This window comes from Trachypithecus francoisi, unplaced genomic scaffold (genome assembly GCF_009764315.1).
Source record: "Trachypithecus francoisi isolate TF-2019V2 unplaced genomic scaffold, Tfra_2.0 Lachesis_group1, whole genome shotgun sequence".
NCBI lineage: Eukaryota > Metazoa > Chordata > Mammalia > Primates > Cercopithecidae > Trachypithecus > Trachypithecus francoisi.
In genome coordinates, this window is record NW_022681454.1 from 174,960,589 (window position 1) to 175,032,677 (window position 72,089).

General features: G+C 37.9%; 1 long non-coding RNA gene across 1 annotated transcript; it reads right to left on the reverse strand.

Annotated features, from left to right (window-relative positions):
* Positions 1-13,584: 13,584 nt before the first annotated feature.
* On the reverse strand, positions 13,585-34,864 carry LOC117084865. The gene is made up of 4 exons (XR_004437718.1): positions 34,854-34,864; positions 28,591-28,598; positions 26,825-26,829; positions 13,585-13,678 (listed from the first exon to the last, which is right to left on the reverse strand). It is a non-coding gene; the product is annotated as an uncharacterized LOC117084865 (long non-coding RNA).
* Positions 34,865-72,089: the final 37,225 nt, after the last annotated feature.

The following is a 72,089-nucleotide window of genomic DNA, read 5'->3' on the forward strand; positions in this document are numbered from 1 at the left end:
TCATCCTTCATACTTCTTTTTCTCTCATCCTACATGCAGTTAGTCAGCAAAATATTTTGGTTCTACCTTCCAAAATACATTCAGAATCCGAAAACTTCTCATCATTTCACAGCTACCACCCTACTCCAAACCACCATCATCAGTTCCCTGGCGTAACAGCATAACTTCTTGGTTGGTCTTCCTGGACTGTGTTTTCTTGACCCCAATGCCATTCCCAACACACCACCCAGAGTAATCCTGCCAAAGTAGGAGTTACAGCATGTCACTTTTCTGCTTGAATCTCTCCAAAGACATCTGGTTTTAAGTAAAAGCCAACATTTGTACTAGAACCTGCATGCTTCTCTATGATAAGCACCAATATTTTCTGCCCTCATCTTCAAATAGTCTCTCCCTTGTTCACTCACGGCCATTTTAGTTTGTGTTTTATTTTCTTTTGTTTTTTAGCACTCCAGAGAAGCCCCCATCTCAAGGCTTCTGTGTGTGCTCTGAGCCTCATCTATTCATGTGGCTCACTCTGTCACTTCGTGTAGGTCTTCTGTCAAATAGTGCCTTCTCAGGGGGAACTTTCCTAGCCATCCGTCTAAAATTCAAAATTTCTTCCTATTTTTATTACCCTTGCCTGCATTATATTTTTTTCTTGGCAAGTATTGCTAGCAAACATTACATATGTGTGTGTGTGTGTGTGTGTGTGTGTGTGTGTGTATACATATATATATGTGTGTGTATATATATATATCCCTCCAAATGAAAACTATATATGGCTTGGTATTTTTTTTAACTTCAGTATTTCCAGCATCTAGAGAAGTGCCAGATACAATTTACATTTGTGCTGAATGAATGAGTGAATGAACTACCCTAAATCACAGTGATTCCTACTTCCTCTGAACTTCTGTAGTGCCGTATCATTCATTTGGAATTTACTTGTAGTCTGCCTTTTTTTTTAACTTTTCATGAGAAAATATCCCGGATTCACGATTTGATCATCAACTCATTATATGGAGAAAGTATGGATATGACTTTTTTCAGACCCTCATGCCTAATTCAGAGGTGAATGAAAAGGAAGGAATGAATTATAGGAAGCTCACCAGATGGGTATACAGTACGATTGGTGAATGATGGACTGTGGAGGCCCAGGCATAATGGAGGCTGAACTCTAAGAAGGATAACTTAAAATTGCAGATTCAGGCAAAGGTGTTAGAGGCACCCAATAAGGGGAGGCAAGCTGAGAAGTGCCATATGCCGTTGGAATGAAATGTAGCTGGCCCTGACAAAATCAGTACTGAATCCATATGCCAACTTCTCTCAATCGAGTCTTCCTGTTTGTCAGAACTATATTTGGCAGATGCCATTCTGTTAATTTAAACAAATGGAAACAATCTACGCACTTGAGACAAATAGCAGACCCCAGATAGATCGTGCTCTTTTCTCTATGACACAAAGGTTCCCACTGAATCAATTCTTACATGTCGAAGGGTTAGGCGATGTGATTCTGAAACAAAATATAAACTTAGATTGGCTAATTTCCAAGTGCCCCACACTAGAAAAATAAAAGTGAAAGTGCAATCCTGGAATATTTTACACTCAAGAAATTATATTATTGGATGTTGTGTGTATGTAGATATGTACATATATATGCAAATACATATACATATTGGATGTTGTGTGTACATATATACACATGCATATATATATTACTGGGTGTTATGTGTATATAGTATACATGTGTTTATAGTATACATATGTACTATATATGTATTATATATACATATGTATTGTATACATATATACAAGACTGCAAAAAATATATTGCAGTATTGACTGAGATTGATTTATTTGTGTTGAGTCCCATACCCAGGCTAGCGCATCTTTTTCCTCCTATATGGTTTAGCAAACCATCCAGGGGAGAAGAGATGTATGCATATATAGGTGTGAGTTGGAAGGGGTGGGTTAGAGGGTCTGTGTCAGTGAGTACATGGAAGAATGGACAAAATCAAGAAACAGTGTTTATCCTGTTAGCATATGCCAAAGCATCGATTACACTGAGAAGAGACGGTTTGTTCTGATGAAGCTGCACAGCACACTGGTGTAGACAGGCTGGTGGAAACGTCACCAGAAGGCATGGAAAGAGGAAGCCAGGAAAGGGAGAGGGGTGGAGAGGTGGTGTGATGAGAAATCAGAAGTACGCTTTGTGAGAATAGGAAGCTCAGGGACGCATTACGGGAGGGCTGATGATGTGCTCTAGCATGCTGAGCTGCGAGTGCTGCCGCTGTTCACACCCACCATGTCTCCCATAGGGTGAACATCCTCAGTGTGTACAGCACTGCTCCAGTTATCTGCCTCCTATGCTGGGCTGCTATTGAAGATCACTGCTAGGTTTGACTGTGAAAGCAAAGAATTCTAACATCAAAAGAGAGTCCAAAAGGGAGACTTCCTAACTTCCTACTTGATGTGTGTTAAAACATATGCTGTCACTAAATCAGCACCGCTTTTAGGTTCTCTAATTTATCTTCTCCCCATTCTCAGGGACTTCTTCATGGACGGCTTTGCAAAGTGTCAAACTACATCAAGCTGCCTTGCACCCAGATAGGCTATCACATCATCATCACATTCTAACGTTGCTGCTGACCCTGGGTTGCTTTCAGTGTTCTCCTGAAATTCCATCACTTTCATGTACCCCTCAGACTTCCCAATTCACCTCTTGCCTTCATTTTCATACTTAACATGCCTTCTGAAGCTATGTCATGTAGACTGTTGTCATTAGGGGTAAGGAGTAGCTCTATTTCTGAGGAAATTATGGTGTGCGTCACTCTCAGAGTTATTGGCTCCACCTTCAGATCAGCATTTCCAAGAATCAGGCTCATTATTGAATGCACTATTCAACATCATGATTATGCTCCTATTCTTTCCAAATCAATTTCTCTTCAGCTTCTGTTAACTGTAGAGGGTTCTTATGTCTCTCTACTCAGATGACTCTCCTCCTCCTCACAGTTCTCATCTGAAAACATGAATTTTCTATCTTTTCTTTGCCTCTTACTGCCTCTCCCTTCTGTTATTTAACTTTACAATTGTATTACTTAACTCTGTCAAGTATCTTGACATACAGCTTGCACAAAAGCTGCTACCCATTTAAAAGCTCGTCTTATTGTTGGAAGACTCCTCCTAGATGAAAGATCTGTGGTTCTGCTTTGTGTATCAGTAGGTTCATAATAATTTCCATGGATAAAGGAGACAATAAATTTAACAAAACCCAGTGTTAGATGTTTTGTTAAGGCATGTAGGTCAACTCAAGGATGTTTACATATTATATGTGTATAAGCACCGACACCTTTAAATGCGTGACAGACAACACTCGGATAGAAGAGTGTCTGCTATGAAAATACAGATCCTTCCATAAAATGTATGTCATCTATTATAAAATTGTTGTATACTGAGTCATTATGATATAGATAAGAAAAGATAATGAGAGAGAAACACACCTGAATTCACTTATGTTCCATTTGGCCCTTAGCCTAGATGAGTGTCCAATCAAGACCACCATGCTGTTTTCACACCATTTGTAGGATTGTAAGTCAGTGCAGGTGACACTGGTTCACTGCCACTCCAACCCTGCCTTAATCATAGCTCTTTTTACCCATGCTTTGAGGCATTCAGACTCAGCTCTGACTCACTGAAGCAAAATTGGAGCATCTGGGTAGAGTGTCAAAACAGCAGAGCTTACATCAGTGAGACACCTCAGTGGCTTAGTGAAGCCCAGACTACAAATGCTACATCAGTGGCTGTTGAGAAGCTTCAGATTCTCTCGTATTAGGACCTAGACACAAGAACTCGTGAAAACTAGTTGGAAACCCACAATGACTTAGTATATCATTTTCCCTGTGATCTTAACTGAGTTTCTAAATATACGTTGATGCTAGTTATGAATACAATTCCACTCCTTAAAAATTCTCAATTATTGTATTAATCTTCTAGTTGTTTTCCTCAGCATGCATGCAATCATACTGACAGCTTGAACTGCTTAGTAGTATGTGGAATAGTACTTTTCAAAAAAAACAAAGAAAAATGGTAGATTTATGACATGCTCCAGTTTCATCTTTGGAAATAAGAATTAATGTTATTATTCTTATTTATCATTCATCAATGCTGAAAATGTATATTATTCAATCATAAATTATATAATCATGTTTTTTCTGTTTGTTCAATTAAGTGGCCTAAGTGAAATCATATAACCTTAGGTTTTGTTGTTGTTATTCATTTGCAGACTGGTGATGGAATTTCATTCTTTTGACTTCTAGATTGCCTGTAAGTAAATATTTGACCTTTTCTTAAAATTGAGAATTGATAAAATGCTCCATGTTTATTTTCACTTTTTTACATACAGCACAAAAATGATTCTAAGAGAAATATTTTTCCTTAAATATTCTGTATTTTTGCTGAAACTTTCTTGTTCATTTTATAAATTTGCTTTATAGAAATATTCCTGAACATCAGTGTCAAGAAAGTAACCCTCTAAATGCTTTGTGGCAAACTCCTGAAAATCTTATAATAAGTAATATAATTTATTATGAATACTATTACTATAAATTAAATACGAAATGAATTCAGGTCTGAAAATCTAAAATAATAGGTAACATGTTTTCTTCTTTTATCTGCATGCCAATTCACTTACTATTCACTGAAATTCTACTAATCAAGAATTTCTCTCAGATTTATGTGGACAATATATGACCTCTAAGGATCATTATTTTATTTTATTTTATTTTTATTTTTATTTCCTTATATTAAGATGGCATCTCTCTCTGTCGCCCAGGCTGGAGTGCAGTGGTGTGATCTCATCTCACAGCAACCTCCGCCTCCCGGGTTCAAGCAATTCTCCTGCCTTAACCTCCAGAGTAGCTGGGATTACAGGCGCATGCCACCATGCCCAGCTAATTTTTAGGAGAGGCAGGATTTCACCATGTTGGCCAGGATGATCTTGAACTCCTGACCTCAAGTGATCCACCTGCCTTGGCTTCCCAAAATGCTGGAATTACAGGCATGAGGCACCACGCCAGGATCACTATTTTAAAATGATAATCATTAATGGACATACTAAATTAGCTATTTGGAATCCAACTAGATCAATACAGTTTTAAAGACAAAAACTACGTGATGTTCAAGTGAATCATTGAGGTTCCTGTTCATTCAATGCCCCCGCCCCCAATTCCTGAAATGCTGTACAAATTGCTTTAAGGTTGAACGTTGATGGCGTGTGTTATGTGATGTGGGTATAATCAATTGGGTATGTAAGTTGTACTAATTGCTCATGTGTCTGCTGCTTGGTGCTGTCCTTTAACTAGTGACCTCACTTAGGAAATCTTTCCAGAGATGGGAAGAGAAGTAAATCATGACAGCCTTTACGGTTTTTCCCCTTTCCTTTGGCCATGTTTTGCCTCCCATTGGTGATCCTGGAAGATGGTAAAAATGAGGTCTTACGTTCTAGAAACATTAGGATTCTATTAAAGGACTCTTGGTATTTTTTCTCAACTTTATGGAGAAAACTAAATGGAATTGACTAACTGTATTTATATTAGGCTTTTGTTGTTTTTAGCATTGAGGATCCTCTCCCCTGCTCTGCTCTAGATTGGCCTTGTTTCATTATTTGTGTGCCGGAGCAACTTGAACCTATATCTCATGGAGTATATTTGTTACTTCAAATTCAATTGAATGAGTGCTGGGGAGATCGAGCTCTTCTGAAAGGTGTGGGTGGCTGTGGAGGAAGATCAGAGGGCCTTCGCAGTAGAGATAGATTGTCTGTGGTCATAACATTTCATTATTTCACTGCTGAATGTGCGTTCTAATTTTCTACAATGAATGTCCATGGGAATAACAACTTTATTTAGTATATTAATAAAGTATGATTTTTTTCCCGGCATCACAGCTCACATTGGAGCATAAATGTGTAGGTTTTCATACACATTTTCTAGAAAAGCCTTGAGCTTGGGTAAATTAACACATGACAATTGAACCAGACTCTGTATCAGGTTCCTAAAACATGCTGGTGCATCCCTATCATGGAAGAGTCTACAATAACATCTACAAGCTTATTTTGGCAATAAAGGAGAGGACAAAATAAGTTGGAAATAAGTCAGCATGCACCCAAGTGGACACAATTACTGCAACTGAGGGTGGGCAGAAATTCAACACTCTTTAAAACAAGTAGGTTCTTTTTAGAAGGAGGTGAAACAGGTCAAGAAACATACAATTTGACATGTTGTTATTGTGAATTAATTTCCTAGTCATTGTAGGTGTACCGTAACAGTTCTGGTGGTGATGAGTTTGGTTGGAATCTATGTGGTTCAAACATTTATTTTTAGAAGTGTTTGTCACTTTAAACTAATTAAGCAATTTCCTGATTTTAATGAATTTTCTGCTTGGAATCACTGACTGTAAATTTGCGAGACCAACTGGATGAGACTGGCCCATGGAAGGTGATGTTAACTATCCCCGTGAGCATTTCGTGTTATGAGTCTGTGTTTTTGATGCCTGCCTGCCTTCAGTCAGTGGGGTATTATTTTGAATGCTTTGCTTAAATATCAAGGCTTGTTCTATCTTCGGTGAAATTGTCTCTGGTCAACCTGTGCTTTAAGGAACAACCCAAAAATGTCACCACTGTTTTTCTGCTAGCCAGTCTACTTTTCTCCCCCACATTTGGGGAGAGTCATTTCAGGTTATGTTCAGTGAATTTTCTGCCGATGGTTGCTCCAAAGTGAATCATATGCAAAGATGCTCCAGGTGTGCTAACTACTATTTCATACCTGGACCAGGGTTGAAGTTCCTGATATAAACACCTCCCTGTCACTTTCACTCTCATTTGGGTCTATTCCCAGCAAGTCTGATCTCCTACCTTATCAGACCACTAGTGAGCTTTGAGCTTGATAAACAGTGCTATACTAATATACCCTTAATAAGCTGCTTCCTCTTTCTGGAACATTGTTTCTCTGCCTTTTCAGCTGTTCAAATCACAGTCGTCTTTCAAGTCTTCAGCAAATACTAGGCTTCTCCCATGAAGCTTGACCTGATGCCTCTCATCAGTATTAACGTAGGCCTCCATTCTCTCTCCAAGTATAAAAGGTTCTGAGGCCATTTAGTATATAACTGACAGTTCACCTTTTCCTGGGATTTGTTTATTCCTTTTTTGTTCATTGAATTATATTTTCAGTACTGTGAAAAAAATCTAACAGGTTGCCCTTCAAACAGTAGATGCGTAATAAATATTTACATTAGTATTTCAGTTGTTGCCCTAACAGTAGTTTTAAAACCTCTCATGCTTTAAATACTGAAAGATTTAGAGAGGTCTTATCTGTTTATTCTAAATACTCACAGGCGATTTCTACATTCTCATTTGATAGTTGTTTGTTTAGGCTGATGTTCCTTGATACTTTTCTACTCCCGGTGCATCAGAAAAATGTAATACTTAATTTGGACCATGATCAAATGGCCTACATGAAAGGTTTCACTCACTGATTCATTCATTCATTATGGGAACACTGAGATGCATTTGATCTAGAACTTACATTCTTTTCAAGGAGTCCTTGGATGTGGTGTATTCTAAGATAAAAATGTGAAATCATGAACTTTAAGTCCCCAGATAAAGGAGCAGTTACTCTTTTAGAGGGAAGTGCAGTATCTTGATGCAGATGTTGCATATTTTATTTCTTATTAAAAGAGATGTGACAGTTTTTCAGACAAAGAATGAGTTTAATATTTTCTTGATCACTTACTAAAATGCCAGACATGGTTGTAAGCATTTTACCTATATTAACTAATTTGATAGCTATTGTTACCATTTCATAGTTGTTATTCATGTTTTATTCTATCAAAGGGGACAGACACGGAATAGCTACATATTTACCCTAGACTATGGATCAATAGCAAGACAGTCATAGTGTCGGGATTCAAATTTAGGCAATCTGGTTCAGAAGCCCAAGCTCCTGATTGCTTTTAAGAATGACGACTCTAATGACTCTGTAGAGGATGGGTTACGGAGGGGAGTAGGGCTGGCAAGGAGAGCAGGGAAAGGAAACTCTTGCAATTTTCTAGTAGGATGGTTAGGGAGTACATTGAGGACATAATATAGGGACGCAGAAGAGGAGGACAGTTTGACAGAGCTTTGTGGGAATGGGGAAGCAGGTGCTGGTAGGGTCTGGTGATTAACTGGCTGTGTGTGGAGGAGAAAAAGACATCGAGAATGTATGTTTCTAATCTTCCAGCTTAGGTGAAAAAGGATGTTATATCATTCGCCAGATCCAGAATAAAGGAATAGGCACTCAGGAACAAAATACCTACTGGATTTAATTGTAGACATAAAGTTTGGTCACAGCGGAAATATCCAGGGAGCAGTTGAAAGGATGAGCCTGAAGCCTGATGCTTTGGAGAGACAATGAGCTGGAGAAACACACAGAACACACAGACAATGAGCTGGAGAAACACACAGAACACACAGACAATGAGCTGGAGAAGCACAGGGGTAGGGGTTATTAGGGGAGTGTGGCCCAGGAGCTCTGGGGGGAATTGGAGAGCACAGGGAGAGATGCCTCATGTAACACGAGAGGAGGACCTCAGAGGCCTCGATGATAGCAAGGCAAGCAGAAGAGGAGGAAGTTGCTGAGGACTGAGAGAAGGCAGAGGAATAGCAAAAAACCTTGAGTTTTGGGAATGTATGGGAGAAAAATAATTTAATAACTAAGTGCGGCTGGGTACGGTGGCTCATGCCTGTAATCCCAGCACTTTGGGAGGCTAAGGCAGGAAGATTGCTTGAGATCAAGAGTTCAAGACCAGCCTGGGCAACACAGCAAGGCCCCATCTCAACAAAACAATTTTTAAAAATTATCTGTGTGAGGTGGTGTCCACCTGTAGTCCCAGCTACTTGGGAGGCTGAGGTGGGAGGATTGCTTGAGCCCAGGAGTTCAAGGCTGCAATGAGCTCCACTGGGCTACAGAGCTATGATGGTGCCACCGGGCTACAGAGCAAGACCCTGTCTTAAAAAAAAATAAAAAAAAAAAAAGAAAGTGAATAATGGAGTCAAATACAGGCTTTACTAGGACTGAAAGTGGCTACTGGACTGTGCAGTTGACAGCTCTTTGAATACAATTGTGAGGCAGAAACCAACAATGAGTAAAATGGAGGCAAATGAAGCAAATGAAGACTGAATATAGACCATCTCTCAAAACATTTGCAGAGTGGTATCTTGTGTCAAATGAAGAATTTGTTGTTGTTTGCATTATTTTGTTGTTTTAGGGTGAAAAAGCGTTGAATGTTTAGAGGACGTAGAAGAAAGATACTGTAGAAAGGAAAGATGAAAGATATTAGGAAAGAGAGGGCTTGGACAAGAGAGAACGATATATGAATCAATGTAGAAAGTAAGTCCTCAATTTTATTTGGAAGGGATAATTCTTGTTGTGTAATTAGAGATCAGGCATTTAGACTAGAGGTACCCGCAGGTAGGTTTGAAGGTAGACAACATCCCTGCAATGGATTCCATTCTCTTTAGAGATCAAGTTCCTCTGTAAAGAATCGTAAGGACAGGGTTGAAGCTTGAAGTGAGAAGCTATGCTAAGAGAATGTAAAAGGTTGATTAACAAGAACAACAACAACAAAAATTCCGGGTTATCACAAAAGCTCTACTGAGGTTGGAAACCATATATTGGTAATGGAATCACTTTACCTGTTTATATGATTTTCTTTGGTAATTATTAATTAGGCTTTTTTAGGAAAGAGAGACATGCTTGGCTTACCTTGAGTAACCGGGATTTATTGTAAATAAACGAATGTGAGGTTTTAATCCCTAGATGATGAGCCTTCCTGAAGTCCAGAATGTAACTGCAAGTCATTCAGAATTATCCAGTATAACACAAATATCTAGTAATGTTTTGTCACCACCTAGCACCAAGCACCAATCATTGGTATTCAAATCTGTTTTAATTATTCTTTTCTCTTCAGCTGCAGATGTGTAAATGAATAGTCTTTCCATATACGTATAACTTCTTGTAATAGCTCTGTGTCAGGGTCCTCAAGACCACCTCTGAATTCAGTGTTTTACTAGGAAAACTCATACGACTCAGCCCATAGTCCTGCAGCTACTATTTATTTATTTATTTATTTATTTATTTATTTATTTAACAGACCTGGTCTCACTCTGTTGCCCAGCCTGGACCTCAGTGGTACAACCACAGCTCACTGCAGCCTTGAACTCCTGGGCTTAAGCAATACTCCCACCTCAGCCTCCCAAATAGCTAAGATCACAGGTGCATGTCACCGTGCCCAGATAATTAAAACAAACAAACAAACAAAAACACTTTTTTAGAGATGGGGTCTGGCTATCTTGCTATGTTGCCCAGGCTCATCTCGAACTCCTGGCCCCAAGCAATCCTCCCCACTTGGCCTCCCAAAGCACTGAGATTACAGGTATGAGTCAATGTGCTTGGCATACAACTACAATTTATTAAAAGGATTCAAAGCAAAATTAACAAAAGAAAAGATGTATGGGGTAAACTCTGGAGGAAGCCAGGTATAAGCTCCCAAGGGTTCTCTCCTAGAGAAGTCACACAGGATGCCCTTCATTCCCCCTGCAATGAGTTGCAACAACAGGTGTGAAATGTTGTCTGCCAGGGAAGTTTGTGGGAGACTCAGTACCCAGGATGTTGACTGGAGAATGCTCACATGGCAGCCTCTGCCTGAGACACACCAAATTCCAGAGTCCCAGAAGGAAAGCAGATGTTCAGCATCCCTGTGTTGTTTGCACAGTCTTGGCACAGCGACCCACTATTAGGAGTCTGGGTGGAGGGAACCTTCTCAAAATCCAAGCTGCCAGATGTCAGCAAAGGGCCAAACTTCTGTGTAAGACTTTCACAGAATTGCTTGCGGTCAGGCCTAGCACATCAAGTCTTCTCTGCAAAGTCTGCTCGTGCTGTTTCTCCTACTGCCCCCTTTTCCTCCTGTATACGTCATGATTTCTGTTTATTTAAATCTTCTGCCATTTTCTGCATTCTACTGACTTCTGTGCCCTCTGCCACCCTTTATCTGTAAGTCTCCTCTGGAAACCACTTGAAGAGAGTTTCTAAATGGTCCCTCGGTGCCCCTGGCCCTGTGAGACAGAGCTCCAGCTAGTAACACCTTAGAGGCCTCTGACAAGCCTGGGAGCTGTCCATGCTTGGTCCAACCAGCTGCAATTAGGAATATAGAATCAAGTGTTGAATTTTGCTCAAAATATTTGTTGAGCATATCAAGCTCTCGGGTAATAATAGGCTCCTTTCCAAATAACAACATGCTTTATGCAGGGACCAAGAATAGAGAGAGGTGACAGTGAAATTTACCCAGAATTGGGAGATGATTGGCATGTGACAAAATGTCACTGAATTATTGAAAGTTAACAATCCCAGAGCACGGGCTTGAGAAGAACAGAAGGGTCATAATCACCAGGCCAATTTGTTTTTTTTAAAACTTTTCTTAGAACATATGCTTTATTAGTTTTTAGTTACCTACTAAATATCATCCACATTTGTTGCTCTTTCTTGATCCATCTCTGTATTGTCATGCCCCTAATTTCTGGTCTTTTCTTTTCTAACACAACTTTATCCAAAAGTCAAATAGAATTATTCATTATTTCCCGGAGAACATTTGGAGCTCTTGAGTCTGGGGAATTCTATCCGAGCAGAATGCCATTTGCTGGATTACTACTCACCTCTCATCATCTAGTTCCAATGGCACCTCTTCCAAGAAGCCTTCTGCAATCATCCCCAAACTGAGGTTACTTTTCCCTCCTTTGTGGACAAATGCGTGATATGAAACAGGACATCAAGCATGTGCTCCTCCAAATGCTTCTAGCTCCTTCAACTCAAACAAAAGCTCTTTTTGAGTGTGAATAAAGCTTTATTCCTTGTTTTATTTTTCTTAGATAAAACATATTAAAATATTTTAACATACTATTTTGCATAGTCAGTCAATTTGTTTAAATGAATAAATGATTCTGTCAGTATGCCATGAACCAGCATTATTTGGCTGTTAAACCTTTCTTTCAAATGTAATAACTGCATTGGATCAATTATATCGTGTTTTTTTAAAAATTTACTTGTTGAAACTGGATGTCAGATAACTTTTGCAAGTTAAACACTAGTAAGAGGGGAACATTTGCAGTGAAAATGTTAACTCCTCCTTCTGTCCTCACGGCACCTACTACATATTCAAGTTTCATGGCCAGCCTGGGTATTTTGACAGCAGCTCCCATTACTTTTACAAGTACCATCAAAACGTGTTATTCTTGATGCAGTTCTGTCATGTGAAGGTCACGTTATCAGATGGATGAGAAATGCCTAACACAGAACTGCTGGAGACCCTGGCAAACATTTGTGCTTCTGCTTGACTTGCAAACCGGGAAAATGTCTTTCTGCCCCATAGGTTTTGTTTTAGTAGATGATCATATTTCAGAGATAGAATATGAAACAAAAATCAAGGCATTTGGCTGTAAAAAGCCCAATTTGATTGTGCTTTACTCTCAGAGTGGCATGTACAAATTATAAAGCCCTATAGGATGGAACTTATTGCTCATACTACTAAAATATTTGTGTGCCACCATATTTAGAAAACCTTTCAACATTATCCCCATAGAGGTGGTGTGGTCTTGTCTGAGTTAATTACTTGAATGATTGGTGTGTATATATGTGTGTACAGGAGAAACGGGGGATGGAAAGTATCTGGATATCAATGCAGTGAAAATAATAAAATATGACATGTGCTTTGATAGATCAGAATGCTTTGATCTCATGCTTCTTCTTGTAATATTGAACTGAATGAGTATAATAGGACAAATTTTAAGTTTTTAACAGACGTGCAGTACTTCCTTCTATAAAGAAAATGAAACCTATTGTCTATGAATGAAGTGTATGTCTAAAAATTGTCATTAGGGCAGCAACTACTTTTTCAATTTTTAGGACGAATCTTATTAGTCCCTGGTGCAGCGCATGCTCCTTAGTGTTCTCCTGATTAGACCTCTGTCTCTCATCTCACCGAGGTTATAGGCAAGGATGATTACAAATAAGATTTTCTGTTGAAAATTGACACTTGAAAACTGTACATAATACGAGACTTCTCTCTCCACCCCAATACCCTGTGCCTGGTCAGGAGTTTAGCATCCCTGGATTTCACCCATTGGGTGATTATAGTACAGCTAAACATTGCACCCCAAAATTGCATTTTAACACATTTTCAAAAGGCCCCAGGGGCATCACTGGACCCCAGGGGCATTACTACTTCTGTTGAGAATCTCTGTCAAATTCAATACCTTTTTTTTTATGGATGAAGAAGCCGGCGCTGGAACCAGCTGAACAGTCTACCCTCCCTTAGCAGGAAATTTTTCCCACCCAGGAACCTCTGTACACTTAACTACCTTTTCGCTTCACCTAGCAGGCATTTCCTCTGTTTTAGGGGCTATCAACTTTATTACCACTATTATCAATATAAAACACCCTGCCATATCCCAATACTAAACTCCCCTATTTGTCTGATCCGTCCTAATTACAGCAGTCCAACTCCTTCTCTCTCTGCCAGTCCTAGCCGCTAGCATCACCATACTATTAACAGACCACAACCTCAACACCACTTTCTTTGACCCAGCTGGAGGGGGCGATCCCATCTTATATCAATTCTCCTGAAGCCTGGAGAATTTAAGTAACTTACCTAAAGTCACACAACCAGTACAAAATGTGGCTGAACTAAGTTCTAAAACTGAGGTTCTAAAACTCAGGTTTTGGACTGAACCAAATCTGATCTCATGCCAACACAGAAGCTCTGATAGAGGTAGCATCAAGTGGAAAAGCGCCCCTGGGAACAATGGCTGCAACCTAGCCAAGACGACCGTGTGCATGTGTTAAAGTATCTCCAAGGATCAATTTTTTTCTTGAATGTATATAAACCAATTCCACACTCTCTGTTCCCACTAATCCCATCCGCCATCTTGTTGTCTGCTTATTCAATCTTCCTTCCCACTCTTGAAAATCAATGTCTTCCAAGCTTTTCCAAGTGCTTGAAATAAATCCCCCCTTCTATCTGACAGATGCTTCATTTCCTCCCTGGCTTCTAAGCCTCTTCTTCATTACTTGTTCTATTAATGTCTTTCATTTCTCCTCGTGCTCACAGACTTTCATGTCCACCCCGCCTCATCATAGCCCTCCGTATGTACTAGCTTTGCCTATGTGTCTGTAAGGATTTTGCTTTCACTGGTTTTTATCTATCTTGTTAGTTGATAAATCCTGAAGGAGTAACTATTAATTTCAAACATCTAATGCCACGTAAAATGCCCTGTGGCCACTCCACAAATAGTTGACTGATTTATATCAAACTAAGAATTAGAATAGCCATAATTTGACTACTAGCTTAACATATGCTTGAAAGGATGATTAGACTATATAAAATGTAAACATTTCTAGATTCTTCAAGCACTAGTGATAACTAACCAGCTCTTCTTTGGGTTGTATTTCATGACACTTGAATATTGACATTCCTGAATGTGTGACTATTCTGTCCTTGTTGCTATGGGCCATCTCCAGGGAGATAATTCCTGTAGTACTCTTCACAGTGTAAACTAATAAGTAGAGGGAGTCATCCAATTAGTTGTGATGACTCCAGGCAGAACTAGACCTAAACTGTCATCAGTTCCTAACAATCTTCAGAGAAAGAGATCCTACGGCACCCAGCAATACCCAGACGAGCGTCTAACAGTCCCTTAGGTCCAGAATTCATCCTACCTCTCTCCTACTCAAAATTAGATTTTTAATTTAAAATTATCTGTTTTTCTTTCAACGTGATTGGAGAATAGCAAACTTGAATCAAGATTATTCATATAAAACAACTAATGAGTTCGAAGATGTTTACACACCCCTAGTTGTTCAATTTCATTGCATTAAAGAGATGAGGAGTAACTTTTCCCCCTCTAGTCTCACTCCCACTTCTACAAATTAAGCCAATGTGCATTGAGTTATTGTGGCTTTTTAATCTGTGCAACTGCCTTCTGTTCTACCTATTACTGTTTATTGAACAGACACTTACTGAGCATTCCCCATGAAATAAACCCAGTGCTAAGTTCTGGGAAGTTAGTGTTACTAAAAATACACTCAACTTTCAAGGGCCAGGTCTAGAGGCAAATGATAAATATGCTTAAAAATGTGCTATCAAATTAAACCAAAAAGTACTCCGTCACATTTATCCAAAGTACTCAGTAATATTAATGTACACATTAAATAGAACTCAGCATCTATGATAGCAGTCAACAACACTCCATCCCTCCCAATTCATCCATTCATTCATTCATCTAACAGATACTTATTTCTGTATTTTGTTTCAGGCCTGGGTCCTGGAATCCCAATAGTGAACAAGATATTTACAATTTCTCTCACAGAGTTTACATTTTAACAAATTAGAAAAATATTAATAAAAGTGTCAATACACATATTGCTACATACTAAACAGTGTCATAAAATAATCCAGGATATCTGACCTAGTTTGGAAAGTGAAGTAGGGGTGTGAGGAAGGTTTTAAATGGTAATATTATACCTAAACTTAGTAGGAGTTAATTAGGGGAATGTAGGAGAAGGGAAATGATCCAGATGAGGAAATCATATATGCAAAGTTCAGGAAACTACAAAGAGAATGAACAATTGGAGAATGGAAAGGTAAATTTTCTGGCATAAGGAAAGCAAGAAGGAAAGGATTCTATCTGAGGTTGAAATGGGAGTCAGTGGCCAGCCTGAGCAACATGGAGAAACCCATCTCTACTAAACATACAAAATTAGCCAGGTATAGTGGTGCATGCCTCTAATCCCAGCTACTCCAGAGGCTGAGGGAGGAGAATCACTTGAACCTGGGAGGTGGAGGCTGTGGGGAGCCAAGATCCTGCCATTGCATTGCACTCCAGCCTGTGCAATGACAATAACAAAAAGGTGAAGACACAGGGATGAAGCAGATAATAAAAAATGGATTCCTGAGAAGGTGAGGTGGGATGGAATCAGAATGCAGTTGACTTCAACCTGCAAGATGGATACCTCCTCTATTGCTGTATGAAACAAACAAACAAAAAAGAGTGAAAACTGATTGCAAATGCAAGTATATTTTTGATACTGAAACGTTTTTGCATGTTCCCATCTGATGGCTTCTATTTTCTCTAAGAATTTAGTGGCCAGTATATCTGCTGAGACTGATGAGAAAAGAAGCCAAACTAATAAGAGCTTTAAGAGAGTCAAAAAGATCTGAAGTATGAGTTGAACAGGGAAACATAATAGGATTTTTGTTTTTTTTTCGAGATAGGGTATAATTCTGTCGCTCAGGCTGAAGTGCAGTGGTGCAATCATGGCTCACTGCAGCCTCAACCTCCTGGGCTTAAGCAGCCCTCCCACCTCAGCCTCCTAGGTAGCTGGGACTACAAGCACACACCACCATGCCTGGCTAATTTTTGTATTTTTTTTCATTGTAGCTATGGGGTTTTGCCATGTTTTCCAGGCTGGTCTCAGATTCCTTGGCTCAAGCAATCTGCCTGCTTTGGCCTCCCAAAGTGCCAGGATTACAGGCAGGAGCCACTGCACCCAGCCTATAATAGGATTTTTTTTTTTTTTTTTTTTTTGAGATGGAGTTTCACCCTGTCGCCCAGGCTGGATTGCAGTGGCACAATCTTGATTCACTGCAAGCTCCGCCTCCGGGTTCACGCCATTCTCCTACCTCAGCCTCCCGAAAAGCTGGGACTACAGGCACCCGCCACCACGCCCTTCATTTTTTGTATTTTTAATAGAGACAGGGTTTCACCATGTTAGCCAGGATGGTCTTGAACTCCTGACCTCATGATCCGCCCACCTCAGCCTCCCAAAGTGCTGGGCTTACAGGCGTGAGCCGCCGCACCCGGCCTATAATAGGATTTTTTAAAGTAATAATGAGTGTCTAGCTGAGGTTAGTTATACTGACTTCATTTGAGTATCAGTCCAGGTGAGCTTAGCTTAGTTATTCTGAATAAGTTTTCATTAATAATGCATTTTGTTTTATTTCCTCCAATTGAACTCAGCTGCCTAGAGGCAGGCAGGGAGGAAGAGGGTATTTGGGTTCAGGTGAGTCTGAGCAATGACTAAAGGTAAGAGAAGCAAGGAAGTTGAGATCTTTGGCAAAGGATTTATTGAATGGATCATGGAACGTAACCTGAACAGAAACGATGGAAATAAAGAGGGCGACCAATACATGGAGAGAAGATAGAAATATTTGTGGACTGGGGTCTTTAGAAAGTTGAAGAATGGTCATGGTGGGAGTAGCTGAATAATCAAACTGTAAAGCCAAGAAAATTGTGATCAGAAAATGGAACGCTTGAGTCAGTGATTTTATTAATAGAGCAATTTCAGTAAAGACAAAATTCTGGCTGTATCCATGCAAGAATATAATGGAGGAGAGAAAGTCATTGAATATGTACTTTAACTGACTGCTGAATTATAAAATAATTGAGAATTATTTTGAATTGTAAAATAATTGAGAATAAGAATAATACAATGCTCTTCGACACATGGAATAGATTGAATAATATGTACACATTGAATCGATTTGTATTAACTTTAACAAATCGACTGATTTTATAAAAATTATCAATTGTTATGGCATTAGCATTTTGGTATATAGGTTCTTTCTGATTATCACAATGCTCTAACACTGTTCAAAATGTAGACATTTACCATTTTCTACATTGTAAAAAAATAGAGAAAAATCTCTTATGACTTTTAACTCTTTAACCTGAGGAAATTATTTCATGTGCTTAGTTTGTATATAGAATAACAAAAATGATGACAGAAATGGCCATGAAACAACCAAACTTATTTTCCTAATTATTCATTTATAATAGCTAAAAATAAAGAACTTTTTTATAGAAGAGAAGTAGGTTCTATGTGTGACTGAGAGTAACTGCAATTAGGCAGTAGTGGCATTATTGAGAAATCGTTATACCTATTGCTATAATACAGTATGGGAAAGAATGACTTGTATTATGGACTGTCTGTCAGAATTACTACTATTATTCCCTTATTGGCAGAGAAAAAAAGTCCTAGGTCCCATCAAAAATTCTTTGTGTTCTATAACTTCCAGTTTCACACACACACACACACACACACACACACAATGTATGAACCGGACTATGAATTGATTTTCTGCAGGTAAAACAGTCACTGCCTAGAACATTTTTGCTAGAAAAATAGACTCTTTCTTTGATTTTCCAGTCAAGAAATGTTTAGTATGTAATAATTTTTAAGAGTGAAAAATTATAAATATGTGCTCATTTAATTTTCATAGTAATTGTTCACTTAGAGGCTAGCTTATTTAAGACATTCATATTTGACCAATATTTTTTAAAGTTTTAGTTGAAAATTACGTCAAGATAAGAAATGTATAACAAACTTAGTGGACACATATCAGAGGAGTCAAAATAAAAATCTCTCCTATGACTGCCTGTAGTTGTGTCATTTTGGTGGCCAAAAACTTGTCCATGTTTCTCATAAATTGAATTTCAGATGCATCAGGGATACTAGCAGTTGTTGTTGATGGTTAAAATTAGGTTAATTGCTTGGTTTGAGCTGTGATTATCAACATGGGTTTTCTCAATTTCCTTCCAAAACATTAATAATTTTTCATGATTTGTATTCATAGCATTATTGATCACATTTATCCACGATCCCCCTAGTTCCACCCATATGCCTCCTACAAAATAAAAACTCAAAAATCCTGGAAAGAATTGCTTACCAGCTATAGAACATGTATGCCAACTCTCCAACTCAGAATTTGAAAATTATTATGAAGACTCGCTTGCCTTTGACAGAGTTGGAAATATTTGAGATAGCTTAATGAAACAGTTTTAATGTATGCCATTGAATTATATGAATATGAGACTAATATTTTGTGCAGGAAGCTGAAATACTTTTCTTTGCACTGTCAACTAACATGGTGTTTAATCACAAAATAATAAATCCAAATAGATCTGTTTCGGGTAAATAAAAATAATCTGTTTTCATAGCATTTCTCGTTAAGCCTTTCAAAGTTTATGTGAAAATTTTAATAATCTTTCTATGTTACAAATATGAAAAATAGAAGCACAGGTTGAATAAACCATACAACAGCTTATAGTTTCAATCAGGATGGTGTAGTTACCCGTCAAAATGTGTGTATACACACACACACACACACACACACACACACACATGTAAATAGGATTACTTTCTCTTAATTTTTTTAGTCCAGATATTTAATTCTATTCCTCATATTATACAACACAGTAATGGAAGAAGGTCATCAACTATGTGGAAAGAAATGTTGAGGAAAAAAAATTCCTCTGTCCGCACGAAAGAACCATTCCACTAACACTGTTTAAGTTATCTTTAAATATGCTGTGGGGCCCAATAATGTCCATTTAAGCCTGCAAAATATGTAGGCAAAGTCGGATTCGGTTCAGCAAGCAGAATGTGGATGGACGTCCCTCTCAGCCACTGCAGGGGATTGCAAATCATCGCCATAGGGACTTCGGCTATTGTTACTGCTTTTTTAAAGCAAAACAAAACTGGTGATTAAATATACAAAAGATCCTTCCTAAAGAGCTTCCTTTCAAAAAGATACCTGGCAGGGCATGTATCAGCCCTAAGCCATTGTTGAAAACCTCCTGGAAATGGTATTTATGGCAAAATAAACAGTATCTGCCTTACCCCAGTCATACTAGTGAGGAAAGCTCTAGCAAAAAGCATGTGACAGACGAGGTTTTAAGTAAAGACATTTTAATTTTTGTGATATGATGACAGCCTAACCCTTCTGACATCCTAATATTCTGATCATGTTTCCTGTCTAGAATATCATTATCACTGGGCAGGCAAGGGGTTATGAACTGCACAAATTAGAAAGTTATTTCATTCACTCGGCACAGAAATATGGTCTCCATCTTACTGCGTGAAGTGTGCATTTTTAAACACTCAATAAAAAGCCACCTGTCCATCAGGTTTAAATTAAGAACGCTGTAGATAATGTGTAGCATTTTTAATTTTTTAAGTAATCAGGTAAATCTTTTAAAATGTGTTTCTGCCTCCACTCAATTAGCCAAAGTTGTCCATTCCGAGTTGGAGGGAATTAAGAGGCACAATAAGTGTGTGCTGATCAACTGATAAGTATCATTGAGGCCGAAAAACAGGCACCTCAATAGAACCGGAGAAAGACAAGCACGGTTGGGACATTGCCTCTTTCTCTGAGCTTGATGCAGATCCCTGAGAAGTTTTTTAAACTTTATAATCATTTTTAAAAGTACTTAGATTGTCTTTATAAATATTTAAAATTTTCAAGAGAGTTTGGATCTTTTCAGCTCTCCTATTTTTACATTACTGCTAACACTGCTGAAATCACTATCCCAATAGCTACTTTTTCATATACTAGTACATATCACAATTGATATTTTTAAGATATATATGAGAAAGCCACAGACATGCGTCGCTAGTAATGTTCCAGAATTTATGTGTTTTTAAATATATGCTGCCCCAGGAATGTATAATTGTTTTGAAACCTTTGATAAATTCATTCCCTTTCAGTTCCTTGGAAAACAACTGAAAACAACTTAGAATATTGCTCTCTTTAAATGATTTTGTACTCAAATGTTCTTTCAAATTATAAATAACTTCATAACAATGGATGACTCCACAGATTCTAAAATATAGGGCTATTAAAATACCATAGCCTTTTTTTTTTTGATTCATAGATTTATCAAATAATAACTGGAGGGCTGGTGCCACTAATGTGCCTTTACTAAAAACAATAATATCAAAGATTATGGACAAAAAAAGCCATTAATGCAATTATGCTTCTATCTCCAATTTTTGTGATTAAGTGCATGAACCAAAAAATAACTATCTGCCTTATCATAAATATCCCTGCCTAATGAAGTGCATTTAAAGTATTATTTTATTTTTAGTCCTCTAGCTTATTTAATTTAGGGACTAAAACATACCATATGCATACATAAAAGCATTTCTAGTTACAGTACTTCATCACTGACATCCTGGGTACCGATTCTGTATCCTATTTAGCATTTGATATTAACCTGGTTGCTCTTTAATACAAGAGCTGGGCAGCCCACGTACAACTGCCAGTGTGTCAACCTCACTATTTTGGAAAGTAAGAGAGAGAGAATGAAAGAAAACCAAGAAGACTAGTGTCTATTTTAGACTAGTAATCTTTTAGCATGGTCTACATGAGGCAGAGGGCATAATATGTGTCCTGACCCTCCTGAACAAAGTACACGTTAGTCTTCTTTCTAAAATTCTTCTTTCATTTTGCTATGTGGCACCCCCCAAATGATCTTTCTCAAAAATCTTTTCACGTGATGATGTTAATATAACATAAAACTCATATGTTACTTTGTCACTGGGATGCTTCTGTGTGCCCCAGTCCCTACAGAATTTAGTCTAAACACCTTTGTAAGATGTGCATGAATTGGCCCTATTTATGTCTCCAGCCCCGGTCCTAACACTGGCCACTGTCCCAAACCGCACTTGAATGGCAGCGAGGCACATAGCATTCTTTCATAGCCTCTCTGAGCCTGTGTACTTGCTGTTTAGTCTATTGGCAAGACCATTACATACCTAGTCTGCAAGGTTTGGCTCAAGCATAAGCCCCCAGGACCCAGCTGTAGCTCTCCAGTGGGTTCAGCATCAACCTATGCAGACTCCATCATGTCAGTTTCCATTTACCAAAATGGCCTGTGAAAGTATTTGCCTCCTCCAGTAGAATGTAAGGTGCTCAGTGTCAAGACTGTCTTATTCATCTTTCGATTCTAGAGGCCTTGGTTAGCATAGAGGTTAGATCAGAGCCTGGTTGCCAGTATGTACTCAATTAATGTTTGCTGGATTCAACCACTACCCACTCTCAAGGAGAGATACATTTATATTTCACTTAGGCTAGCTATAACTACCCTATTTCTCCAGTTCTTTAATGCTTTGAATTGTTCCTTTAGCATCATATGTATTATCTTACGTGATTTGTTCAGTGCTTCTGTGTATTAACCGGGCCGCCGTTACTACAGATCGGGGAAGGAGAAAAAGAAAAAAGATAGTTTGCTACTGGAAATGACAAGTCAGCACAAAGCTATATTGAGCTCTTAAGCCTGTCTCTCTCTTTTGCTTCTCTTCTTTCCCCTGTCTTCTCCTTTCCTTCTTGTTGTTTTCCTTCCCTTCCTCCCTTCTTTTCTCACTCCCCACACCATAAAGGGATAATGCTGATGCCCAGATCTGTCTAGAACCCTGATAACTATTTCTTGAAGGATGGCAGAGGCTCCAGCCCAGATGTTTACCCAGCCTCTTCCCCACCCGAGTGGACTCACACTGCTCCTAACATGCCAAGTATTACATTCGGTGGCAGTTGCAGTTTGGAAACTACGCCTACCTAGAAACATTTTGAAATGCCAAGTTGTTTTAAACTTGTATGATTAATTCAAATAATAACCTTTCACTAATACCATCAGCTCTTGATTGTTCACAAGCCATTATGGAAGGTGTGAGCGCCCTGCTCGTCATCCCTTCCCCCAGCCTCCTCTAGGCACTGTGGCTGCTCTGCCAGAGGGAGGGCCTAGGAAAACAAAGAACTGCGACTTAAAATCAATCCATTGTTCCACATGTTATCAGTCCTGAAAAAGGCTTTGCAGAGAAAAATGTTGCAACTCTAGTTTAAAATATGGTTTGGGAATTAGAGTGGAATTTATCTATACGCTCCCAATTGCTGATTCCTGCACGCAATCAGGAGGTAAACACAAAGGTGGTGATAGAAAAAGAAAAAGAAAAAAGGCTCTGTCAATAGCCAGTCACAGATCTTTAATTATCCTAACATTTGATCTATTTTTAGTTCTAAGCAATCTGTAGAAATCTCTTTTAAAATTATTTTGAAATTTGACGTTCTTAAAAGGACATAAATGTGGCTTTGAATCCTCTGATTTAAAAACAAAAATAAAAGCAAAACAACAACAACAAAAACATGTTCACTGAATTTGGTTGAGGGTTTCTGGAATTATTGAGTCCTGACCTAGGAAAATAATCGAGTATTAAAACAAAAGAAGACCTCAGATCTTATCTGGACTTTTCCTCTCTCTTTAAAATAAAGAAACAGTCCAGAGAGGTGATGAGACCTGCCCCTGGTCAGAGGGTCAGACACTCTCTCCTTGCTGTTAAGTCCTGCTCTGGTCAGGGTCAGCTCCTGGAAGAGCTGGAATGGGAGCTACGGTGTCCACTTACTTCTGAACTGTTTGGATATTGCAAAATCAGCTGTATTTTAGTATTCTTACCAATACATTAAATTTAAGCAACATCATGTTATCCATAATTGTCTCTTTCTTATCAACATCTTTGAAAAACATTATATTTCCTTGGGAAAATGTTGCATATTTATTCAGGTCTGTTACACAGCATAGATTGTGCAGGTGCAGCTTGGCCAATTATTGTAACTGTTTTCTTCAGAGTCTTTTCTGCTTTACTCATCACGCTCACTAGGAAACAGTCGTTCCTTTTTCACTGTTTCTTTTATACCCAGGCTTCCATATATTATCTTGGAATCCTAAATATGTTCGAAGACTCCCCGCATGTCCAGCTGATCAGGTGTTAGAGCAAATGTTAATGTTAGTATCCTTGTTCTTTTGGAGAAATGATGATGTGCCAAAATGCTAGCAAGTTGAAAGTGCTTAGATATGCAGAACGAAATATTTTTTTGCAAGGATAGCTCTCTCTTTAAATCTTACCCATAGCACTTTTATTTCCTATATCCATCCGGCGGTAATTTTCCAGAAGAAATATAGATCCTGCAATGAATTAATTTGTTAGATTGGTTGTTCTGAAACAAAAATCAGTACCTAATAGAAACAGAAATGATATGAAAAGTTCTGTTTCACTTTATGAAGGAATCTTAGCCCAAATCATTATTAGCATGGAACTATTATTAGCATGGAATTCTCCAGTGATGGGTAGTAGCAGTAATTATCCTTTTTTTTTTTTTTTTTTACTTTTATATGATTTCTTCATACAATTCAGTGTGTAAAATATAAATTTAGCTTTCATTTTTTTCTCTTAGAGACTTTGAAAGATAGTAAAATGGTTCTTAAATTTATGTATTTTATCACTGGAATTATTCGCAATTTCAGTGACAAAACTCTTCCAAACTAAGCTAATTGTAACTATCATAGGGACTTTTTCCTCTAACATGGACCAAATTCCTTTCCACCAAGGTCAACAAAGGTAAGGTGCTATTCCTCCTGCTATCAATATTATGTTTAATCCTGGGTCTACCACTATGCCAAGTACAGTATAAATGAGGACTTTGGGATATTTTGCCAGCAGGATTTTCCCAAGTGATTGAATATTGCTAGAGAAATATCAAGAAATGCAGTTTTTTGGTTCTCAGCTGTAAAGAAATCATGGCAAGTTTGAGTGTCCAAACCTTTTTACTGATTCAATATTTATGGCAATGCGTCTAGAAGGAAGTTCCTCTGCAAAAGATTGATTTGGGAAAGAGTGGAAATGCTGACACCAGGAGAGTTGATTGCCACAATTTTTAAGTTTTTTACTTTTAAGTGATTACATTGATAGTTTATGAACAAAACCTAAAGTTCTATTTTTTTTTTTTTTTTTTTTTTTTGAGATAGCGTTTCACTTTGTTGCCCAGGCTGGAGTGCAGTGGCTGGATCTCGGCTCACTGCAACCACTGCCCCCCTGGGTTCAAGCAGTTCGCCTACCTCAGCCTCTTGAGTAGCTGAGATTACAGGCATGTGCCACCACACCAGCTAATTTTTTTTTTTTTTAATAGAGATGGGGTCTCACCATGTTGACCAAGCTGGTTTCAAACTCCTGACCTCAAAAGATACCCCCGCCTCAGCCTCTCAAAATTCTGGGATTACAGACATGAGCCACCGTGCCTGGCCAAGTTCTATTTTCAAAACATGTAATCTTTGAGGGTAGTAATTTTTTATCTGCTAAAACTTATATTTATATATCACATACTTGTTGCAACAATTTCAGTGTCTACATAAATGGTGGCTAAAAAATGAATTGTCCTTTCTGAGGTCTTGCTATCTTGCCCAGGATGGCCTCAGCTTCCTGAGTACCTGGGAGTATAGAAGCACGTCACCATGCCCAGCTCAAGAGAAATAATTGTACGCTTTGTGTTTGAATAGTACAGGAATATTCAAGACAAGCATTTCAAGCAACAATGTCTTGCTGGCCCCTGTTGGTTTCTTTTTCTAAATGGGGCAAGAGGACTCTTGAAGACTGGGCAAGAGTACTAGTAGCCCACGGAGAGCCAATCAGAAGGCTTTGACTGGAGAACTCCAGTCAGCATCCCAAGCTGCATGGTAGGCTAGCGGATGTCGTAAAATCACTTTTACTTCCCAATCTCATCTTTCAGCAAGATGATAAAAAGCAGAAGTAGAGAAAAAAATCTAACTGTGATCCTACTTGATGGAACTTCAGGAAAATAGCTTCCCCCATCCATTTCTGAGGATGAATACAGCAGAACCATTAGTGTGATGGGCTTAGCAAAAACCACAGTACTCACTTCTAAATACAGTCTATAGCTAAGACTTATTTATACGAATTTTCAAAGAATGAACAAAATGCATTCTTTTTAATGTTTCCCTACTGCTCCTGAAAATAGATGACTCTGCCAAGATTTGCAATGGTGCTATCCATACCCCACTGATAGGTGCTTTGTTGAACTGCCTCACTCGTTGGCATAATTTCCAGAAGTTAGGCTTCTAAGCATCAAATATTCTATGTTTGTCCTGAATATTTTGCAGTGTGAGACAAGTTGGGTACAATTTATGCTGCAGTGTGTCCTACAGCAACTGAGATGTCATGTTGCACAATGCTGAAGGTAAATCTGCAGTATTTTATTGTATACCTTTACTGTAGGTTACTTTTACCTTTACTGTTGTTAAACTGTTCGAATTATTTGCATATAGTTAACAGAATGCAGATCTGGTCACACTTGTTTCTAATGTCTAATTAGATGTGAAGGAACCTTGACTTTAATATTATGCTTTAAATTTAACTCCAGTGAACTATGACTGAAAATGATATTACAGTCTATTAGGTATGATCTGGAAAAATAAGCATGTAATTTGTAGTATTATTATTACAACCCCTTTTACTGCATATGTTTCAAACACTATTATAAGATGAATGTCACTACCATTACAATTTTGACATTTTAAATGAAACTGGATGAGGAGTCATAAAATTTAAATAAAAGAATATTCCATACTATTAAAGTTAAGACCTATTCATTTCCCCGTAAACTTGAAAGTCGGTATTTAATCTGTTTAGCTAGTTAACTAATCGGTTTTTGTTAATGCTGTGGCAGATAATTTTGCATGGTATATGAAGCGCTTCTTATTTCGTGAAGATTAACCATTAAACGTTAATTGGCATTCACAATGTAACAGTAATCTCCCGCACAACAGACTCGCATTTGCAACTTTTAAGTGTTAAAATATGAAAATATCATATTTTAAAGAACCCCAAAACATTTTTTAGGTAACAATTATACCAGAAATAATGATACTATTTTCACCTTCATTTTTATCTTTCAAAGTAAAGTTCTCAAATGAGTTTCTAGAGTATTTCTACAAACTCATTTGAGACCTTTACTATGAAAGATAAAAAGGGGCCAGATGCTGTGGCTCACACCTGTAATTCCAGCACTTTGGGAGGCCAAGGCAGGTAGATCATTTGAGGTTGGGAGTTTGAGATCAGCCTGGCCAAAAAGGTGAAACCCTGTCTCTACTAAAAATACAAAAAGTTACCCGAGCATGGGGGCACACACCTGTAATCCCAACTACTCGGGAGGCTGAAACAGGAGAATCACTCGAACCTGGGAGGCAGAGGTTGCAGTGAGCCGAGATCATGCCATTGTACTCCAGCCTGGGTGACAGAGCTTGACTTTGTCTCAAAGAAAAAAAAAAAAAAAGAAAAGAAAAGAAAGATAAAAAGATTGGTGGCAATCAAAATTTTGTACAGGAAATGCAGAAAGGATAGCCTAAAAGGGACTTCAAGTGGCCAGCGAGATACCACCAATGACTCAGGCGTTTGCAGAAACAGCATTCATCCTCATTCCTGAGTTTCCATGATAACTGATACTGTTGGATTTAGAAAAGAAGAAGATGGGGTAAAGGAGGCCAGAAGATTTCAGGGTACATTAATAAACTCATTCAAGAGATGTTTTTTGAGCACCTACAATACTCTGGGAATACAAAAGCTGCTAAAAAATGTCTCATTTTGACATGAATGTTGGTTAAAACAATAGCGTTAATATTTTTATTTACAATGATGGGTAATATGAGGCTGAAACAATGAAGATACACCTCAGAAATTTTGGAATGTCACTCTATAAAATTTTCTAATACTTGAAGACTATTTCCTCAATTTTTCATGCTACTCAAAATGTAACAGCTAAAGACTTAACACACTTTTAAGTATAATCTACATTATTGATATTTTCTCCGTATTTTCATTAGGTCTAGACAATCTACAAAACAGTACATCAAGTCCTAATTTGTAGCATTTACTAATTTCTATGGTGTTAATACCCCACCGGGTCAATTTTAAGCTATCAATGAGATAGCACTCAATAAGCACTTGGGAAGATTGTCACAATAGTGAACCATTATATATTATTTACACCATGCAGAGAGAGTAGATGTAAATAATCTTAAGAGCTTAGATAATAGTAAAAATATACTACTCCTCTAAAGAAGTGATGCGTTCTAAGCAATTACTTTTGTTTTTAATATAACTTAATTGTAAGTGTATACAATTTAATTTTTAAAAAAATTGCTGTATGTAACAACTGGCTCACAAAATCCCGGAAAATTTAACCAGCTATACTCATAAGCTGGGATAAGTCAACTGTCCCTCCTTTTGCTATGTAGAGAATGGCTTTTAAGAGTCAAAAGTAGAAACAGAAGGCTCTGATAATAGACTGGGTGACAGATGATGGTGGTTTGAACTATGGTGGAGGTAGTGGAGGTAATAGGAGTAGTTGGGTTTGGGATCTGTTTTGGAGAAAAAACTGGGAGAACTTACGATGAGTTTTATGCCTCAGCTTCCTCATGTTTGTTTGAATTTAGAGTATTTCTGGACATTTTTTTTTTTGCCTACCTCTGTAATTTTGTTTCTGTTACTTTTAAGCAATGCAAACAAATGTCAAACAGGTGAGCTTATTTAACAATATTAATCTTATAACACAATTAACGCAACATTATTAAAACCAACGATGAATAAGCCTAATTAAAGCAGCATTTGGGGATTTGTATACATGTAGATACTTGTGTTCTGCTCTTAAACCAATTCAAAATCCAGATGTTCTTTTCTTTGCTCTTCTTTCAGTACAGGCTGATCTTAGTAGATTAATAGTTGGGTATGTTTAAAAGAAACATGCACATAATCAATTATTTGGAATGGTGTAGCAGTTTTATTTGGTAAAGATACACCTCTATATGAATAATGGAAATGCTTGCAAAGATGATACATTTTTGAGAACTCTGATTTCTCTTTACATGGTCCGATCCTTCTTATTTTCAACTGTAATGCATATTTTAGCATATGGATCCACTATTTCTGTCAGAAGTGATTGAATATTTACTACTTATCAACATAAATAAGCCATCAGATCAAGATAGAAAAGTTCACAAAATCCACATTTATTTTAAGAGAGTAATTTAATCACAGATCTGTTTTTCAGCTTACATCCTGATACAGTGTTAGGAATAGAGCCCATGTCTTTTCAGTAATTAAAGGCATTATGAACATCCACTGATGCTCTTCGAACATGCCCCACTGTCTCTCGGTGGGTGTTAGAAAACTTCAATAAGTGGTGATGAGATTAGCCCTTACATTACAATTTGAATTAGAAATATTATGAATAATCGTGTTGATTATTGCTCTTGAGATGAGTCAGCGTATTTCCTCCCCCCCATTTGTGACTAATTATAAGCTTAGGATTGATTCCTCCTGTTTGGTGAACATTTCTTTTAAGAAACTAAGATTGAAATTGACTCCCTGGTTTAACTAAATAATGTTTTCACATTATCAGTGCCTTATTGAATGTCTAAAACTTAAGAAAGTCACAGACAGCAGATCAATGCCTCTTTCCTTTACGTTCTGAATGGAGATGTAAATTTGAAAAGATAAACTGATTGCTTCTCGGGGTAAAAGCTTACCATTCCCTAGTAGTGCACTTTGCTTTATGCAATGCATTGGGTTTTCTCCTTAATAAGGCCAGTTGACAATAAGTAACCTGTATCCCACTTTGCATCAATAGTAAAATAGCAGGAACCCTGTGCTGCTGGGCCAGGAGACCCAGATTTCAGTCTTGGACTTTGAACTAACTGTATGCAGAACATTTAGTAGGCCCCTATTCCAAATTTTTTGATCAGTAAGAGAAGAAACTCGAGTTCTAAGATCGCTTAGATTTATAAGATAATCCTAAATTTTTTCATTTATTGTGGTTTTCACATATATGAGTCTGAAAAATAGCAAGATGTTATATTTCTATTGAATGCATCAGAATGTGCTTTCCTTACCTGTACACATGTATTATTTGAAGAAAGTTTGGCCTTGATTGTATTAAGTCAGTTTCAACAACAAAGGTACAATATGAGGCAGATGGAGACAAAACCCAGCACGTGTGTCTGAGTTCTGTTTTATTTAATTAAGGAAATTAAGGAAATGTACTTAGGAAATTTTCCAGTACAGGGCTTTTGTTGTTGTTGTTGTTGTTTGATTTTGTTTGCTCACTGGGTATCAATATTAACTGAGAGATTAATTTACTCTCTTTCTATAGAGTCCTAATTCATTGATATGACATGGATTATTTGAAAGCATTCATAATTTTCATTTAACTTTTACTACTATAAAATGTATCATTATTCTTTATTACAGCTCTCATTTCTACTGAATGTACTAAAAAGAAAATATTTATAAAACCCTGCAAGAATGTTTTTGAAAGTTGGTTTAGATTAGGGGTAAAAAAGAAGTAAAGGGATAAAAAGAAACTATAGGTAATTCAGAAGACAAAGCAAGTAGGATAATGGAAATATAAAAGTAAGACACAGTTTTTAGCTCTCTGGCCCCATCCTGAACTCAGCTTCCCACTGAATTTCCACTCCAGAGAGAGGTGATTGAACTTCCACATCTGTTTTTTTAGGAGACCCAGATCAGTCTCAACTGCAATCACCAGGCAACATCAGGAGGTGGGAGGACCCACAGAGCTGGTCTCACATTTCTGGATCATTTCTGCATTCCCCTCAACAGAGCCATCTCTGTTGCTGTCTTTCTCGCTGTGCGCCCCTCAGAAAATTGCAGTTTCATTTGTACCCTCTCTATTGGTGCCCCGTTCATTAAAGAGACCCCTGAAATCCACCCATTCTGTAGACATTCAGGTCTTCACTGACCCAAAGCTCCCTACTGACTGCAGAAAACTGAAGACAGTTCAGACTCAGAGGGAACATAACCCAACACCCTAAAAGACAAAGCCTTCCTGTCCTCCCATAAACCTGCTCTCCTGACTCTTTTTCCATGTCCCCTCCACAACTTACACCACTCATTTCTTTTTTAGTGATTGTTTTCTCTGTATAATTTCTTGTTTCTGCCCCTATTCAATCACCATATTTAAATTATTTGAGTATCTTTCTTTCAGAAATAGTATTTGGATATACATATACTTTTTTATATTCCATAATTGTGACATCTCATAATAAAGTAATGCTCAATTTGGTTTTAATCAGATAGTTGTACACATTTAACAAGAGACATGTATGTTTGTAAAAAAAATCCTGTGTTAAACTTGATCTTGTACTTGTGGATGCTTTCTACTGCTTCAGATGCCGGCAGGCTGGCCTCTCTCTGTTGATTTGCCCCACACACGCCTTCTCCAGCACAAGCAGATGGAGGAAATGTTGTCTGTGACCCACTGCTGTATTCTGCTTTATTACTTGATATGAACTTATCAACAGTTCATATCAGTTTCATGGGTAAGAGGAATAGAGAGACAGGTGAACTTAGAACTTCTCACCATTCATAGTCATGCTCTTTCTGGAATCCAGTGTTTGGTTCTTCTTCTCTGATCACAACTTTCTGTCCTTGCCCCTCTCTGACTTCTTTACCTGCAAACTTGTTCTTCATCCTCATCTGGATCGCTACTTATTCAGGCCTCCATTTGTTCCTCATCCATCATTTTGTCCTGCTTCCCCTCCAGCCCTTCCTCAGGATGTGACCCATGGGCAGGCATCATCCTGACAGTGCATTAAACACCATCCTAATGCTTGGCACCGTTGGCACATCCAGCGTGCCAGTCCTGGCTCTGGAGACCCCGACTACCAATTTTCTGTTTTCCTTCCAAGTGGTCACAGGTTATTAATGAAAGCCAAGAAAATATCTGTTAAAGAATTACGCTATCTAATGTCAGTGGGGCCCTCTCTGCAGCTTGCAATCCTTCTATCTGGATTTATTGATTAAACATCAAAATTGTGAAAAATCCATCCGGCAGTCACAAAAGTTAAAAAGTTGGCATGTGCAAGCTCATGGAGTCAGGGAATGGACAAAGGGAAGCCCTGGTACAGGCTGGTCTGGGACAGGAGTGACAGGCAGGTCCCAAGAGAGTCAGGTTAGAGGAGAGCCCAGCACAACCTGCTTGGCAGGACCGGTGCTGCTATTTGCACATGCTCCAAAGTCTGTGCTCAAAGCTGACAAAGATAAATTCCAATGTGGTTGAACAAATAGGCTTTCCTCATCCTCAGCCAATAAATATCCCATATCCTGCACAGGCTCCCAGTTGACTTCTTGGTACAATTTGAGTTGATGGTCTGCACAGATGTGTAGAAATGAGGGCTTGGGTTACATCACAGACAACCTCTCTGACTATAATTGCCCCATTACAGGAGTGATCAACTGAGACGTCATTGCCAAAAGTCCCTCACTGTGAACTCCCCGAGACCGGATACAGACTGTTTTTGATGGAAGGCCAATTGCTCAGGGATTTACTGCCGTTAGCGATTCTACAGAAGGCAACGAGGCTTGCTTTCAGGGCACAACGAAGAAACCATCTGTTTGCTCAGACCTTTGCCTGAGTGCAAGCCTCGTAGTCCCCAAGGGCTTTGTTGATGTTATTGTTATTCTTCATTATTTATTGATCGTCCCAAATACATAATGTACTGAGGGATGATAATGTTCATGGGAAATATAGTTTATGTGTATGAAAAATGCTCTAATCTAATATGCTATACATAATGTTTGGGAGAATAGGGCTTCTTATCTGGTAACTGATAGAGTTGACTATTTAGAGGTAGTAGGTTTTTCTGTTTTTGTTTGCTTTGCTATTTTAGGTAGGAATGAGTGTTTTAAAAAAATCAACCAAACTACTGGAATCCTTGTCAAAATAATTTAATGTATGATTAGCTTATAGCACTTGTTGTTTGATCTAGATCAGTTTGGATTGTCCACATAGTCTCTCTTTTTTCCCTTCTTTTCCCTTCCCTTTTCTTCCCTTCCCTTTTATTTCCTTCATTCATTTATTCAAGACATATTTATGGGCATGTATTATCCATCAGACATTATGGAATCAAAAATTAATGAACTACTGTCATTATCACAAAAGCTTATCTTTTTAAAAAGAAGTCAAAGCAATTTACCATATCACCTTCCCTTCTTGATAGAAATATATAAATGTTGCCCTTAAGATTAATAACCTCATAATTAGTATTGTGGTTAAGGTCCTTAATAGCACAATTACAAGAATATTTATTATTAATTATATGAATGACATTAAAGGGAATTTTTAAAAATTTTGCTCATCATCAAATTTGTGATATTCTAAATCTAACTTTAGGGATAGCGATTGTGGTAGAAATTTTTTTTACTTTAGTGGTATTGGTTTTTCTTGCCGAATGATATAATTTTTTTCAAGTTTTTTTGTCTAGGTCTAACCTCTTCCTATGACAATATCTTTGTGTACATTTCTCACAATGAAATTTCCTAAAGTTCAAGGATATGTGAATATTTACAAATTAATCATCAAATAAAATAAAACTAAACATGTTTTAGAATATTAAACTTCTATAAAATAAAATTAGCAGTAATTTCATCTGTTTTCCATAATCAAGATAATTATAATATGCTATGTTGTAAATGTGGACAAATATTTCAAAAATTATTTGTGTAGAAAGACTTTCTAATGCTGCATCTGTGGTAGCAGTACTTTTCAATAGTTGGAACAATGTATTGATGATTGTTTTCTGTGACCCCTGTAAGCATCAATGTTTTTACAGAGGTTCAATATTTTCTTTTGAATACTGTGAGTTCAATGGAAAAATACCAAAGAAAGACACAATCCATCTTTATACACATGCCCATATGTACAGTTTTCTAGCTGATTCTTTCTTTCTCAGTCATAATCATAGTTATTTATCAAGCAGCTTATTTATTGCCACAGAGTTAATCCAAATGGCTAGAATTGACTATCTATGTATCATTCATGGGATAGGCTAAATACATTCATAGAAGCTGTTTTGAATTAAGAAAATAATTTTGATCTGAGTATTGTCTTGAATAAGCATCTAGATTGGTAGAGGTTGTTCAATTATTAGAAGTTTGCATTTGGAAATGAAAGCTTCTGAGGTCATGAAGATTATTAGTATTACTGCTATCAGGGAGATAAATGATCCCATAGGTGACATAGTATTTCATGTAGTGTACATGTCGGGGTAGTCCGAGTAACGTCGAGGCATACCAGATAGACCAAGGAAATGAATAGACTGAGGCAAGAACATCTCTGAAAATCTGTCACATTATTGTGGAATTTTCTTCTTTAATATTAGAATTTTAATGATTTAAAATTATAGTCTAGCAATTACAGTCAATGTTTATGAACAGAATATCCATTAATTGTTCTAGATATATAAATTCCAAGGAGAATCCTTAAAAATTTTAGAAACACACTGTACATTTTGATCTGAGAGCTATGAATCAGTACTTGATGTTTGCAACAATTTTTGAGCCCATTTCTTGTAATTCCTCACAAGTAAGACATTTGGTCACAAACTAGCCATTTAAAATATACAAGCTATATGTGTCATTCAAGCACTCATGTATCTTTAATCAGTAAATATTTATTGAGTTAATACCAAGTGCAATTCATAGTACAATGTATTGGACATACAGAACTAAATAATTGCCCTAAAACTTTTGTCTCATTACCCAGAGTTTAGTGGGAATGTCACTATTGAGGCTACTTCTAGCTTGTACAGTGTCTTTATGAGTTTAAGACTCAAGAGTTGAAGCGATATTTGAGCCCCCCTTAAACTCTTCACCGGGTGTTATGCAAGACGCAGTCTCCCCAGTCATGTACAGCACCTCTGAGAACGTTCATGTTCCCAGCAAGGCTGAAGATGTGATTCAGTCTGCTCCAGAGCAGAGAGATCATCAGACAAACACACACAGTGAGGGAGCCAGCTTCCAAGAGGGCGCCCAGCAGTGATCTGCACCCTCTGGTATTCTTTTTTTTCTTTTTTTTCTTAAAGAGATGGAGCCTCACTTTGTCACCCAGGCTGGAGTGTAGTGGTACGATCTTGGCTCAGTGCAACCTCTGCCCCCCTGGGTTCAAGTGATTCTCTTGCCTCAGTCTCCTGAGTGACTGAGATTATAGGCGCCTGCCACTGCACCTGGCTACTTTTTGTATTTTTAGTAGAGATGGCGTGTCACCATCTTGGCCAGGCTGGTCTTGAACTCCTGACCTTGTGATCCACCCACCTTGGCCTCCCAAAGTGCTGGGATTACAGGCATAAGCCACTGCGCCCAGTTCCTCTGGTATTCTTGCCTGGTAGAAATCCCTTTCCTCTCCTTCAGTGTCAGCTAAACCTAGTTACTTCCTTCTAACAAATAGAATATTACAGAAGTAATAGAATGGTACTTTTGAGACTAGGTTTTAAAAATCTTGTTGCTGCATTAGGCTTCTCTCTCTCTCCTCTCTCTCTCTCTCTCTCTTTCTCTCTCTCTCTCTCTCTCTCTCTCTCTCTCTCTCTCTCTCTCTCTCTCTGATTGCTTGCCCTTAGGGAAGTGAGCTACCATGTCGTGAGGCAGTCCTGTAGAGAGGCCCGTGTGGCAGAGGTCCAAGACATGCCAAGAGCCATGTGAGGTACCATGGGAACATCTCCTTCAACCAAGTCGAGTTTTCAGCTAAGTCCACAGCCCTAGCCTATCACTGGACTGCAATTTCATGAGATTCCTTAAGCCAGACACTCAGCTTTGTCATGCCTGAATTGCTGACCCACAGAAACTGAGAGTAAATGTTTATTGTTTTAAGCCACTATGTTTTGGGGTATAAAGTCATGCTGTCTTTCTTGTCCCAATAATTTTTTTGTTTTACTCATACAACAGTCCAAAATGGGTATTCCTGAAAGAGCATCTCTCCTGGGCAGCTTTCCTCAGTGTGATGACTTCAGGTCCCAGGCTCCTTCTCTGTGATCATGGTGCCCTCTTTTAAACCCTGGGAGTACTTTACATTCAGCCAGTGAATGGAGAGAGATCATAAATAGGTGGGAATTGGTGGGAAGAAGAAGTAGGCCAGGGGCAGAGTAGACCTGAAAATAATGCATATCACTTCTTTCCATGTTCTATTGGCCAGAACTTAGTGACATGGCACCACTTAATTGGAGGAAGTCTGAGACATGTAACCTAGCTGTGTGCCCAGAAAGAGAAAGGAAATGGTTTGACAAACAACTTGTCAGTCTCTGCCACACGGGGCATAGTGTGATCGGGCAAGGATGGAATTAGGTGAAAGAAAGAGAGGAATGAAAAGCTTCCAGGCAAAGGAGACAGCTCCCTGGGAATGTTGAAGTATGTGGCATAAAGAGTGTTGCCAAAAGCCCGAAAGACCACAACTAGAAAACCCAGCCCTTTATTTTCTCTCTAAAGTGAGTAAAGCAGCAAATTTGAAAAACAACAGGAAGCTAATTATGAAGAAATGAAATAGACATCTTTTAGAAATGTGACAATGCCAAACACTAGCAAATTTTGAAATCCAAAAGTCTTTATGTCATTTACTCAGGTCTAATTCTAACAAAACATCAGGAATATCTCAAGTGCTAGAATATTCACACAAGAAAGCAAGTCAAGCAGGCTTCACAAATACTCCTTGGTGAAAAACTGGTTTAAGTGATTTTTAAACTGATATTTAAGTGAAAAACTGGTTCCTCCAACCCAAATGCCCATCAATAATAGACTGGATAAAGAAAAGGTGGCACATATACTCCATGGAATACTATGCAGACGCAAAAAAGAATGAGTTAATGTCCTCTGCAGGTACACGGATGAAACTGGAAGCCATCATTCCCAGCAAACTAACACAGGAACAGAAAATCAAATACTTCATGTTCTCACTCATAAGTCAGAGCTGAACAATGAGAACACATGGACACAGGGAGGGGAACATCACACACCGGGGCCTGCTGGGGATGGGGGACAAGGGGAGAGAGAGCATTAGGACAAGTACCTGATGCATGGGGGCCTTAAAACCTAGATTACAGATCGATGGGTGCAGCAAGCCACCATGGCACATGTATACCTATGTAATAAACCTGCACATTCTGCATATGAATCCTAGAACTTCAATAAAATAAAATAAAAAACTTTGTTCCGTACGATAACACTGCAGCACTCTTCCAAAGGAGAGTCTGAGAACCAAAGTGCTTATTTCCAACAACAAAAATGTTCACAGACAAATAATTTGCCTGTCAACACATTCCTAATATTGTACTTTTTAGTAATATTTTGATTGGCCAACCTCTTAGCCTTTTTGGGCTCTGTTTTCAGTTTTCTTTTCTGCTTTCAGCCTAAGGAATTTTAATGTGTCATCACACAGAAGGTGAATCTCACGTGAAACCTTATAAGAGAGTAGGGAGATTTGCATGAAATAAAGGGAGGATTTGCATTGCCTATGATACTGCCTGTCTGATGATAAGGATCTCCTTGTTTTCTTAGTTCTGCTGGTGGGAAATGAAAGAAACTAAATCCGGAACATTCCTTGCTGACATAATGACAAAATTACTCCCATAAATTTAATAAAGAAATTTTATTCCCATGGTTCATTCTTATTTGTAAAACCGTAGTGTTTGAATTAAATAGATCACAAAATGGAAGACAAAATATTATGCTAGACCATCTATGCCATTTAGAAATATCTTTAAGTAATTAAAAGATAAATTAAACAAATATTTTCAATAGATCTAAAATCTCTTTCATAATAACAATAAATAGTGATTAGTCCAAGACTTACTATTATTTTGAAAGCTGCCCTTTAAATCCAAGGAGTGGAATTTAGGGGTTTAATGGAATCTGTTTTATATCAAATAAGCATTGGGAAAAAAAACACCAGTAAATCTTTTGAATCTAAAAGATGAATAGATGTTTCTTAATGAATGTGGATTCTGCTGTTTCCGCTTTTATTTGGATATTAAAACTTTGGAAGAAAATCATAGTCGTGATGGGTTTTGGCCTACCTCATTTTAAAGGATGTTTTACCATCAGAATAAAAGGCCATACTTTATATCAATGATTGAAATGACATTAATTTCGAAGTAATTTGGTTGAAGAAAAATTTTTGAGTTGTCACTACAACAATTGAACTAGCACATCCCCATGAAGGGCAATGGAAAGGCACTTGTCTTGGAGCTCTGTCCCGGCATATCCTACTGATAGTCATGTAATTTGGGATTAGGTATTTGTCATCTCTAGTGGGCCTTTTCTAGCCTACGAGTTGTGTGACTTTGAAAAACTCTCCTCCATTGGGCATCCTTGAGCAGGAACAGCCTGCCCAACGGCACAGGCTGATCCCGCCCCAGTCCTATTTATCTCACACTGCTGTCAGGACCAAAGGAAACACAAGCCCTTTGTAAATTACACAGTGTTGTTTGAATATGAAGTTCTATCATCTAGATCAGGAGTTGCCTATCATCTGGATCAGGAGTTGCAAACTGTTTTTTGTGAAGGGCAAGACAGTAAGCGTTTTAGGCTTTGCTGGCCACGCTGTCTCTGCTGCAACCACGCAATGCTGTTGTGATGCAAAGCAGCTACACACAACATGTAAACAGGTGAGAGTGGCTGTGCTCCAATCAAACTTCATTTATGGACACTAAAACTGGAAGTGCATGTAATTATCACGTGTCTCCAAATATTATTTTCCTCTCTATTTTCTTCCAAACATTAAAAAAAGTAAAAATTATTCTTATCTCATGGGCCGTATAAAATGGACAATGGGCTGGATTGTGGTCCACAGACGATACTTGGCTGACTCCGATCTAGACCACTTATCTAATTACCTGAGTAATCTTGAATCTTGCTACTCAGAGCCTGGGCCTCAACCCAAATTGATAGAACTTCAATCTGCTTTTTTTTTTTTAGCAGGTTCCCTGGGCAATTCTAGTTCTTCTTTAAGTTTGAGAAGCCTTGATATGGAACAGAGTTGAGAATCAGAAAGAGCAGAGAAAATAACAGCCTTTCTGAATATGGTAAAGTGTATACCACAAAAGTGCATACTAAGGGCTGTACAATTATTAATACAAGAGCCATTTAGCCCTTCACTCAAAGCCAAATTATATATATACATATATACACATGCATGTATGTATGTACATATATAGTGCTTATATGTGTATGTATATATTATATATGCATAAGTATATATGCATATACATATATGTATTTGTATAATATGGAAACATGTATATTATCTATATATACATACACACATACATATATATATAAGCTGATGATATGACTTATCAGTCCACAGCAAAAGGCAAGTGGGGGACGTTGCTGAAAGTGGGGTCCTTCCAATAGTGGCCATAAATAATATCTAAAAGCCTGAAGTGTTTTTTAAAAAATACATAATCAAATTAAAATGCTAGAAGATCAGAACTCTGAACTCACTTTGTGTCAAGTGGGACAGTCATATGTGCACTCAGTCGTCCCTGAGGGCATCATCACATTACAGCAAAGTGCAGTAGGTAATGTTCATTGTGATAACTCCAGGGCAGCAAGGAAAGGTTACATTGTGTTCTGTGTTCTCTGTTTAAGAAGATTCGGGCATGTGCCTGCACCTTAAGAGGATTTTCATCACAGGTGATTAAAATGAAAAGAATGGTTGTGCTTAAAGAAGCTTACTTTCAATTATTTAGAAAGCATTTTTATTTAGAATTGCATTCTCCACTGATGCTAGAAAACCATGACTTTGTGTTTTTAAATTTTTTTCTGTTAAATTTTATTCACCATTTATTCTTGAGGATAGATGCCTCAAATATTTGATTTCACACCCCCAGTTCATTTCAGAAGAGGCAAGATCATCTTTGTTTTATTTTTCTTTTCACTTCTAACTAGTGGAGACATGAAAGCTGCTTTTACAGCTAAGAAGGAAACTTAAGTAAAGATATTTGTATTTCCTTCTTTTTAATCATTCTCTTACCCCCTGCAACACAATTCTCATCCGTTGCTTTACTATCCACTCCTCCCTCTCTCTCTCTCTCTCATTTTAAAATTGTTCTTATATGTTAAAAATGTATTATGTTGGCCGGGCGCAGTGGCTCATGCCTGTAAGCCCAGCACTTTGGGAGGCTGAGGGGGACAGATCACGAGGTCAGGAGATCGAGATCATCCTGGCTAACATGGTGAAACCCCGTCTCTACTAAAAATACAAAAAAATTAAGCGCGGTGGCAGGCGCCTGTAGTCCCAGCTACTTAGGAGGCTGAGGCAGGAGAGTGGTGTGAACCCAGGATGCAGAGCTTGCAGTGAGCAGAGATCGTGCCACTGCACTCCAGCCCAGGCGACAGAGCGAGACTCGGTCTCAAAAAAAAAAAAAAAAAAGTATGATATTATCCTGTGACACTGTTCCCCAGCATGGCATCCAACATAGCATAGAGAATAAAGATACTAGAAAGGTATCTAGAGAGCTAAATAAATACAGCTAAGAAATAAAATAGATGATGATAACTACTATACCCAAGCTAAGTACTTCTGACCATTGAAGGATTATGATCATTTTATTTCTCTCTTAGAATGATAGTGTCTCAGGCAGCCGAAATCTGAAACAAGATGGATTAGGGAACTGTAATGATGACAGTTTCAAAGTTGGTTTCACATCCCTTTTTTTCCTTGTTGGATGGTAAGGTGAGAAGGGACAGAGGGTTAGGGAAGGTAGAAAAATATATAATATGTAGAAAAACACCAGTAGAGAGAACAGGGGAGACTGGCTGTGATAGGACCAATTCTGATTTCTTCCATGAAATTCTAATTGAGAACTCAAGGCATGGCAGCCTACACAGGATTCGACTTCTTTGAGCTGTGGTCCGGCCTGTCATGATATGATATCCAGTCCCAGGCAATTCTCCCCTGTATGCTGTATTTAAAATTAAATGGCAAATGATCTGCATTAATGAGGGCCCAAAGCACTGTCAGTACACTGGTAGGAAAGTCATACTTATGGTAATTCAGTTTCAATAGGTTGGTCCTGTAAAGAGAATGGCTGACAGCAGGTTATCAAAGCAATTTCCAGGTGGGCAACTGGAGATGGGCATTCTGACTGAATAGGGACAAAAGAAATGCTTCAAGGACGTAGTGAACATACTTTGTAATAACGTGAAAAAGTCAGCATTAGCTCAAAAGCCAAGCAGCATGGAGCAGCCAGCAGAGAGCAAAGGAGGACTGAGGAGTAGAACATGGCACAAGGTAGGAAGCAACCTGCAACAGGACCTCCAGTTGACAACCATAATCACAAGTCACGGATCAAAATGCAGGCGCATCCATTCCAAAATGAGCTTCACACTACAAATTAGCTTTCACAGGAATACTCACGCATTAAAAAAAAAATCCCACATGCAAAAGACAGTAATTATTTGAAGCTTAGTTTGTGCTTTTTTCAAAATAGACAAAAACTGATTTTTCTCTCCGTTATCTTTTTTCAAAATATGCCCGATGTCTCTGGAACTACGCGTCTGATGCTGGGCACTGGGGAAACTCAGATCTTACCCTTGTGGCACTTACATTTGAATTCTTGAATAATTCAGTAGACCATCTCATGTAAAAATATGTTAGTATTGTTATTCTGTCCAGGCAAATACTTTTCATCATTTTGCAGCATTTTCTTTTAGAGAGTTCTAATTATGGATTCTGTCCACACATGGCCATTTGTGTTCATTTATGAGCCCACGTTTCCCACTTCCGTGTTTTAAAAAGCCAAGCTCTAACAGAAGTCAGGGGTCTTGTACAGGAAAAACATCAGTCCCCTTTCCTCATGCCAAGAAGACTAGAACACACCTTAAGTCGTCAATAACTTTCAGGGTTTTGTGTGCAATATGAATGTCCCATTGGTATCTCTCAAATGAGAATTGACTTTGGGAGGTACCCAAGCTACCTTGTGACAAGCTGTTCAAGGATAAAAAGATTTTGTCTCCAAATCATCCCCTTATAAATTTTGCACAAAGAAAAACAGAAGACTGACCCAGTATCTCAAGTGCCATCAGAGTACGTAATGAACAGAAGTGCATCTCTCTCTATTTGAAGGGTTACATGTGATCTGAGGACATGCATTGGCATTTCACACAGACAAAAGAACGTTTTTCATTCATTTCATGCACATGAGAACTCAGTGTATTTGTAAATACTCAGAAAGGATTGGTCAGAAAGGATATTTTCCCCATGAAATCTTTCTAGTGGAGATTCTATTGCCAATAAAATTGGCTTCTCATACAGTCTGAGAATCTAACAGGGTGCTGGGGGCAGAGCTGGACGCCTGCCTGGAATTTTGTCCTTAAAATAACTCCACTGAGGGTCTCCTCTAGTCTGTCCTGTTAAAACTGGTGCTGTCCAGAAAACAACTGTTTGGATGATTTGAATGTAGTTTCATCCAATTACTACAGGAACATTGTCTGCCACAAGGTTGGTATAGCATTCTGGCGCTTGACTCTGAATTTATTTAATCTGTTTCACAGAATATAAAGGCCAATATCTTTCTTTCATTCCTTTTTTTTTTTGCTTGATTTGTCTTTTTTTCTCATTGGAGGAGCAATTCCTCCTACATACAAAGAAGTTAATTTTGAAAGTGTGCTCCTGAAATGATATGAAAAGTAGTTAAATAGAAGGGAGATGGTTGTTCAGTCAGGTTGAAAGAAGCCTGCATTCTTGCATTTGCATAAAGCACTGTGTATGGGGCTATTTGTTAAAGTAAGTTGAATAGATAGTATTTAAATTACATATAAATATGTGTTGTTTTGAACTGTTTATGTCAGTAAAGTAAATCTAATGACACAAACATAATAATACCTTAACTGCTTTTATAACCAGTTTACAATATTTATCGTTTGTTGAGCACAGCTAGTGTTATCTGCAATTCAACAGTAATTTTCAATCACAACCTCAAAATAGTTAACGTTAAAAGGAATCAATATGTACTACATTTTATTACATACCCGTGGGCAATAGCTCCCTGTTAATGATCACAACTGCCAACTTCTATCTATCACAGCAATTTTTCTCTTCATAAATTAAATGGAGAGAAGTGTGAAATAAACTCTAAGATCATGCTATGATATTTTAGTATCTCTGTCTCTCTCGCTCACTCTCCTCTTTACAATTTTTTTTTTTTTTTACTTTGGTTATGCATTCCGTTATTTAGAATTACTACCACCACGTGCTTGGGTTTTGCTCTCAATACCACTAGCAGAAGGAATACTAAGAAGGCTGATCCTAGTGCTTTTCACTTTATCCTTGTCATGTCACTGAGTAAAAAAAAGAAAAACCCCTAGCTTTTTAAAATCAGTTCCTAGAATGTTACCTGAAAAGATCAGCCTTATGCCAAATGTGTGTCAGTGTAGAAAGAAATGTCGTTTGATTTGCTTTTTACAGTGTTTAAAATGACACATTCTTGGATCGCTGGTATGTGTTGTCTGTGAGAGGTGACATAACAGCCGAGAGAAGGCCGGTGTGGATTCTGCCTCGAACACGCCTCAGCCAGTGGTGCTTTCAACCAATATGCATTAAATGTCACCACATCACTTCTGGGCCAGACACTGTGCTAGTTGTTGGGATTACAGAACAACGAAGAAGAGGAAAGAAGACTAAGATAAGGGCTGGTGATTGAGACGCAGAATTTGAAGTGAGGCCACCCTGGATTGGCATCCACACTCCCTTACAAGTTGTGGGAATGTTGACAAGTTACTTAACCTTATTACAAGCCTTTGTTTCCTTAAGGGGAAAATGGAACAAGTTTAGTACCCATAATGTTGCATACGGAATGAAATGAGGTGACTGGAAAGATTCTTTTGAATATTGTGAATGACATCAAGTCGTAGGTTCTGTTCTCACCATGCTCACAGTCTAGTGACAGTGAAGGATATTGAGCAAGCAAATGTAATTGTGCTACAGTGTCACTGCTCTAGTGAAAGCTTGTTCCAGGTGCCATGGGAACATAGATGAGTGCTTCGGGAACTAGCCAGGTTGGTTTAGAGGTGCTTGGAAGGCGCAGGCCAAAGGATCCTCAAGATTCCTATGTGAATTGCCTGGTTGCTTTAAGAATTCTATTCTGACCTTGGCAATTATAGGATCTTACAGAACTAGACATGGAAACTGTGTTTTGATTGTCATCAGGATGGCACATTTCACCACCATTCAGTTCAGGCCCTCCTATGTGTAAAGCACCATGCTAGACACTAGAGAATTAAAAGATGAATGAAATTAAACATCTGTTCTCACGTTGCCCGTCATCCATCATTGGCTCTATCAGAGTGTATGCTGCACCTTTCTGAACTCAAAGTAGGTTCATTGCAATTGTGTTATTTCTTGTGACTTCTGCTTTAGAAATAGTAACTTTCCTGGTAGTGAATTCATATGAAAAACTACTTCAAGTCCCTACTGCCAAATCCACACTCTGATGCTTCTACATCTACCATTTTTTTCCTCCCTCCTATTACAGAGGAGGTAGCTTTGCTCCTAAAGTCAGTCATTCCCCTGTTCTTTGACTGCACACCCAACTGGCTCAAGAACTTTGCACTGGCAGTCATCTATTCTGCATCATCAGCTTTTCCCTTCCTAGTTACTTCTTCCCATCAGCCTTAAAATGTGACCCTCCTGTCTGTTAGAAGGTTTTCACTCGACTCCATGTCTCCCTCCAAATGCAGCCCTATTTCTCACTGCCGTTCTACCATCTTCCTCCCAAAGAGCTGAGAGCATTCCTTGTCCTTCCCATGTACTCTGTCCTTATTCTACCCCAACTGGTCTCTGCTCCTACCATTCCATGAAATGTTCTAGTTAACTAAGATAAGGAATGGCTTCACGTTGCTGATTTGCTCATTTTTTGTTATCTTATTTGACCTCTTAGAAATATCTCACCCTTGACCCACTCCCTCCTCGACCCCTTAATTTCTATGTGATCTCATTTTCCTTTCTCCCGTGCTGGAGCTTGGACCTAAGTCTCCTTATCTAACCTGGCTTTACTCCACTATTAAGCCCAGGACTTCCTTAACCCTTGTCCTAGTTGTCTTTTTCTCTCACTCTTGACTCTCCACTTGGATTATTTATTTGATTTCCATGGCTTTCCAAATGTACATCTACAACTTGCTAGATACCACGTTGGTGTTCCGGTCATAAAGAGAATATGTGGAATCGCTATCTCCCATTAGGAGTAAACAGCCTTATTGGCAATCCATTCAGGTATCCAAGACCAAACTCATGGATCTTATCACAGACTTGCTCCTTACCCAACACTTCCAGTATTGACAAATAGCACAGTCAACAGCTAAAATGCAAAACCATGGAAGAATTCCCTCTCCTATCTCACTAAATCACTCACCAAACTCCGTTAATTCTATCTCCTATGTATATTCCAGACGAGTTGTCTCTATCCTGCTTTTCACAAACTCTCTGACATGAATCACTGAATATTTGAATTCATTATTGCCCGTACTCCAATTCTTTTGCCACATTGCATCCAAAATGATTTTTCATAAGTCAGCTCTCAGCATAGCTATACCTCCCCCAGACAACTTCAGTGACTTAGTACAGCTGATTCCCAAGTATTTAATGTGCCCTAGAGGTACTGTGATTCTATAATCTGTCATTCTATCTGAAATACTTTTGAGAACAAATGGAGCCAGTTTATCAATGAGACTGGGGCAAGTATAAACTGGGACTGTGCTGGGAATCTGAGACACGGATCTCATTGTATCCTCAACTTCCAGCACGGGGTCTCAGGGTCTGGTTCATAGAATAGAGGATGCTCCATAAATGTTTATTGAATACATGACTGAGTGGAAGGATGTGTCTTTATATGACATCTTGCTGAAGAGAAAGGGACTCAGCTCAAATGGGTGGTTGGCCCAGGTGACTGTCTGTTGTGGTTCTTTGTCCCCAAAGATACTACAGATCTGCATTTCAAAGTGTTCTAGGTCCGTTCTTTCCATGTTATGATGGAAAAGCAGATGAATCTATTTTCAAATGAAATATTAAGGGTAATGCCAACATATAAAACAGTTAAAAGTGAAAGCTGCTCTAAGTGAGATTGGGGATTGCCTGACCTTACCGTGTCAGCCTCCCTCTCACCTTCCCTGCCTAAATCTACCTGGGCGAAGTCCTGGGGCCAAGAGAAATATAAATTACAAATTGTTATTCTAGAGCATTGATATATTTTCTCAAGCAAACTTAAAATATCTGAAAGTTAAATCGGCGATGCTCTAAATGTGTCATTTGCCAGTGAGTTCATGATCTCCCCTTTGGTGACATCCAGACACCATAACTGCTTTGCCGTTACTACTACTGTACCATTGCCTACTTGTTTCAACTCTTCGTATGACAATCTGATAGGCACCCCCATCTAACTCCAATGCAATTAAACACATTAGATCTCCCACCCACTCGTTCAGTTATGAACGTATATTGAGTATCCAGTATTCTAGGATCTGGGTTCTCAAATGTTATTTCTAATGATTTTTCATGCTGTGCTCAATGTAAACCAAGTCAATTTGTTCTGCCTTTAGCAAGAGCTAGCTTCCATTTACTGAACTACAATTCCTGATGAGATTCTAAGGGCTTTATATGCATCGCTGAATCCTTACAACAACCTTATGAGTTAGGTATGACCTCACCTGTAAAAGGGATTTCCATGTTCCAGAGGAGGAAACTGAAACTTGGAAAGGTTAACTAATTGGCTTAAATTTAAATAGCTCATTAAGAGAAAACCTGGGTCATAAAGAATAACGTCTCCCAGGAGTACACCTTTTGTATTGTCTCAGTTTCTTCAGGTCACTATAACAAAATACCATGAACTGGGTAGCTTATAAGTAGTAGGAATTTATTTTTCACAGTCTGGAAGGTGGAAAGTCTGAGAGCAAGGTGCTGGCAGATTTGGTGTCTTCTCGCTATGTCCTCACGTGGTGGAAGGACAAATGGGCGCTCTAGGACACTAACCCCATTCGCGAGCGCTTCACCCACGTGACCTAATCATCCCCCGAAACCGTGCCTGCTAATACCATCACCTTGGTGATTAGGGTTTCAACAATGGATGTTGAGGAGACAGAAACATTCAATTCGTTGTACATATCATCTGTCTTTTATATGTGACCTTCTACTTTCTTGGTTGCGGCTTTTGAGATTTGACTCTAAAATTTACTTCCTCCAGTAAGTCTTCCATATAATCTAACCTGATGTTGAGTGTTCCTTTCCTTATGACATGGCATACGTCCTGTTGAAAGTGTTAGTATTTTACTTTGTGATGATTGTCACTTCTCATATAACATTTCCATCTAAAATAATAAAGCAATTGTCTCCAAGGGTCTTTTTCTATTTGTGTGAATGTACATGTGTATGTTTTCTTTGTAGCACTCACTTTTAGTGGTTACGTACACGTTATGCACTCAGATACCATTGCCTGATTTCGTCATATAACACTTATCAACACGTTTTAAAATGTGGCTAAAAGTTTAGACCCTGGAGGTGATTGCCCAACCTTTACTAGTTACTTAACCTTTCTGTGCCTCAGTTTCCTCATGTGTAGAATGGGGGTAAGAATAGTGTTTACCTCATAGATTTATTGAGAAGATTACATAATTATATATTGTAATTATATATATGTGTATATATATATATTGGAATAACACCTGGCGTATATGAAGTGCTATGTAAGCGAAAGCTATTGGTGTTGCGCTTGTCGTGGCAGGAGGAACAAGTCCTTTATTCTTATTACTTAACAAAGTTTAGTGGTGACTCTGGATTTCCTAGGTCTCAAAGACCTCAAAACTTCCAGCTTCCTTCACCCTCCCATCTGCCCAGCTTCCTGCTGCCTGCCCTTCTCCTGTGGTCTCTATGCTCCCTGTTGCTTATCTTTTGTTACTCTGATTTCCCTTAGCTTTTCTTTCCAGCTATCATTACGTATCTCTCTTCTTCCCTGTGCCCCCACTCTTTCAGACAGCCTGAAAGGCCAATCAGTGACTAAGGTAATAGTAAAGATCTCAGTTATTCCATCAGTTTCACTAATCAGACAGAAGGCACCAATATTTTTAGTGATGGAATGGATGGCAAAGTGCAAAACTTAACAAGGAGAGAAGGTAGTTTGTGGTTTTCTATCTTGGAGCCAATGACTGCAGCTCAAAGGAGACTTGCAAGGAATATTAAAAAGTCACATTAATACCTGAGTGACAATTCCATGGAGTACACTCAATTATCTCTGATTTTGGAGAGAAATAAGGCTGATCCCAAAACAAGTTGATACATTCTCACAATAGCCTCAAATGGGAAATTCTAATTCCAATAAAGTACTTGTACATTTACCTTCATTTCTCTCCTTCAATCAATATTCTTTCAGTTTCTTCTGTTATTTGGTGGAAAAGGTTTCAATTAGCTGATTATCTGTCTTTAGCACATTTCTTTTACTTCTTACGGTGTTTGATTGCCTGCAAACAAAGAAAGCTAATAATCTATTTTTATCAAGGAAGGTGTATTGTCTGCAAGAGTCAGAGAGCATCTGAAATGAGCTGGGATGGAGCTCGGCCCGAGGAGAAGATTTGAAGGAAGTCCTGCTGGGATATCAGAGCACCCAGGGAATAGTTACAGCTCTGCATTTAAAATCCACCAATCCTGTGTTCTGACTGGAAATATGTGTTAGTTCTGAGATTTTCAAATGGGTGTGTGTTGGCACTATTGGTGGATGCTTTAAATAGAGGAACCAGGGGCCTTGTGAACTGGCTCTAGGTAAGTCAGCTTCCACACATGGCCCTGGATCTTTCTATCCTGCTTGCCAAACCGTGCTAAGTAGTAAAATCTGATCTTAAAACCACTTAAAGCCCCAGATTAAACGGATCTGTCTTTCTTTCTTAACCTTATTGCCTAACTGACTCATGCCCAGCTAAGGGTTTAGGGAAGGTGGTTTATGTGGCCGAGGCCCAAGTCTCATTTATAGTCTTACCAAACAGCAAAATACACAAAGAGCCGGTTAGCTCTTCCCAGGAACAAAAGAACTCATCAAATGAGAGAAATTGTAGTCGACATTTCTACATTAGTACTACAGCTTGCTCACATTTTTAGGGTGCTTACCATGTGCCAACACAGTTTTAAGGACTTTACCTGAAGAATTCTTGCCACCTTCACAGCAACCCTATGAGGTGGAGAATATTATTATCTTCACTAATATGGATGAAAAAATTCAGGCCAAAAAAGTTTATCAACTTGCCTGAGGTTAGAAGCGTGTTACAGGCAGAACCAAAATGAGACAAAAAATGATTTGATGCATTTCCTTTCAGTGACTTCAAAAATTATTTGGGTTGGTTTGCTTTTTGGAGACAGAGTCTGGCTCTGTCACCCAGGCTGGAGTGCAGTGTGCAATCATGGCTCACTGCAGCCTCAACTCCCAGGCTCAGGTGATCCTTCCACTTCAGCCTCCAGAGTAGCTAAGACTACGGACAGGCACCTCAACACCCAGCTAATTTTTGTAGTTTTTGTAGACAAAGGGTTTTGCCATGTTGCCCAGACAGCTCTCAAACTCCTGAGCTCAAGTCATCCACCTGACTTGGCCTCACAAAGTGCTGGGATTACAGGCATGAGCCACCATGCTTGTCTGACTTGAATAACTCTATAGATTTCTACAGAAAAAAAAAAATTTGTTTTACTCATAAGAGTAAAATATGTAAAATATAAAAGTATAATAAGTAAAGTACAAAATAATGATAATAATGAGGAAAATGCAATGAACCTAGGAGGTAATAATAAAAATACTTCTTTAAGAACATTAAGAATTGACTGTAGATGAAATATGTATTTGGATCCCACTCTGTTTTTCATGATTCTAGCCATTTCCAATCTTTTATAATACTCTTTGATAAACAATTATAAATATTAATAGAAACATGTATGCCAATAGCTCCCTAAGTTAGATACCCCACAATACTCAAAGAATTGAAAACTCATTAAAAATGTCTTTTTAATAAGTAATTATTTGAAAGAGATACTTGCACATGCATGTTTATAGCAGCACAATTCACACTTGCAAAATTGTGGAACTAACCCAAATGCCCATCAATCAACGAGTGGATTAAGAAATTGTGTGGTATGTATATGCTGGAATACTACTCAGCCATAAAAAGGAATGAATTAACAGCATTTACAATGACCTAGATGATAAGCTATGAGGACTCAAAGGCCTAAGAATGATACAATGGACTTCGGGTACTCAGGGGAAAAAGTGGGAGTGGGGTGAGGGATAAAAGACAACAAATGTGGTGCAGTGTATACTACTCAGGTGATGTGTGCACCAGGATCTCACAAATCTCCACTAAATAACTTATGCATGTAGCCAAATACCACCTTTACCTCAATAACTTAAGAAAAAAATAAAATAATAATAATTTTAAAAACTATCTTTTTAATTCTCATTCTTTGTAAAGGAACTGGTCACTTCCTTCCAGGCCTCTGAACCATTCCTCACCTTTCCCCACCCTTCTCCACTATGTTCCGTGTCTTAGGTGGCTGAATTGCCTGAATGTATAATAATTGATGGGTATCATTTTTCTTAGGCTTTCATTGGGTTTAGCTAATGATAGGCACTGACAGATGCAAGGATGGGAAGAGATTAAAGCTGGGATATCTGGTTCCCTCCCTGACAGGTCACTCCATGGTGACTGTCTAAGGACACCACAGTTCCTTGTAGGTGGCCCTCTCCAAACAGTTTTTTTGGGGTTCAGCACCTGTTCCCCTCTTTACCTCTTCAGGCCTCAGGGTTCAATATGCTCCCTACTACCTCTAGTCTCAGAGTACCTCGATGAAGCTCCCACCCACACCTTTGAAAGCTGTGCCTTTACTCTCCTCCATGACTCAATATGAGCACGCATCTATTTCGCACCTAGATCCTGACTGAAACAGAGACCTTTACAATTTACTACGATTTCCTCCATTTAATATTAATCTTTGCTGTGTAAGACCATTTTTTTCTACATTATTTTAACAGAAAGAAGCTCTACCAAGCTACTGCTCATAAGCATATGGTGTGATTTCTGTAACTCAGGTGGAATTTGTAACCCTTTATTTAACAGCAATTCTAAGTTGCAAGTAATTTCCATTTTAATCATGGAGAAAAAAATCTAGATTAATTGTGCATGACAGAATTAGGCAACGTCATTACCATCTCTGTGTATTATCAGAGCCATTGGGGTCAGGAGACTTCCCAATAATGAAAAAACTGCTTGACTGGCTGGTGTTGGTTGACCTAATAATTTTTAAAGTAGTTATTGAATCCTTAAATTATTCAGGTGTCATGAAGAACACAGATGAGATGAAGATAGATCTGTTTGCTGTGATAGTAGATTAACAATCTAAAACCATCTTTCAGAAGTTTTGGTTCTTTTATGAATGGGATGGGTAGAAACTCACGAGAGTTAAAATCAACACTGGTATTTATTTTCCCCAAGTGTATCATTCTCCTAAAATCCAAGTCTTAGAGTACCTGCTAGGATTCCAGACCAAAAGGCCTTATATTTTATGAAATGGTTCTCTATATTGAAAAAATAAATGCATAATCGGCTTTATGCTGTGCAATAGACATAGTCTTAATATAAGTTTTTGGCAAAAAAACAAGAATTACAGATTGATTCCTTTCAAACTCTCTTATCTTGAACCGCAAATATGATTAATACATCCAGCTGTTTAGGTAAGGTTCTTTGGAGATTTATATAAGACAATTGCAAGAAAAATACAAATTTCAAATACAGATTTAACAATATACTTATTACCATACAAAATTATTAACCTGTTCAAGAGACATAACTTGGCTATTGCTGAAGTTCGCCTTTTATGCATACTAAACCCCCCAAAACTTAATAGGATTAATGTTCATTTAACCCGTAAGTCTCTTTTTCAGGAATTTGGGCAGGGCTCAGGTAGGTAGTTCTGGTTGCATTCGAATTGATTCAAGCATCTTCAGTCAGCAGTCAGGCCAGTTGAGAGATGACTAGTTTAGGATCACGTCTACTGGGAGAATTCATCTCAGTTCCACATGGTCTGTCATCCTCCAGCAGGTTGACTGGGCTTGTTCATAAGGCAGCTGGGTAGGACTCCAAGAAAGCCAGTAGGAGCAGGAAATAAAGGCACAACATCACTTCCTCCACTTTCTGTGGGTATGGGCCAAATAAAGTCAACAGTCCACTCAGATTCAAGGGGATGGAAAATAGAATCCGTATGTTAACGGCAGGAGCTTCTAAATTCCAGAGCAAAAGGTGTGGAAACAAGGAAAAGTGAAGGCTTGTAGCCATTTTGCCATCTACCAAAATTAGATAATAAAGAATCATGTGGAATGGGAATGATGAACCAAATACTACATTGGACTTTTCTGTGATTAAAGGAGGTGGGTAAGGAGGGGACATTGTTTTGCAGGTATCAACATACACAATAGCACATCCAGATATATAGATGCTTCCATTAAATATTTCACAGCAGGCCTTGTATCTCTCTACCACCAATCCACTCTCGTCTTGTTTCCCTTTTCTTTTGCACAATCTACAGTTTTTCATTTTTCTTTCTTGGCTTTTGTTTTCTTGCCCATTCTACTGACTCTCTGGCGCCCAGCTGTGCTCTATTCCTCCTCTGAGTGAGTTTTATGCTTCCCTTGTCTCTCTTATCCTGCTTACTGTGTATTCCAGAGTCTGGCAGGAACCACATCAATAGAGAAAACACTCAGTCCTTTGGCAACGTGAAGAAGCAATTAGATACCAACTTCTAAAGGGCTAGAGGACATTTAAACTCCAAGTGCTAGAAATCTTACTGAAATTGCAGACAGAACAGAGGGAGAAGTACTTGAAGAGTTATTAGCTAGCCAGAGCTTGGCCGCATCACATTTTTGCCAATGCCTATTATAAGAAGGCTTCCATGTTCTGGCTTGAGCCACTGTGAGTAGAAGGGAGATCAATGAGCACGTGTGTGAGAGAGTTCCTCAGAAATAATGAAAGCTTGTCTCAGTCCTTTAAGAATAAGACCTGGAGAAAGTGATTCCCAGAGCATCACAGAACTCTTTGGATACACGTGACAATGTAGAAGATAATTCCAAATTCTGTAGATAATCCACAGCACAGTTAATCTCTGAATAGTCACGGAGATGTGTATTATAATTGGAAGCACAAAAGTGGCCATTTATTTAATTTTGTACAATGCTTGTTATTGCATTCCAAGTCATAGTAGCTATTACTCAATCCTCTATTTTCTATTGTTATTCTTTTAATGCAGACCTTGCCCCTTACCCAAGCCAGGGTTGTTACTCCACAGAGGGTTTTCCAGACATCATTAACCACAGGAAGAGACCATAACACAGCAGAAACTTGGGATTGAATAACAACCTTGAAATTCAAACTGACATCACGTATTATTGTTTGCATTATATCCTAAACAGTTATTAGGAACAATTAGCAATTAAAGACTCTTAGGTGCAGTTACATGGTTTTCTACAATATATCCTGAATAGCAGGATAAGTGCTTTGGCTGCAAGCCAATCATCAAAAGCCCACAGAAAACTCTAATCTAAAATGTGTGCTCCTTTATGGCCATTGAACAAAGTATGTTAATCAAGCAAAGCCATACACGAGATGGGGAGACTTCAGGTGTAAACTTTCACTATGAAGCAGATTCCCATTTTATCCAAATTCTATGTAGCCCCAAAGAAATAGGATTTCTTTGTTTTATTTACACATATCTTCTCCACTTACCTTTTATGAAAAAGAGACACGTGATAAGCACAGAAACAGATATCCAGAAATATTTTTAAAGGAATATGTCCTGATTTCAGCAGAAAATTAGTGTAATAGCGTCTATCTTCTAGTCCTTTAGTAGTTGACCGTGACACTGGTGTTCGTTATAACGATCCTGAGGCCCTAAATATTCTTTCTGAAGCATCAAAGTGATATTACATCAGAGTCAAGCTAATTTGAATGTTAAGTGTAGTCTACACATATTTAATTCCTTGAAAATCAAGTAGTATCTACTGAGTTTTAGTTTTCGCACAATATTCATCTTGCCAGGGGCCATATTCTCAATGACACTGAATACATTGGATTTTGTGCTTTATTGTATATTGTGTTTATTTTATTAATATCAAAGTGCTGGCTTCGGTTCACCCGCTATTGATAGTTATATAGGGTTTTTTTGTTTGTTTGTTTCCAAATCAGACACTGATTATAGATATAGTAAGCTGAACTCAATCTCTATTCAGCACAGTTTTAAAGAACATGGAATAGACTGAAGGCAAGCAGGTGTCCAGCTTCTATCAAGCACTCAGTATGGAAACAGAGAGAAACATCAGGAGAGTAAACAAATTCATTCAGATAGCTGTTGGTTTAAAAAAAAAATAACAAAAGAGAGTAGGAAAACAATCTCAATTGCTCACTGACTTTGCTTATTTAAATCTTTGGAGTAAATTGTAAATAAACAGCTGATCCAAATTGACTAGCGTGGCTTACATCCTTCTCAATTCCAAATGTGCCGATAAAAGTGTTAGTGTGAAAGGTAGAACTGAGAAGGGTAGGCCTCCTATTATATTTTTGGAAATAACTTGAGCCCCTCAAACTTTACATAAACTCAAGTTATATTAAAGAGAGAAAAGCATGACAACAGAAATTGGAAACATTACAATCCAATTTCTCACTTTTTTAAGTACGAAGAAACAGTATGGACAATAACATTTCAAAGTTTAAAAATAAAGTATGTGGGGCCGGGCGCGGTGGCTCAAGCCTGTAATCCCAGCACTTTGGGAGGCCGAGACGGGCGGATCACGAGGTCAGGAGATCGAGACCATCCTGGCTAACACAGTGAAACCCCGTCTCTACTAAAAAATACGAAAAAACTAGCCGGGCGTGGTGGTGGGCGCCTGTAGTCCCAGCTACTCAAGAGGCTGAGGCAGGAGAATGGCGGGAACCCGGGAGGCGGAGCTTGCAGTGAGCTGAGATCCGGCCACTGCACTCCAGCCTGGGCGGCAGAGCGAGACTCCGTCTCAAAAAAAAAAAAAAAAAAAAAAAAAAAAAATAAAGTATGTGATCATCCGTGAAGCAAGATAATCAAAGCACTTATGAATTAGCCTCTGGTAATTTCTCAATAAAGTATATGATCCTCATGAAGCGAGGCAGTCAAAGACCTTAAGAATTAACCTCTGGTAATTTCTCAAATATTGTATTTGTTTCCCTAATAACTAGTTATTGTAAATAAATGAAATTATACATAAAGAGAAAATAAATTATGTAAGCAAGCAGACATATTAAAACTTGATATAAATACATAAATATGCAAAATTAGAAATATTATTTGCATAGCCCTATTTATTTTTTAGTATAAAAATAGAAATGCAGACATGCAATTGCAAAATACAGTATGGAAAATAGTTAACTAGAATCCAGATATTATGTGCAAACTGTAGTTTTACATTTGCAATGGAAAGTAACTTTAAATGAAGCTTTGCATTCTTTTAAAATATGAGCTTAATAAAATAATCTGTGATTTTGGCTTATCAATAAGGGCTTTTTTATCTTGGGGTAGAGTAGTCTCGGGCATGGTGCCTGCCTTTGCGGGATGGGCTTGTCTTGAACATGGGCTGCCTTTCGCTTGTGTTTGAGTTCAGTCATTTCCCTCGGGTACTGAAGGTTTTCTAAGATGTCTGTTCTTCTCATTGATTGAGTGAAGAACAATCTCCCTCAGTGAGTGAGACACAAAAGGTCTTTTGCACACAATCGGAATGTGAGTGCTTCAGTGAGGAAGTGTTTCTCACGCCTCTGGGGCTTTCCTCTCCTTGCTGCTGATATACACTTCCAGGAGATGGAGCTATGGCTCAGTCTGAATTCTCACATCCTTTGTGGTCTGCTCAAGGAAAAAAAAAACAAAAATTAAGATTTCAGAATCTTTTTTAAGCAGTTTAAAAAGTAACCGTTACTGGATGGCATTGGGAGGTGGGAAATGGGTCGAACTCTTTTGTATTTAATCTATAGGTTTGTAGATTAAATACAAAAGAGTTCCTTAATTTAAAGCACTTTAATATACTATGTTAGTGAAAAAGCTTGAGGCTCAGGCTCCTCTTGGGTAGAACTCAGTATTTATGACCTCTCTTCAAGACAGAGAAAAAGGCTATTTTTTTAGAAAAAGAGAAAACATTAAAAGAAATCAGAGTTGTTGTTGGTTGCTTTTAAAGGAAGCCAGCTCATTCCAAAATCTGATAAAAAAGTAATCCTGTAATTATAATCATTAAAATAGTGCTGTTTTACATTTTCTATTTGTCTACCCTAAAATATGTTTATCTAAATGTTTCCCCTTCCACCTGACTTGGTTTAGCCTTTATTAAAAGTCAGAGTATTGTTGCACCTCTCATGGGTTTCGAGTAGACTTTCATCTCATTATACAATTTCCATATAAGAAACCTCCAATTCATGGCTGATTTCTCCAAATACAGTAATTGAGTTTGTTGCCAGTCATGCAGGGTAATCATCCAATCATGAAAACCTGCTCTGTATGGAGCAAAGTGTTCTGGACCAGTGGATTATGGATGACAGGTGTTCTTCCTGGTAGCCAGCTGTTTCAGGAGCAATATCATAGCAGGAGTTTCAGAAATAAATAACAGCCATGACAATAATCATTGTATTTGAATAGTGTTTATGATTATAGAATGTTGCATGAGCTTCACCTTCCTTGATCCCCTGATGGCCATCCATGTGTGTGAGATTGGTGCTATGATGTGCTAAATTTACGGACCAGGCTCACGGAGGAGATGGAGTGATGGAGGTCACGCAGCTAGTAAGTGGAAAAGTTTGGCTTCTCGTCCACACCGTCAAATACCTCACTTCCTGCGCTAGTGGCATGTTTTGTTTGGACGTGTTTGTGAGTGTGAGTGTATGAGTGTGCGTGTGAGTGTGTCTGCAATGATGTACGATAGTGTCGCTTTTGATGGGCATTTGTGCACATCCTCATGTCTGGCAGGACTATCCAGGGGTGCACAGTATTAACAGACTTCTCACCTAGACTGGGGGAGGCCTTATCTGTGTTTGGGACCACCTACGTGACATCATTTTAGATACGAGTGAAAGCATAGTCAACCAACTATTTCTACGGTTAGATGTTGTCCCGATTTTATCACATTGTTTTGGGTTTGTGTTTAATTTATAAGTGACAACATTTGGGTTTTTTATTCTAAGCTTCAAATTCTCTTTACTTTTCTTGATTTCTTATTTTAGTTAAAACTAAGCAAGGTATTATGGTTGATAACTACTAGTTAAATTGCCATGAAGAGAAAACGTGAAATTTTATCATAGTAACATGATGATATTCTTTAAATTATACGTGTGAATATGAAGCCTTATAATACAAAGATTTGAGTTTCTCCCAATTTCTAGCAACTAGAAATATTCTAGCTAGGTACAAAATATTCATCATGCTGGTTGTTTTAATATACTATTGATATCACATGAAGAAAACCTGGACTTAACTCAGACCTTAGTGTGAATTCTGGCTCTTTCTCTTACCAGAAATATAACTGGAGTAAATTATTTATTATCTCTGAATCTTGGTTTCTTCAGCCATAAAATGGGGAGGCACTCAACCCCACAGGGACATTGTAGAAGACTGAATAACAAAATAAATCTTTAATACTATTAATATATTTAAGGACGGTCCTGTTGCAGGGCACCATTTTTTTTAACCATTCTTTCTGTCTTTTCCATTCAGTGATTTTGTAAATGCCATTGCTCTGGTATTTATTAGGATGTCTGAGTGCTTTTAATTTTGGTCTGAACTGAGTCAAGGAAACAGGTGATTTGTTTTGCCAAAGAAATAAGAATTTTCTGACTTTCGGAATTATGTAAGTTTTGTTTTCCTCTTATAAATTTGAGCAGGGAGCATGTAAACGCTACTTTCAGAAGAATAAGGGGAAGCAAAGCAAAATGAAACTGAAATAATTCCCTAAAAGGATTTCCAAATCATTTCTACTGATTTAGGCAAGAGGGGGTGGGGTCTCTGTCAAAAAGGTTCCCCGGACCCAGCCGCATGAGCAAACCTGCTGGCACATCTTTGCCACCACAGAAAATTGGCTCTGAAACGACCATTCTGTGTTAGTTTTACCTGCATGTTTTCAGTCGTCACTAGCCTACTCAGGGGACTGAAGAAGAAAGCTTTTTTTCCAGAACCAGTGGGTCTACAGGGGTCTGGGAGCAGGGATCTGCCAACAGAAAATTAAAGTAATAAGGAAAGCACATTAACAAAGGCTCTTTTTCTTTTAATAAGCATACAAAATAGCTGTCCCATCAGACGTGACTTTTTCTAAGTGCTACTGTACTTAGCAATTTTTAAAATTCTCAAAATATAAAATAGGAGAGAAAAGAAAGTCTGACATTTTACTTTTTATATGTTTTTCTTCAGAGTGATCTCATATGCTAATTATACCTGTAACTTATTCTATTTACTTTCACCTATAAGTTATAGATTTAAGTTAGTGAAGGTGTCAGCATGCTATCTATAGGGTCACATCATTAATTATACATTTTATAACTTTTGGGTGAATTGAATGCAAGACAGGCCAGCTGCTGGGAGTGTTCTGCGTAGAACTGCACTGGTAGACATACACATGAAGGGATTTAAAAGGGAATTAAAGCAACTATCTCTTCCTAATTCAGCTCAAACTCTAGCTGATTATTTCGGCTTCTGATCTTAGTGGTAGCACTTGAAAATGACGTAGGAAAAAAAAATCACAAACTCTACACTCTAAATCTCATATCCTAATAAAGGAACCCTATAAACCAACATTAAGATAGGTGAGAAGAATATAAATGGTAAGCCATTTAAGGAATGAAACAGCAGCAATTTGCATTTCTTCTTTCTCATTCAGTAGCATTCATTCTTGTTTCTTATTAAATAAGCCTCGTAAGGTACCCTGAAACCACCAGTGGCAAAGTGATGGACCAGTCAAGAGATCCTATAATAGTGTTCGTCTCCAGGTTTTATAAGCACGGTGCTTTGAGTGTTTTGTGTTTGAAGATGATGAAGATAATGAAACATAAAATAAAAATCTCCTTCAGCCAGGGAGCTTGCAAGCAAGATAGGTACATAGACTATTAATCATACTGTGATTTAAGCACCCAGAAAGTCATTGCTCAATTATCACTGCTAATGAAGAGGAGCAGTAGTGCAGGTGATCCAACATGGCAGCTAGAATAATTTATATTCCAGTCAAAATGACTTTTTGTACTTACATTTGAATATAATTGTGTCTGATATTCTGGGACTCCTAGCTGAGAGCCCAGCAGGCAGGAGGGTTCCCACAGATGCACTTGCTCATTGTTCCCTGGCAGAAGCAAAGGCAGCATGCGTGCTTCGGCCTGTAGAAAACGGCTCAGCAGCCGGGGCTCAGCTTCCCAAACCAGTGACACGGCGCAGATCGGTGTGTTTGCTACTACACAGGCCTGCAGGGGTGCAGAGGGACTGGGGCAGGGGAATGGGGGACGACTTCACCTGCCTGATATTTGTGTGTCTGTAGACCATTAGTGGATAAATAAAAGATAATGATGTATAACCGAAAACATTTTAATGAGAGTAAAACAATGCAAGAGAAATCAGAGCAGTAGGTCTGCCCAGTTTGCTAAAATAGTCGCTTCATAAAAAATAGATCATGTTACTTGATTTACCCAAACCCAAGTACCTAGGCATAACTTATTTCAGCAGCACCTGCCGTTTAATAGAATGCAACATATATTTTTGCACGTCTTCAAACTGTTGTATTTCCTACTTTTAGCCCGATGATTGGGTTAGATCTGGTTTTTAAAGTGGGGAGAAGGGTATGACCGGGAGTTACAGCAGGTACTTTAAGGAGATGGCAAACCTTTCAGGATCAGTGTGGTATTAGAAATAGCACTGCAGTAGGAAAGCTGCAGAAGTCTTGCAATCTTGCTGTAATCAGAAGGTAGTGCGAGTGCTGAGATCATTTTATTACAGAAAGAATGAGATGTGGGAAGGAAGAGACAATACATATCTATGTTCTTAATCTTAGTATATTGACTTATATTTTGTTTCTCTATTTTTCTCATAAGAATTTTTTTTTTTTTTCCCTCAGAGACACTGTTGCAGAATGGTTTATCTCAAAACCATCACTGCATCATTATAAATGTATTGTTTAGGAGGATTTCAAGGTCTTCCAGATATGAATAAAAAAATCATTTATTAGCAGATCAAGTTACTAATTGAATGAGAGGTAACCATGGTCACAATTGCACATTGTTTTAACAGTTGTCCTGAGAAGACACTTGCAGACTGATAGGACTCAAAGAAAAACATGTGTCGTATTCTATGAATATCAATAATCTAGACACAAGTGTTAGAGATGAAACTTAGGGAAAAACAACAACATTCATGGCTTCAGTCTTTTTAATATCTAATGGGGGAAATAGTACTCATAGGATTTATATAGTATTGTTTTATTTTGGCTCTACAGTTTGGACACCGTGAGTCATGCAAGCTCAATACCGTGTGTTCAGATTGAGAAACTTGTCTTGTTTTATTTTTGCATATTCCCAGTGCAAGATAAGTTTCTTATACATTTAAGTGCACATAAAATATTTATCGAGCTGAAATAAAAACTATATTTTGCTACTCAAAGGTAACCAAATGATCATCATCACACAGAAATCCATAAGAGCAGGCTGATGAGAGGATAGTGAAATAGCTATTCTTACTGTCATATATCTTTTTTTCTTTCTTTTAAAAGCTGCAGAGTAAGTAGAACTGAGCTAATTGGTTCTTTGTATTAGTCATTAGGCTTCTACTTGCAAGTATAATAAAGGTAATCCTAATAGTTGGTGGAAATATGGTAATTTGTTGCCTCTCATAGAGGTCATGGATAGCAGCTTCAGGCATAGTTGGATCTAGCTGTTGAAACAATGTTGTCAGGGATTCCCATACAGTTCTCGAATCTGCTTTCTTCTCCTTTGGCTTTCTTTCTGACACTGTCTTTTCTCCTACTGACAAGTTGAACTTCAGAAACTTCAGTCTTACATCCTAAGTACCTATCTAATGATAAGGAAATCTGGCAGAAAGGATTACCCATTTCCGTAGTTCACCTACAACATCTGGGCTGACACTTAGAGATTCTGATCAACCTCTCTTGTATCATAAGCATTTTCTGAGTCAATTTCTGGAGCTAGAGGAAATGGGCCACCCTGATTGACTAGACCTGGGTCACATTTTAGAATGAAGAATGCTCAACTCCCAAAGGAAAGAGAAAATGCTTCTAAGACATGTTGGAGAAATGGTTGTTGGGGAGACAAAAAGAGTCTTATGTAGGGTAAGAACCTGAGTTTTCATTAAGCTGAAGTTTAAGATCACTTAAGTATCTTGACAGAAAGAACGCCAAGAAGACATTTTAGCCCACAAATAGGCACTTCGGAAAACTCAGTCACAAATCATTATGGTGTTCGTTTTGGGATAAGGAATATTTTCTAATATATGAAGAAATTTTTAATATAAAGATATGGAAAGTAAAGTTTTATTCCTGTTTGAGTCACTACTTACTTCAGGGTTTTTCTTTTTTACTCAGATGGTATTTTATCAATGAGGCCTTTCCTAATTACTATCTGTAAAATAAACTATGCCTTTACAAGCCCCTCATGACACCCCCAGCACTTTCTATGCCCTTTATCTTGCTTTATTATTTTTACATATTTTATCACCATTTGGCATCTCATATGTGGACTTATTATACATCCTATACATTTGTTGATTATCTGTCTTTCCTTATTAAAATATAAGTTCCATGAAAAACTTATTTACTTCTCACTGTTCATCTAGGTAACCAGTATTTTTATCAGTTGAACAATAAATATTTGGGGAGTGGATATGTAAATGAATGAATGAATGAATGAGATGTTTTAAGTGGTCAAATTAAATTTTCAAAAGCCTAAGGAAATTCAGTTCTATATGTGAGTAGATATAAGATAATTATTTCATTGATTATGACTTTTAAAAATAATGACACATAGAATGAAATTTAAATACATATACTTCTTAAATGTAAGGGAAAATAATACAGAACAACTGAATTTCCTTTAATTTATCCAATTGTGTTTGTTGCCGTAAACCTAAGTTACTACATTTTGGTCAGGCTGGAGATTATACTGATATTACTTACACTATAAATTATGTTGATATTTATATAGTGATGTTACACTATAAATTATGTTGTTGCCTCTCTCAGTACTATCAAATTGAATAAATACTCAGTAAGTCCATTTAGAGAGAATGGTTCCATAATAGTGGGGTTGTAGTAGATACAAATAATTTTCATGTGTTCATTGATATGTAGAAACATCTCAGGTACAACTGAGGTAATACAATCATTTCTTCCTTTGTCAGTGCAGATGCCTCTTTTATCAACAATGCATTGTAGTCAAAGTGTTTTTTTACCAACCACACCCCAGGCACTGCAAAGCACTGTTCAGAGTGCAAATTGATTTGTGACTAATTGGGAAGATAGATAAACAAGAACAGCACAAAATCAATGCATTTAAGTCCAATTTAAACTACATAAGTTGTTCGTTACTTCTTTTTAAACTTCATAATACAGAAATAGGGACGGGAACAACTGTACAAACCCAACAAACCTTCTCTCCTCTGATGTTCTCCCAACATAGTCAAATCTTCCCTGTCCTCTGAAGTATCCTGTCTCTTAAGGTCTACTTCTCTTTAGATGATATGTGGTGTCTTTGGAATATCTCTTGTATTCTTCTGTTAAATTGTCATTTATCTTGGTTTCCCCAAGTATAGACAAGTCACATTTTGATGTGATCATAAATATAGAAACAAGAAAACGTGACATGTATGGATAAGAAAATGCCAAGCACGTAGAACCAAAATGTTACATTTAAGACATAGTTTTCTTTGTCTTAGCTATTCTCTAAAGCTTCCTCTCTAATGTCAGGCTTCTAATAAATGGATTTCCCAAATGGAAGGCTTGTGAGCATCATTTCCGCTGCACAAAAGCCTTCAGTGATCCTTCACTACCTCCAACATAAAGTACCAATACCTTACTTAGGTCAATAGTCATAACCCTTTATTAAATGTTTAATTCTTCCCTTACTGTTCAAAACTGCTTAGAGTCAAAGGGCTTAAGCAAATTCTGTCTTTGTTCTTGCTGTGCTGCATAAAGTATATGAGTGAAGTATTCCTGCGTTCTTACATATGTTTGTGAAATCCTAAGAATTCAGCGTCCACATCAAGTTCCAATTTCTCCTTGAACCCTTATGATACTCCATAACCACCATGCTTTTTCCATTGTTTTGCATGATTTTTTACATCTTTTCCATATACACTCATTGTCCCATTAATTTGCTAAAACCTGACCATATCATCTATCTTTCTGGATCCCTAGTACTTAGGTGATAATGATAACTCACTAAATTTGGCTGATACTAATTGCAGGGATGATTATGATAAGAATTATGGTTTGTAACATATATTGCATGTTATTGGAAAAAGGCTATGTATTCAGAGGCAATTAGATTGAGAAATAGTTCACTAGTCAGACAATTCATTTTTAAAAATAGAAGGAAATTATTCAAAATTTTTATTTTCATATATTTTTACATTAATGTATTTATCACAGTATTGATTATACTTACACAAGGAGGGTGCTAATGTTAGGAATTAAATAAAAGAATGCATTATATGTATGTTGTATTTTATAGTTCAAAATATTTTAATACCTTCTGGCCATGCTATTTGAATCCTTAATATTTCTTTAATGCTTTTTGTGCCTATGATAGTTTTGCTTAAAATATCATATGAGATATAATTGCATGTATGCCATGGAGCCCTGTATTAAAGAATATTAAAAAATTACATGATTGTTAGATTTTTCTAATTGTTCATGGTGTGGGTTGGCCCAGTTTTTTGTGTGCTAAATCTTTTGGAAATTGTTCAACTCCACTGAGGTAGAGTCTATTTCTCTTTCTTCTTGAATCTAGCCCCCAGGGCCACTGTTATGTGAACATCTTACCCTGCTAAATTAAGAAGCCCATCCTTGTTGTTTTGTATGTGCCTTATTTAGGCCATCAGCAGACAAAATGGAAATTGTGTTTTGTAAGCCACAGTGTGGTTCACAGGGGAAATGAGGAGTTGATAAGTGTACATCCAGTACGCTTATTCTAAGTAAGAATTAAAATCGGAGCGCAGAAAGGCAGAAGGAGCTGTGGAATGAAATTGTCCATCTCAAAATTGTCAATTTGAAAATCTCGCCTAATTTTTCTGCAATCAGCAGTTCAAGGAACCTGATTAAGGACCCATCTCTGCCCTCCTAGGTTCAATTTAGAAGAGAATAAAGAAAGGAGAAAGAAAGTTGATATTGCATCCAGGCCTGCTGGTGCCACAGTCGCTAAGGTGGTCTTGGTGTTTCCATTACATTCTGGGGTGAAATACTGCCAAAAAGATCAAAGATATGGGTGGTTTATTCCTTACCTTCATTAATTAATCAATTAACTTGCTTATTTTTTATTCAGATGGGGAATATTATTCTTCTACTTTAAAGAAAACCTTCAATTGTTTTGTATGTCAAATGCGTATTACTCAAATATAACCGAACGCATTCCCTCCTGGAATTAGACTTTTATGTATGTATGCATAGAATCTTTTGTCTTTCCTGTTTCTATACCTTAGCATTCTGCTTGAAGAAATAAAATTTTGTTATTGAACTAAGAAAATCAAAAGAATATATGTTGACCAAATTAATGCTATGTATTTTTATTTCCTGACTTGGGATTCAGTTTTAACTATTCTCAAACAAAGGCTATGCTATAGAAAACAATCTTTATTATACCATCCCCAAACCTTTTCTAAACCATGCACGTACTTTCAAAAACTTCTAAAACAGTTAAAATCAAGAAATAATGTGGATGCATAGCTCTGGGGTCAAATCCTGACTTACTGCTTACTGAGTGGCTTTAGGCAGCTCACTTAACTTTGCTAAGCTTTAATTTCTTTATCTGTAAAACGGGAATAAAACGAGTACTTCATCCTAGGCATTTCTGTGAAAATTAAATGCATAAACAGAGAGTGGCACAGTGCTTGCCACCAAGTAACTGATCAGTAAATAGCTGCCTTTCTAATGGCTACAAATGAGATTCTCAAAGAGCTGGTAGAGCGGTAAGTTACAGCTACCGAATAAAGGCACACCCAAAACCAAAACTATAAAATGAGTCAAATGAAGATGTAGTAGATTGGTTTCTTTCCTATTCATACACGGGAGAAACTTTTTTTGATTTTACTATCCTACTAGGTAAATAGTATACAAATTCTTTAGAAATTGCTTTCTGACATTTTTCCCCACTGTTATAGAGCATAAAGCATTAAAAGTGGACATACCAGGACCAAAGTGGATAAATCATTCGTTTGAAAGACCGCTCATTTATGATGGTAGACAATACCCGAGTGTACTATATGGGAAGAAAGAGAGATAAAAAAAACTGCCCCCAGAGATGAAGTGTTCAGGAAGAATAGAAGAATAGAAGGTAAAAATCTCAGCATTTACAGTTGCCTGGACAATCCAGCCCAGCAGCAGCATCCTCATATACAGGAACTGCACGATTGGATATTTTCAGTATATACTCATCTCATAAACCAACAGAAAAATCTTATCATTACCCCAACAGATTAGTAGAGTATTGACCTCGTATTTGCAAAGCCATTTCTCCTTTCAGATCTTTAGTAAGCATCAGCGTGTTGTAAATCATACTTCCAACTAGATGCATTCTAGCAGATGCCAAGTATTCCTTTCCTAGGTTATCTAGAGGCACTTGCCCCTATTCACAAGAAAGGGTTGTGATCAGATGTGAGACATTGGCAGATTGGGCAAAATACATGAAACACATTTGCATAGTTTGCAGTGTGAAGTAATCCTACTGTGAATCTTTCCGTGGAGTGAATATTTAATCTCTAAATTATATTTTGAGTTAACCCCGGCTTTCATATATACATTGGGAATTTTAAAATTTCAAATATTTATAAGAGAAAGGGTAGGAACTAAGAGATATTGAGTAGCTACAATGTGCCAAGCAGAGTGGTACATGCTTTACCTAAGTTATGTTGTTTAATTGCCCTGAAATGCTATTAAAAATGAGCAAACTAGTCTGAAAGAGTAAAGTGACTTGCCCAAGGTAATATATACTCGTTTGTGTTTGTATGTGTATATGTGTGTGTCTCTGTGTGTGCGTGCATATATATATGTGTGTGTATATATATGTATGTATATGTGTGTGTGTGTGTGTATATATATATATAAAACACTCATCAGATTTGAAACCCAGATGTGTCTGATTTTCAAAACTGTCTTTTATAAGCCTGTTATTTCCAACCTGTGAGTCATAGATATTTAGAGGAATGTCAGATTTAGTATGCATATGGATTCTTCCCAACAAACATGTTCTGAAAGCTAAATAAATAGTTTGTCTCCGTGTAATACCATTTATTGCATATAGGTGCTATGATAAATAAAATGCAAATCCACTTAAAATATACCTGAAGTATAGTATAGTCAATATTTTTGTTTCACTCAAGATACATTAAAAGTAGTACTACTAAAAATGAGAGTTCCATGAGATTTTTGACATTCAAAATTAATATTTTTTTCCAAAGAGGAGAACCTATTAAACCATATGGAGATAGAGACACACTTTTAAATATTTAACCTCGGCCGGGCGCGGTGGCTCAAGCCTGTAATCCCAGCACTTTGGGAGGCCGAGACGGGCGGATCACGAGGTCAGGAGATCGAGACCATCCTGGCTAACACAGTGAAACCCCGTCTCTACTAAAAAATACAAAAAAAAAAAAAAAAAAAATTAGCCGGGCGAGGTGGCGGGCGCCTGTAGTCCCAGCTACTCGGGAGGCTGAGGCAGGAGAATGGCGTGAACCCGGGAGGCGGAGCTTGCAGTGAGCTGAGATCCGGCCACTGCACTCCAGCCTGGGCGACAGAGCGAGACTCCGTCTCAAAAAAATAAATAAATAAATATTTAACCTCTGTAAACATTCAGTAAACAAAAATATTCCAGTTTTAAAATAGTTACCTATAGATGATGACATTCTGGCATGTGATAATCTTGCTAAGCTTTTCACAGGCTCTCATGTTAGAGTGAAGCTTGGAACCAGGCCCAAAAATAACATTTGTGACTGTCAATCCAATGGCAGACACCACGGATAAAGAGGACATCTTGTTGGTCTTTCCAATTACATCAACATGCAGTCAATGAGAGGAGATGGCAGTGCTACTAACATGATCCCAACACTGGGCTCTATTTCTACTTCTTCTAGGACCTTCCACTCTTTGATCTTTTGAGCAATATCTAAAACTTCAGTCAATGCAAAATGTCATATTCGGGAATTTGATTTCGTGGGTGACACCACATTCTGAACATAGTGGGAGTATATTCTGTCATGTGGCCATGAGGTTCTGTGGCAAATGAGAATTGCCAACAGGTATGTCATTGCAGTGGTATAATAAATAGCATATTAGAGCCTGAAACAGTTAATCATCTTGGTAGAACCTCTAACCTGCACAAAAATAATGACTCAAGGCACTGGGGAGAGATAGGAACAATAAGTTGAGTTTTTCTTTTATTTCAATAATTGTTTTGATTTTCTTTTGACCTCTATCATGCAGCTAATGAAGTTAGTGATTTGGGGGCTAGGCAAACATTTCTGCTTGACATACTATTTAGATGATTAAAATAACTTTTTTGTAACACTTTATGTGGAATTATTGGGAATCAAAGCTTTTTTTCAAGCATCGAGTTGCAAATGTTTACCAACACCTTCCCACTAGGATCAATTTATTCTGCTTCTAGGATAAACCTGCTACTAGTTTTAAGGTCGGTGTTCACTGCTGAACTGACTTCAAAACATTTTCCCATCAATATCCACTTGCGAGTTTTACTAGTAGTTGTTAAAATATTCATGCATGCTCCCAAATGTCTCTCCCATCTATAGACTCTGTTTTTTATTTTTTGTTTTTTTTTCTTTTTGGAGACGGGGTCTCTCTCTGTCTCCAGGCTGGAATGCAATGGCATGATCTCAGCTCACTGCAATCTCTGCCTCCTGGGATCAAGCGATCCCCTGATTCCCCTGCCTCAGCCTCCCAAGGAGCTGGGACTACAGGCGCATGCCACCACACCTGGCTAAATTTTTGTATTTTGGTAGAGACAAGGTTTCACCATGTGGGCCAGAATGGTCTTGATTTTTTGACCTAGTGATCCACCCACTTCGGCCTCCCAAAGTGCTGGGGTTACAGGCATGAGCCACTGCACCTGGCCTTCTATAGACTCTTTGTCCTCTTAATGCTGACCACCTGTTGAATCAAGGTTAGATGAGAATTAGAAGTCCCAAATGGGAATTCTTCTTCTTTGGTTTAAATGAAGTATTCATAGACATTGCTGGAAATAGGAGGAAGGTAACCTATAGAAACAAGAGAGAGTCTATGGTAATTTTAAGTCTAGTCTGTAATATAGTTTTTAGATACTGACCATACTCAATACCAGATGTCTGACATCAGAGACTAGATCAGATATGTCATATAGTCATGGTCTTTATATTCACATTTTTCTTAAGATATGTTTCTGAAGACCTCTGTGCATAGATCTGATGGGTTTCATACCTTGTCAAACACAAATCTAGTATGACTGTAGACCTTCTTTTGCTGTCCTTCACTTTCAAATCCTCTCCCTGTTCAGTAAAATCTGCTACATTTACTAAATTTAAATCTACATTTAATATATTTTTAGAACTGCTTTTATCTGAAAGCATAATTTCCATTTTTTAGTACATCACTTTAAAATACACACATGAAGGATTCTTTTAAAATGTGAATGATTGATAGATAGATAATGAAAGTCTGTTCACTATTTATTATATGTGTAACACCCATTTCAGGCGAGAGGAGTGAAACTTGTGCAATGAAGTCAGAAAAAAAACACTCCTGTTTTGGTCCATGATTCTTGGGTTTTAATTCTCAGAAAGTGAAAACTATCTCACATATTGTTATGCATGTAGCATCCAGAATACATATCCATTGCATTTGCAAACATAGCACAGTTCAATGAATGTTAGCAAAGGTCATGTGGTTTGCAAAAGTGATTAGCTAATTTCACTGTGCAAACTTTGACAAGTGTTTATATTCTATAGGAAGATCAGCATTGATTCAGTGTATTGAGAATAAGTAGAAGTCAAGCATTAACAGTCCCACTTCATGTAGATAATAATTTAATTTCTATTTCTCATAATTCAGTTTGAAAGATGTTCAAATTTATTAGACTAATTCCTCAAACTAAAAAAAAAAAAAAAAAATCTGCTAATCCCTTCAAATCCCTTGAAGTTTTGTCAAACTCTAGCTCCTTGAATATAGCTCATATACAACTTGTTGATGTTACAAAGCTATATTGTTTATTGTAATAGGTTATTACTACATTTATAGAATCTTAGAACCATCTTAGAGAGGGGAGAGAATGGTAGAATAGATTGTGGACACTTTTAAACAAGAGTTTGCAGAAGATTGTGTAAGTTCCTGACCTAATGGTTTAAGGTTCATGGACAAAGCTTGCTGAAGTGAGGCTCTTAAAGTGAGTCCTATAGAATTTTTTTTTTTCAGAGACAGGATCTTGCTTTGTCATCCAGGCTGGAATGCAGTGGTGCAATCATAGCTCACTGCAGCCTCAAACTCCTGGGCTCAAGTGATTCTCCCACTTCAGCCTCCTTAGTAGCTAGTACTACAGGCACGCATCACCACACCTGGATTTATTTATTTATTTATTTATTGAGTCAGGGTCTGGCTATGTTGCCCAGGCTGGTCTTGAACTCCTGGCCTCATGTGATTCTCCTGCCTCAGCCTCCCAAAGTGCTAGGACTGCAGGTATGAGCCTACGCCCAGCCAAATCTTATAGATTCAAGGAGCCCAATTGGCTATCTTGCTAACTAATTCTTTACTTTTAAGAAGCTCCGAAAACAAACAATAAAGTTACTTACAGTTTTATCTCTCGGGGTAAAAGTTTTGTAACACAGTAAGGGTATGTTAACTCGGACAATAAGCTTTGGGGGTGTATATGGTTTTGGTTACTAGTTGAAAACAGTGACTTCAACACCAGCCAGCTAATATAGCCATGACACATACGATTTTTCTTTTTATTGCAAGTTTCTATATGCAAAAACATAGTTTTAAGTGTATTAAATTGAAACACTATAAAGATTTGAATATGTAACCAAGCACTTTTATTGTATAATTTTTAAAAAGGCAGCTGTACAACTAAAATAGTGTTGAAAATATATCCAGTATCTCAGAACCACATTAAAGGAAAAAAATCTAATCCTAGATAATGACAGGAAGACTGGAGATATTACACTACTAGAGGTCATCTTCGTCTGTTTAGGCTGCTATAATAAAAATGCCATTGACTGGGAGGCTTAAACAACAAATATTTATTTCTCAGAGTTCTGGAGGTTAGGTAGTCTAAGATCAAGGTGCTGGCAGATTGGGCGTCTGGTGAGGACCTTCCTGGTTCATAGATGCTGTCTTCTCTTTGTTTAGTCACATGGCAAAAGGAGCAAGGGAGCTGACATGATTAGACTTTGTGTCCCCACCCAAATCTTATTTTGAATTGTAGTTCCCATAATTCCCATGTGTCAGAGGAGGGACCCAGTGGGAGGTAATTTCATCATGGGGGCAGTTACCCTCATGCTGTTCTCCTGATAGTGAAGGAGTTCTCATGAGATCTGATGGTTTTATTAGGGGACTTTTCCCCGCTTTGCTCTGCACTTCTCCTTCCTGCCATCATGTGAAGAAGGGCGTGTTTGCTTCCCCTTCTGCCATGATTGTAAGTTTCCGGAGGCCTCCCCAGCCATGCTGAATTCTGAGTCAGTTAAACATCTTTCCTTTATAAATTACTCAATCTTGAGTATGTCTTTATTAGCAGTGAGAGAATGGATTAATACAGGAGCTCTCTGGAGCCTCTTTTATGGGGGCACTAATCCCATTCAAGAAGACTCCCCCCTCATGATCTAATCACTTCCCAAAGGTCCCACTTCCCAATACCATCACATTGGGGATTTAGGGGGTTGTTTTGGGGGTGACACAAAAATTCATTCCATAACAGGAAGAAAAATCAACATAACCTGACATATGCATAATTTAAAAATCAGTATATTCCAATGGAAATCATACAGCCAGGAAACAGAAAGATACTGTAATATGATGTTCCTTATTTTTACTTCCTGCATATTCAACACATGAGATGGATGTCTATTTTATTGTTTGGCCCATAACTCATGTTTGCATAAATGCTTTTCTACTTCCTTTCAATAATCTTTCACTTTGCTACTTGATTTTCACAAAACCTTATGAAGTATCCCTGACAGCCATATATTATGCCCATTAAGTAGCTAAGAGAATTTCTTTTTAAAGAGACTGTTGGTGGGCCCAAGGGATACTTAAATTCCCATGTCCGTTGCAGCACTATTCATGATAGCAAGGTTATGGAATCAACCTAAGTGTCCATCAATGGATGAAGGAATAAAGACAATGTGGAATATGTACACAGTGAAATACTATTTGTCCATTTAAAAAGAATAAATCCATGCCATTTGCAGCAATATGGATGGAACTGGAGATCCTTATGTTAAGTGAAATAAGCCAGGCACAGAAAGACAACTATTGCATGTTGTCATTCATATGTGGAAGTTGAAAATCTTCATCTCATTGACATAAAGAATAGAAAAAGAGAAATCAGAGTCAGGGGATGATGTAAGGGTAGGAGGGGGAAATTTATACAAGTTGGTAACTGGGTACAAGCATACAGTTACATAGAAGAAATAAGTTATCATATTCAATAGCAGACTAGGGTGATTATAGTTAGTAACAACATGCTGCATATTTCAAAGTAGCTAGAAGAGAGGATTTGAAATGTTCACAACACATAGAAATGATAAATGTTCCACATGACAGCCCAAATACCCTGACTTGATCATTAAACATTCTATGCATGTACAACTACCCACATGTAGACCATGGATATGTACAATATTATGTATTAATAACAGAAAAAGTATAGAGAACTAGAAGGTGAAGACAACTCTTGAAACCAGGTCTTCAGACTAGAAAGTCTTCTTTCTTAGGGCTTACTAACCATTACTTTTCCAGGCTTCATTTGCTGTCGTGGTTTTACGTTGTGCAAATCAGAAAGCTCTGCATAAGATGCTATGGGATAATTCTATTTTATAATAATTTTTTTTGCCAGCAGATAATTTAAATAGAATCTGAACTAGGCAAAACTGTGAAATAGACCAAAAAAATTATCTGCTGCTCCCTACTGACCCAGCCCGCTCAAACTCCCTTTCTCCCATGATCATCCCAGGGAAAACTTCCTCTAGAGGAAGCCATCTAAAATTCATTGATATTAATTTTTTAAAGAGCAATAATGACCACTAAAAGT